This window comes from Arvicola amphibius, chromosome 3, assembly GCF_903992535.2.
Source record: "Arvicola amphibius chromosome 3, mArvAmp1.2, whole genome shotgun sequence".
NCBI lineage: Eukaryota > Metazoa > Chordata > Mammalia > Rodentia > Cricetidae > Arvicola > Arvicola amphibius.
The window spans coordinates 14,992,172-15,064,260 of record NC_052049.1 but is presented as its reverse complement, the minus strand read 5'-3'; positions in this window follow the sequence as shown (position 1 = coordinate 15,064,260).

The following is a 72,089-nucleotide window of genomic DNA, read 5'->3' as shown; positions in this document are numbered from 1 at the left end:
TACTTCCAAGATTTCTCTTCTTCATAAAATTCTCAATATTATATATATTACACTTTGTAGAAACTCATTGCGATCTAACACCCTCGCAAATTTAAAATATTTGAAATTAAATTATGAATAAAATTCATAAGATTTAGGGATCGTAATTGCTACACCTAGCAAAATTAATAGACTTAGAATATATGCATCAACATAGAATTGCTCAATCTTTTAACACAAACACAATTTATAATAAAATGTATATTTAATGTACATACAAATGGAATCATTTTACATATGATATTTTGAAAAATTCCAACAAAAATATGACAATATTTGTCTGCAGAATTGTATACTGTATAGCAATGGTAGCTTTCTCTCATGGTTATATGTTCAGTTCCTTGGGTGTTACAATTGGGTATTACTATCAAGCATAACAATAGACTGAAATTCAAATTTTGAGTATGCTTTCATACCACCATAAATTTATGAAACTCTGTTAAATGTTTATATGTCAGAGGTTTAATAGTGTTGATAAAGAAAGTGAAAGTAGCAGAAAAAAGAACATGTCCTTTAATGAGGTAGGTATTTTATATTTTGAATATTTAATTAATTTAATTCCAAAGTACCACAGCTATGGCCAAGAATTTTTTTCCTGTACTGTTGGTTTTATCTAAATCTCAATCATTTGATTTTACCAATAAAGACTTGGGAGCCAGATGCTGGTGTGAAAACCTGCAGGCTTCGAGAAGCAGAAAAGCATATGTCTGACCTTTCTCCACTGTGGGCTTCCCAAAAGGAGCCTTTATTCTAAGCTGTTTCAAACAAAATTCTTCAGATGAATATCCTTTCCTCTACTACCTGTACATTTCTGTATCCATCCTCATGGTTCCCTCTTATAATCTTAGGTTGATTCCTGTCAGCTGCTTGCTTGCTCTGCCTCTTGACCTAGGGTTGACTTTACTTAATCCTGTTTACACTATCCCAGGAGAAAGCTCTTAAAGTGTGTATTAAAGCTGAGTTCACGCCACAGCAAAAAGATTTCTCTAATAAATTTCACAATCTCAGGTTTCACAGTGTGATCACATACCCTGCAACATTTCCTTCTTTTTTTCTAATTAAAATGGAAAGGTTTTACCTGTACTCCACAAAAATTGGAAAACTTAAAGGGAATGGATAACTTTTTGGATAAATGTCACTTACCAAAATTAAATCGAGACCAGATAAACAAACAGGCCTATAACTGCTGAAGAAATAGAAACAATCATCAAAAGTCTCCCAACCAAAAACAGCCCAGCACCAGATGATTTCAGCTCAGAATTCTACAGAATTTTCAAAGAAAAATTAATACCAATACTCCTCACATTGTTTCACACAAAATAACAGAAGGAACACTGCCAAACTCTTTTTATGAAGCTACAATTACCCTGATACCCAAAACACAGAAAGACATTACTTTTTTTCCTTCTTTTGAAAGAATTGTAGTTTATTTAAAATAGTTCCATAGTCATTTAAGAAAGACATTACTTATAAACACTTTTAGTAATGTAGCAGGATACAAGATTAACTCAAATTCAGAAGCTCTCTTCTACACAGATGATAAATGTGTTGAGAAATAAATCAGAGAAACATCACCCTTCACAATAGCCACAAAAGCATAAAATATCTCAGAGTAACTCTAACCAAACAAGTGCAAGACTTTTATGAGAAGAACTTTAAATCTTTGAAGAGATTGAAGAAGACACCAGAAAGTGGAAAGATGTCCCATGTGCTTGGAAGGTAGAATTAACATAGTAAAAATGACAATCTTTACAAAAGCAATCTAAAGATTCAATGCAATGCCCAACAAAATTCTTCACAGACCTTGAAAGAATGATACTCAACTTCATATGGAAAAGCAAAAACCCCAGGATAGCCAAAACAATCCTGTACAATAAAAGAACTTCTGGAGGCATCACAGTCCCTGACTTCAAACTCTACTACAGAGCTACAATACTGAAAACAGTCTGGTACTGGCATAAAAACAGACAGGAGGACCAATGGAACTGAATTGAAGACTCGGATATTAATCCACACACCTACGAACACCCGAGTTTTGACAAAAAGCAAAAAATATTAAATGGAAACAAAAAGAAAGCATATTTAACAAATGGTGCTGGCATAACGATATAAAAATGTAGAAGAATAAAAATAGATGCATATATATATATCACCATGCACAAAATTCAAGTCAAAATGGATCAAAGACCTCAACATAAAGTCAGCACATTGAACCTCATAGATGAGAAACTGGAAAGTACACTTGAACACATTGGCACAGGAGACCACTTCCTAAATATAACCTGTAGCACAGACACTGAAAGATACAATTAATAAATGGAGCCTCCTGAAACTGAAAAACTTCTATAAAACAAAGGACATGGTCAACAAGACATAATGACCACCAACAAAATGGGAAAAGATCTTCACCAACCCCACATCCGACAGGTATGATCTCCAAAATATACAAAGAACTCAAAAAATTTGTCATCAAAAAAACAACCCAATGAAGAAATGGAGTACAGACCTACACAGAGAACTCTCAACAGAGGAATCTAAAATGGCTGAAAGACACTTAAGAAAATCATCAACATCCTTAGTCATCAGAGAAATTCAAATCAAAACAACTCTGAGATTCTGTCTTACACCTGTAAGAATGGCCAAGATCCAAAACACTGATGGCAACTTATGCTGGAGAAGTTGTGGGGTAAAGGGAATACTCCTGCATTGCTGGTGGGAGTGCAAGCTAGTACAGCCTGTATGAATATCTGTATGGCAATTTTTCAAAAAAATAGGAAACAACCTTCCTCAAGACCCAGCAATACCACATCTGGGTATATATATATAAAGGATGCTCAATTGTGCCACAAGGACATGTGCTCAACTTTTTTTTTTTTTTTGGCAGCATTGTTTGTCATAGCCAGAACCTGGAAACAAACTAAATTCTCCTTGACCAAAGAATGGATAAGGGAAATGTGGAACATTTACACAATGTAGTCCTACAGAGCAGAGAAAAATAATGACATCTTGAAAATGGATGGAGCTAGAAAACATATTGAGTGAGATATCCCAGACCCAGAAAAAACAATTATCATATATACTCACTCTTAAGTGGTTTTTAAACACAACACAACACACACACACACACACACACACACACACACACAAAACCAACCTACAAATCACAATCCCAGAGAACCTAGACAACAGTGAGGACCTTAAGAGACATTCATGGATCTAATCTACATGGAAAAAAGTAAAAGACAATATCTTCTGAGTAAATTGGGAGCATGGGGACCATTAAGAGCGCTGAAGGGGAGGAGAGAGACAGGAAGGGGAGCAGAGAAAAAATGTATAGCTCAATAGAATAAAAAAATACACATAACAGTGTAGAAAAAAGGACAGATTTTAACTCTAACATGATAAAACTATTTCTAATAATGAAGCTATTGCTGGAAAGCTTTCCACAATGTCTGTATTCAGCAGTTTTAGGATTAAGTATTTTTGAGGTCAAAGTTTTGTAAAATGTTCCTGTCAGTCTCATATGAACTTAGCAATTTGGATGTCCTGAGCAGTTTGTAGTCCAAAACTGATCTTCGGATGGTTTTTGGAGGCAAGGAGCTGTCACTGAGTAAAGATAGATTCTGATGCTAGACTGGGCCTCTAGGTAAGGATTTCAGGCAGGTCAGTTGGAAGTCGGTGATATTACTTTCCTAATTTATTCCTTTTTTTTGGCAAATTTTCTCTTGATGCATCATTTTTCTTCAGATGTTACACTTGTCCAGGGATTTCTGGCTTCCTTAGCTTTTACTCTCCTGAAAGGATAAAGGCAAAACACTGCCCAAATCCTAACTTTGGACTTTTATTTGTTTGTTTGGTTTTGGTTTTTTTTTTTTTTTTTTTTTTTTGGTTTTTCGAGACAGGGTTTCTCTGTGGCTTTGGAGCCTGTCCTGGAACTAGCTCTTGTAGACCAGGCTGGTCTCGAACTCACAGAGATCCGCCTGCCTCTGCCTCCCGAGTGCTGGGATTAAAGGCGTGCGCCACCACCGCCCGGCTGTTTGTTTGTTTTTGTTTTGTGTGTGGAGAGTTATAACTTTTCTAGGGCAAAATATTTAAATATTTTTGGCAATAAATATAGTATTATATTTCAAAAAGTATTATCTTTCAATTAAAAAATCTTTTGAAGTTTTAAAACTAAATATACCATAATATGTGGATAAATTTATATTTCCCTTTCTCTTTATATTTAAATTCAAGTTTTAATTGTATTTATTTTTAGATCACAAAGATATTCACTTTGAATTTTTGCCTGCCTATTGAAAGCAGCATTTAAGTTGAAATGACTGTAATTCTTATACACCTACTTCTGCCTCCCTAGTGTTGGGATTAAAGGTGTGTGCCTCTCAGGTGCTGAGATTAAAGATGGGAACCACCACCTGCCTATGGATTCCTTATAATAGTTATTCTCACAGAGTTGTCTTGGTTTGATTTGGTTCTCCTTATTTTTTAGTGTTTGAGAAAAATTTCAAGTTCTTAAAATGTGCAGTCTCTCATTCTTTCTGACTTATTCTGAATCTGTCCCAAGGAAAATCTTAATATTCTAGTCACAATTAAACATGAGGCCAATTTGTCCACTATTTCATTATCTTCAGATGTTTTGTCTGTCTTGCCTGTGCGAGCTATATAAAATTTGATGTCTTTGCTAAGTTTTACTGGGTTTTGACATTTCCACACATACATCTCATGACCAGATATCTTTGTGACTTATCTGCCAGTTAGTAGTTTTCCATTTTGATCATCATGTAAATATACCATCGCACAGGTACCATGACTTGGAGAAGACAGAGATTTTCCTTTTGTCTTCCTTGTTTTTCTTATAGCCAATAGTACTGCTATTTCTTCAGTGCGCTGTGCCGATTTGTCTTTTCATTCCCCATTAGTATTCATTCCGTTGCCCAGTCTATAGGCTACCCCTTCAGATTTATTTTTCTTTCAGTAACTGCTATACAATCACTAACCCTTGTGTTACCCAAATGCTCTGACCGTTCTGTTGGTTCACACAGTTCAATGGGTTCCTCTTTTTGGTGAGGTTTGGGTGGTTTAGGGATGGGAATTACAAACAGCTGAGATTTCCTCAGTGCCGGAAAGGAGAGACACCTTTGCTACCACATCCTTCCCACAAGGGAATTAAGATAGGTACCATTCCCACTATAATGCCTTTCCTTTTATGGCTTAGCTTGCAAAGAACTCTGTCTTTGAATGGATCCAAACCATCACTGCAAAGTTTACTCTTTTGACCATAGGATGGTTGGCAATGACTGAGTATAAGGTTCCCCATGACTCATTATTTATCAAGATTTGTTTATCAAAGAATGAATATTTATTCTCCATATATGGAAAGTGTTGTAATAGAAGCCAACAGGTGAATGTTGATGGTTTACTTTTTGATTTATGGAGAGTTATCAATTTCTTATTCACTAATAAATATGCTATCCATAATTAGGGTATTTTCTGCTTCAATATTGGTCAGGGTTGCTGCCTGGAGAAGACCTTCCGGTAGTCACAAAAGCTGCGTTTTGCTCCTGTCCCCTTGGAAATTAGCTGCCTTTCTAGTAACCATATAGAGGATTTTATAATAGTCTTTAATTTGCTTTGTTATTTCTCTAGTGTGCAAAAAATACCTATTAAAAACTGTATTTGACTTTTTGTCCCTGGGTGGTGGGATTAAAGGCAAATGCCACTATCATCTTTTTCACTGTGTTTCTAGACTTTAGAAAACAACCAATTTATAGAGAACTATCTAAATCTGCTGGGATTAAAGGCATGGGCTATTATCACCCTGCTGAAATATTTTATCTTAGCTCCAAATCACTTCATATCTTAGAAATTTAGAAAAAGAAGTCAGAACTGTAGTAAACTTTTAAATTTACTTTAAACATTTTAAATCTCTTATCTGTATTATTAATAACAAAACAATAAAAATATCCTTTTTATTTAAAAAGAAGAATCAACAACTGATTTTTAAGATGGCATGGGACACAATCTAACTTATTTACTTTCTCTCTCTCTTTCTTTTTGACTTAAAAAAGAAATCATTTATTCTGTCACATGTGTTGAGTAGCTGGAGATGTTTATAGCAGCATTATTTGTAAGAGCCAGAACCTGGAAACATCCTAGATTCCCTTAAATGGAAGAATGGATGAAGAAAGTGTGGAATATATACATATTAGAGTACTACTCAGCGGTAAAAAACAATGACATCTTCAATTTTGCATGCAAATGGATGGAAATAGAAAACACTATCCTGAGTGAGGTAACCCAGACCCAAAAAGATGAACATGGGATGTACTCACTCATAATTGGTTTCTAGCCATAAATAAAGGACATCGAGCCTATAATTCGTGATCCTAGAGAAGCTAAATAAGAAGGTTCCCAAGAAAAACATATAGTTATCCTCCTGGATATTGGAAGTAGACAAGATTGCCGGGCAAAAATTGGGAACTTGGGGGTGGGATGGGATGTGGGTAAGGGGAGATGGGGAGAAAAAAATGTGAAGGGGAGGATGGGGAGAGCTTGGGGGAACGAGATGGTTGGGATATAGGAAGGGTGGATATGGGAACAGGGAAGTATATATCTTAATTAAGGGAGCCATTTTAGGGTTGCCAGAGACTTGACTCTAGAGGGATTCCCAGGTTTCCCTGGAGGTGCCCCCAGTGAGTTCCTTGGGCAGCTGAGGAGAGGGATCTGGAAATGGCCAGATCCTATAGCCATACTGATGAATATCTTGCATACCACCATAGAATCTTCATCTGGTGATGGATGGTGATAGAGGCAGAGCCCCACATTGGACCACCGGACTGAGCTCCCAAGGTCTGAATGAGGAGCAAAAGGAGGGAGATCATGAGCAAGGAAGTCAGTACCACGAGGGGTGCACCCACCCACCGAGATGGTGGGGCTGAATCTAATCGGAGCTTACCAAGGCCAGCTGGACTGGGACTGAAAAAGCACAGGATAAAACCGGACTCCCTGAACATGGCAGACAATGAGGGCTGCTGAGAAGCCAAGGACAATGGCACTGGATTTTGATCCTACTACATATACTGGCTTTTGGGAGGGGGGCTAGCCTGTTTGGATGCTCACCTTCCTAGACCTGGATGGAGGGGGGAGGACCTTGAAATTCCCACAAGGCAAGGTACCCTTACTGCACTTCGGACGGGAGAGGGAAGGGGAGTGGAGGGGGGGAGGCGGAGGTTAATGGGAGGCCAGGAGGAGGCAGAAATATTTAATAAAAAATTGGCCATTTTCATAAAGAAGATCTATGAAGATAATGCAAACATCCAAACATGTTAATTTCTCAAATATTACTTTCCTTCAAGACGTGTGATGACATCTGACTTAAAAAACTGTATCTGGAATTCACTCGAATTTAACTAAATGCACTTGAGTGAAGGGAAGGAATACTTCATAAATCTCATCTACTAAATTGAATAATAATAGTGACTTTCCCAAAGTTTTTACTTAAAATTGTTAATATATGTGTTCAGTAGTCTTCTAAATATAAAATGTCAGTGCTAGGCACTATTTGAAATTGAGCAACTCTTCTTCATATTTTCAACTGTTTTAACTTGAAACCAATGTGAATCTTGTTGATGATAAAAATGTCTTGGAAACTATAATAAAATAACAATGCTAGTGTGGCTTTAGCTGGGGGAGTTAATATATGCTGTATTGATGTAGTTCTAAAAGCATTTACAGCAAAAGAATTTTGTGCCATCTTTTGGCAAATCAGAAATTCAGATTATTTAAAGTTGGCAAGGGCTTAGACTCCCTTAGTGCCTGAAATGAGAAAGAGAGCCATAATATGAGTACAAAGTTATATTCTTCAAGATGAAGTGGATCACTATCAATAGCCATGAGGACAAAAAAGTCTCAGATGGATATTAGTTGTCAACCTACAAGAGCAGAATTTGACTGTTAACTGGCATTAACTTGGACTTAAATTTCCCCTATAAATCCTAGTTTGGGTGATCCTACACAGAAATGTCCTGTTGCTGCCCACCCAGACTTCTAAATAATGGGAAAGGTTATGTCAGTGTACTTTTATGCCTGTGGATTTGTGATAATTGACTGCATAGCGATAGAAAACTAATACAATTTTGCATAATAAAATCTAGTTTCTCTCCCACTTAGTTGGATATAAGCAAAGCTTATTGCCTTTCTTTTCCCATCACAGCAGTCTACTGTTTGCAATGGTTACATGCTGAAAGTAATGTTTATTATAAATAATTACAAACATTTATATAACTCTTTTAGCAGCTCATACCATTTGAATGAGAAATATCCACAAATTTTCAATATTGTATTGCACAGATTAAGATGTTCTTAAAAGCACACTAATTTACTACTTGAAATGCTTCTTGAACCTAGAATGGCTCTTTTTCTACTTGATAATAAAAGCCCCAAATTCCAGAAAAGTAAAGAGAATTTTAAGACAAAAATATAGAATTCTCTCTACCTCTGATCTATTCCTGTTGACACTTTATTCTTATTTGTAGATTATTCAAGGGGAAATCACAAGGGTATATAATATATACAGTTTAGATTGGTAATAAATGGCAACATCAGTCTACTTCAGAGGAGACAATAGACATTGAAGAAGCTCCATATGTAGTTTACTTTCTTTGTGGCAAATGTTAGTCACTGGGCAAGAAACAGCCCTTGCCTCAATTGCTAACAGTATGCCATCCAAATAGAACAAGCAGAACACAAAAGAAAGTGACTGCTGAACTTTCTCTAAGACAAGGTAACCCTGCAGAATATTCTGCTTCACAGAAATATCTGTCAAATATTCTAGTCCTGAAAGCCAAAAATGGGTGAGCCAATTCTACAGAGGAACGTTGAGTGACTTTTCAGGCAGCCAGCTGTTTCTGTCATTTCTCACATATTTGGGAAGTTGCTTGTTTGCACTTGCTGTTAATTCACATAATATTTTGTATAGATTCTCTGATGGTGCTGAGAACTAAACAGTTATATGTTTGTTAACAAATTCATAAAGGAACTCACAGAATAAATGTAAAGTGTATAATACATAAAGTATAAACTGAAAAGTAAGTTGTATATGTATATGTGTACATAAAAAGAAAGTTTTGAGCTGGTAATACAAATGAGGATAGAAGATGAATTAAGTACAACCCTTTAGATCCAACCAGAAAGAATATATAATGGAGTACTTCCTCTGAATTTTTTAAATGAAAATGGACTGGAAATTGTTAATGTAATTTTTTTCTTTTGTTTTTATTGAGCTCTACATTTTTCTCTGCTCCTCTCCGTGTCCCCTTCAGCCCTCCCCCAAGGTACCCATGCTCCCAATTTACTCAGGAAATCTTGTCTTTTTCTACTTTCCATGAAGATTAGATCTATGTAAGTCTCTCTTAGTATCCTCATTGTTGTCTAAATTCTCTGGAATTGTGGTTTGTAGGCTGGTTTTATTTGCTTTATGTTTAAAAATAACCTATGAGTAAGTACATGTGATAATTGTCTCTGGGTTACCTCACTCAAAATAATGTTTTTTAGCTCCATCCATTTTCAGGCAAATTTCAAGATGTTTTTTTTTTCTGCTGTGTAGTACTCCATTGTGTAAATGTACCACATTTCCCTTAGCCATTCTCCAGTTGAGAGGCATTTAGGTCATCTCCGGGTTCTGGCTATGACAAACAATGCTGCTATGAACATAGTTGAGCACATGTCCTTGTGGCACAATTGGGCATCCTTTGAATATATACCCAAAAGTGGTATTGCTGAGTCTTGAGGAAGGCTGCTTCTTAATTTTCTGAGTAATCACCACACTGACATTCAAAGGGGTTGTACCAGCTTGCATTCCCACCAGCAATGCAGAAGTGTTCCCTTTGCCCCACAACCTCTCCAGCATAAGTTGTTATCAGTATTTTTTATCTTGGCCATTCTCACAGGTGTAAGATGGGATCTCAGAGTTGTTTTGATTTGCATTTCTCTGATGACTAAGGATGTCGATCATTTTCTTAAGTGTCTTTCAGTCATTTTATTTAATTTGTTGAGAGTTTTCTGTTTAGGTCTTTACACCATTTTTTTTATTGGATTGTGTGTTCTTTTGATTGCCAATTTCTTGAGTTCTTTGTATATTTTAGAGATCAGACCTCTGTCTACTGTGGGGTTAGTAAAGATCTCTACTAAATGGTATATAAGTAACTTTACACAATATTTCTAAATAGTTGTTTATAGAATATGTATAATATTAAAATATATAACCGTTTAATTTAGATAGTATTTATGTGACCAGTATTCAATGTGCAAGTTAAAAACCAAGTTCTGTAAAAATATTTATGTTGGCCTTTATATGACTAATACTGGAGTCAATATAACCACCTTTTCTGCTTTTTTTTTCATTTTTTATTAAAAATTTCCATCTCCTCCCCTCCTCCTCCCCCTTCCCTCCCCTCCCTTCTACCCATACCCCCACTCCCTCCCTCTCCAACACCTTTTCTGCTTTTAATATTATTTTTGTGAATGGAGAAGGATATCAACCTATTTAAAAGGAGTTGGAAAAAAAACTTTTATTTGTTTGCTTCTTGTTTGTTTTGACAAAGAGTTGAAATATTGAGAAAAGAGAAATCCAAAATAAAATGCCAACAGGATCATCTCTATGTACTATACTATATGTGATACTATTAACACAATATTTTTCAAGACATTTTAGCATACATTCAAAATAAAACATAGTTTGGTTGATGTCTAAATTTGAAAAGATATCATTAAATCACAAACTATTAAGTAGTTTAGATTTTTTGAGTGTTTACTATCAGACTATGTAATTGCTCTTTTAAAAGTAATTAGTGTGAGAGCTAAAATTAACAGCAGGTTTATTTTAAAAAGAACATTCCTCCTAATGTTATGAGTTATTGTTCAACAGCTTTTACTTGAGAAAATAGGTAATTGATTGTCACTTGTAATCAGTACATACAACACCAAATTGCTAAAGCTTAATTTTATAGATGGCAGATAGCACTTGGTACCTGCATTTGGTTTTTTTTGTTGTTTGTTTGTTTTTAATTTTGGCTTTTTTTGCAAAACAATATCTGTATCAAACCTGAAAAATTATCTAAATTCAATATTTATGCCTCTATATTTACATTTCCACAATAATCAGAATGATTTATTTGAATGTTATGGAAAATTTACAACTTAGGACAAGGAAATCTATCACTTTAGTTAATAAAACTTCTAGTTTAAATGTCAGGAGTAAAATAAGCTTGAAGTCTTAGCCTTTCCTATGAACCACAAAAGCACATATTTCTATCATTGTTGTTGATCTCAGGAGCTCTAAATCTTTTAAAACTACATTCCCATGAGAATTTTGACTTTTGCTGCCATTACTGGTGTTGCATGAATTAAACTGTAATGATTTAAGAACAACTGAAAATGCCAAGATAAATTTTGTAAACTTTAATGTTATTAATATAAAATTATATGTGAAAATTATCTAGTAGATTAAGTTATTTTATTGAAGGATGATACAGCAATGCAGAGTAAAGAGAAATAAATGGAAGTTTGGCATATTTCTTTTTGCAATTATAAAAAAATACATTTCTCCATTTTCTTTTTTCCTAATAAACCCTCTCATACGTGTCCTCATTTCTCTATTTCAGAGGTCTTTGTGCTCGGCTTCTGATACATATGGTGCCTAATGGTGACAACGAACGGCAGTAGTGATACACTGTTGGACAGCCCTCATGAACAACTCAAAAGGAGGATTCTCGTGATGTGTTTGAGAATGAACTTGTATCAAAATAAGAATGAGCAACAATCATGTCTTGCATGATAGGAACTCTTGTTAGGCAATTTTTCGCTCTTGGAGAGAGAATTTTCAGCCTAAATGAGAAAAGTCACTAAAAGTATTTTTGTATATTTATGCACAGTTACCGTCAACTTGGGAGCATAGACCTGAGCCCCTCACATCTATCCCAGCCCCCAGGCCTGGTCTGGACTCCAAATCCCAGCAGGCCAGGTCCTGACCCCTCCCTAGGGTGAACCTCCTAAAGAGGAACACGTGGTTTCCCTTTCTTCCTCCTGGGGGTCGCGTTCCTGCGGGCCACCTGAGAGTGCAGATCTTCCATTAAACCTAGATATTTCTTAATTTGGCTTATTTTGATTCAGCTTGATTGGGAATTTTTGTGTTGGCAGAGAGCTCGTGTTAGGAAATATTCCTAACAGTAATGTGCTTCATAGATTTGTGAGGTAAATAGATAGTACTGTGATTAAGACATTCCCAGACATCCTTATTGTTATTTTGCCATTCCCCTTCTACTTCTTTATTTACCCATACCCATTCCTTTATTTCTCTCCTTAAGGTCCACACATTCCAATTTCTCTGATCATACTATTTGTATACTACTGTTCTTTCTCTATTGCTCCACAAACTTCCTTTACTGGCAATTGTCCTATAATACTTAATTTCCTGATGAATTCAATTAGTACATCGAAAGAAACAGAACACAGAGTCTACGATAGAGAATATATGGTATTTGCTTAATGGGTTTGGGTTACCTCTCTAAGTATGATCATTTATAGTTCCATCCATTTACCTAAAAATGTTGTAGAATATTATTTTAAGATGTCTTACATTTGATTATGCTGTGGAAGATTTGCTTAAATCATGCAAAGATGTGTTTCATTCTTTAATTTGTTTAACTCTGTGAAGCTCGATTCTTTGCCTGGCTAAAACACCTGATGATCTAATAAAGAGCTGAATGGCCAACAGCAAGGCAGGAGAAAGGGTTGTCAGGACTAGCAGTCAGAGGTAATAAATAAGAGGAGAAATCTGGGAGGAAAAGGAAGGAGCAAGATTGAACAATGAGAGAAAAGAAGGACATCTATGGCCAGCCACCCAGTTACACAGCAAGTCATGGAGAAAAAAGTAAAGAAAGATATAAAGAAACAGAGAAAGATAAAAGCGCAGAGGCAAAGGATAACAGGAATAAGGTAAGAAAAGCTGTCCTAAAACAATTCAGGATAAAGTCAGGCATCTATAAGTGATAATAAGCCTCCACCTATGTGATTTATTTGGAAACTTTGTGGCAGGCACCCAAAAGAGCAAAGAATAAATAGGGTGAAAAACAAAAACAACAAAATTTTGCCATTCTAACATGGGGTTAAAGAAAAAAATTCTAACAATACAAAAATTCATAGGACATTTTTTCTTTACAGCTGAATAGCATTCCATAGTATATATGTATCACATTTTTCTTTTCCTTTCATGGATTAAAGAACATTTAGATTATTCCTCTTTCCTAAAAAGCATGAATAAAACAGTAGTAAAAATGTCTGTACCATAGGATAATATGTTCTTGGAGAATATGCCAAATAGTGTTATAACTGTCTCATGAGATGCTAAATTTATCTTTAGTTTTTGAGAATTCTTTTTTTTAATTCTTTTTTTTAATAAAAAATTTCCATCTCCTCCCCTCCTCCTCCCCCTTACCTCCCCTCCTTTCCACTCATACCCCCACTCCCTCCCTCTCCAAGCCAAAGAGCCATCAGGCTTCCCTTCACTATGTTAAGTCCAAGTTCCTCCCAGCTCCCCCTAAGTCCAGGAAGGTGAGCAACCAAACTGACAAGGCTCACAGTGAGCCTGTCCATGCTGTAGAGTTCATGTTCATCGCTGTTGTCCTTGGTTTCTCAGTCCTCCTCCACTGTCAGCCACATTCAGAGAGTCCGGTTTGGTCCCCTGTTCCATCAGTCCCATTCCAACTGAACTTGGTGGTCTTCCGTTAGATCTGTCCCACCGTCTCAATGGGTAAATGCACTCCTCGCGGTCCTGACTTCCTTGCTCATGATCTCCCTCCTTTTGCTCCTCATCAGGACCTTGGGAGCTCAGTCCGGTGCTCCTATGTGGGGCTCTGTCATTTTCTCCATCCAATGCCAGGTGAAGGTTCTATGGTGATATGCAAGATATTCATGAGTATGGCACTATTTCCACAATGCCTGCACCAACTTGAAATCTGCGAAGAGATCCCAGTTAGTGAAAACAATCCTAAGCTAAAAGAACGCTGTTGGAAAGAAACATTTCATGTCTTATGATTTATCAGAAAGCCATAGTAATAAAAATGGTATTGTACTGGCACAAAAACAGACAGGTAGTACAATGGTACAAGACATAAATATAGGTAACTTCAGTCACATAGCATTTGATAAAGCTGCCAAAAGCTTGAACTGGAGAAAAGAAGGCATCTTCAAGAAATGATGATGGGAAAATTGGGTGCCCACATTAAGAATAACGGAGTTAGATCTGTATATATTACTGTGAATAAAAACTGATTTAAAATAAATCAAAGACCTAAACCTTAAAACTGAAATTAATAGAAGAAAATAGAATAAAAACTGATTTAAAATAAATCAAAGACCTAAACCTTAAAACTGAAATTAATAGAAGAAAATATAGGCATTATCCAGTGTCCTATATATTATAGGTATAGGAAAGAATTTTCTGAATAGGAATCCATTTACCTAGGAAGTAAGGCTAACAATTGACATTTGGGACTGGATAGGACTAAAAACTTTCTGCTGTTCTAAAGAAATAACCAACTGAGTAAAGACTGAGTCTACATAATATGGGAGAATATTTGTAGCTATACATCTGACAAAAGATTAATATCCAGAATATATAAAGAAACACCACCATAAAAGTGTCAAAAATGGTCCATTCCAAATTGACTCTGGTAAATAAACAGGGAGTTTTCAAAAATAAGGAAAAAGGAATGGCTAAGGAATATTTCAAAAAATGTCTATTGTCCATATCAGTTAGGGCAATGCAATTAAAACAATTTTGAAATTTCGTCTTACATCAGTCAGAATGGAAAGATCAATGAAACACTAACGTTGTATGATGTTTGGTGTATTTAATGATGAAGAATATAATATGGCCAGATACAGTTACTTTAAACACATAATGTATGTTTAACTTAATGGATAAATTACTATATAATAATTGAGTGAGAGTGAAATGTGTTAAGAAAGTTAGGAATCAGATTTTCACAATGTCTCCTGAAAGAGTAGGGAATTGTAACTACTGATCTAGTTTTCTATGAATAAATAAAATAAAGGTAAACTTCCAAATTTGGAAATATGAGCTAAAATAAGCTTTACTCTAAAGCCTAGCCTGCCTGTAGTACACTGCCTTTCATAAATGTAGAATAGACTGTTTAAAAACCAAGTCTTGGACTTTGAAAATAGAAACCCCTTTAGAAAATGAGGATGTAATAGATGGAAATAATGATCACTATATTAAGATACTTTTATGGAAAAAATAACAAAGAGACCCAGAAGTGAAGATGTTGTCAAGACACAAAAATACTAACTCTTTCAAGTTTACATGTGGAGTAAAGAGGGATAGAGGTATTACAAAACAGACACACTGAACTGATATTTCCACCCTTGGAAGTGTTGTGAGGAAAAAGGTTACTGAATATTGAGAGCAGAATTATTCTGAGGACACGGACAAAACTCATTAAGGTATATGAAAGCAAGACATTCTGTTTTCATTGTCAAGGGAGAAGAAGATAACAACTGAGTAAAAATATTTATGAATAAGAAATTCACTGATTGTTCTTCAAAGACTAGTGTAGGTATCAATATGGGATCACTTGACAAAATAGAAAAAATGGAGTTAGATGAAGTTTATGTAAACCATATATACTGCTTGTTTATATAAGACTTCATGAGACTCTTAAAAAATGGGAAAAGAACTCATGTCCTAACACCATGGAATGACTCTGTAAAGATTTACATTAAGTGACACATCTGAAGGGGGGAATTGCCCTTGAATGCATTGGCACAGGAGAAAACTTCCTAAATATAACACCAGTAGCACAGACACCAAGATTGATGATTATTAAATGAGACCTCCTGAAACTGAAAAAAACCTTCTGTAAGGCTTTATTTGTAGTAACCAGAATCTGAAAACGCCAAGATGCCCCTCAGAGGAAGAATGAATAAAGAAAATGAGGTACATTTGCATGATGGAGTATTACTCAGCTGAAAAAAAAAACAATGACACCATGAAATCTGCAGGCAAATGGATGGAACCAGAAAAGAGATTATCCTGAGTTACATAATCCAGACCCAGATAGACAAACATGAATAATAGATATAACGCAAAGGATAACCAGTCTGTATTCTACAGCTCAAGAGAAGCTAGGTCACAAAAAGGATCCTATGAGGGACACATGGATTTCCCAGGGAAGGGGATATAGATGAGAGAGCTCTCCTGTGTAAACTGGGGGAAGACAGGCAAGGTTGCAGATGAGGGTATGGTGCAAAGGGAACATGAAGGATAAGCTTGGTCACGTAGAGGACTGGTCAGAGAACAAGACTAATGGAAGGAAAGTTGTGATGGGGGACATTTTGGGGTTAGGGAGAAACCTGGTGCCAGGGAAATTCCCATGAATACACAAGGATTTCTCAAAGTAGAATTCCTAGCAAGAGTAGAGAGGATACCTGAACTGGCCTTCTCCTGTAATGAGGTTGGTGACAACTACTACTACTAATATCACTCTAATTGTCATCAGAGAGCCTTCTTCCAGTAATTGACAGAAGCATATGCAGATATCCACAGCCAAGCACTGGACTGAGCTCTGGGTGTCCTTGAAGAAAGGGAAAAGGGATTGTAAGAGAAAGGGATTCAAGATGATAATGGGGAAACCCACAAAGACTTTTGACCTGAGCTCTGGGGACCTCACTGAACCTGGAGACTGCTATGGAGCCTTCATGGTACAGACCTAGGCCTTCTACATATGGGTGACAGTTGTGTAGCTTGCTATGTTTATCAGGGCCTTACAGCACATGTGTTGGCATTTTGAAACCTATTCCCCATGCTGGGATGCGTTGCTCAGCCTTGATGCAGGGGGAGGAGTTTGACTCTGCCTCAACTTGATATGACTTGCTTTATTGACTCCCATGGCAGAGGGCTGGCTCTTTCTGAAAGAAGGGTAGACAGGAGATGGAGAGAATGGGAAAAGAGGAGAGAGAGGAAACTGAAGTACTTAGGTAAAATAAATTTTAAAAAAGATCAGGTATATAAACTATCATCATGTTCTATTTTCCTGGGTAAATTGAGAGATCTTAAGTAAAGAAAAAGATGTTAAAATAACATTGACTGTCAGAAATGTACAAGAACTATCTGTCTATTACATATTAAGAAGATGAAACTAGTGTATACAAAATGTTTAATATTAAGAGAACTGCTAGATTTATGAATATGGCTAACCAGAAAGTAAAGAATGAACTTGTAGTCATAAATGATGACAGAATATTACAAAAATAATTTTGGAAAATAAAATTACATTTTTGTGTTTACAATTATTATCAATATGAAGTCATAATATCTTCCTGTTCAGGACAATAAAGGTTATTTTATAAGGTTGTTTCAGACATTTTGAGTTTTATGCTTTTTTAATTTAAACAATTAATAACGTTCCATGTGTAGTTGATTTGGCTGCTCATTCTTTTGGTAATATATAGATTTATCAGAGATGCTTTAGTAACGGTTAGTTTGGATGTGGTACAAATTACAACACTTTTGCGAAACATCCCAAACCCATCAGGTGTTGACTATGCCATAATCAATAATGCGGTGAACATGTTCAAAGTGAAATCATCTTTATGTAATCACAGAATAAGCTGCAGGGTAACATTATTCTCCTCTGCACTGTGTGGCCAATGGAAAGTACCATTCCCTGTTGCTGTCAGCCTTTTGAGACTGTATCATATCATACCATAATACTTTGACAGGAAATGATCAAATCTCCAATTGTAGTTTACAGTTGTATAGAATTAACAAAACAGGCCCCATTAGTAGTATGTGTATTATAATGAAAGCAGAAACTGATAATGGTATTATTAACATTCACAGATCATGAAACTGAAGTTAATAATACTAATTTTATGAGAAGGAAAAAGTCACACAAAGATCGTAGAGAATGCCTGAAGTTCTTCTCCTAACAACACAACAACAAACGAAGTGGAGCTCAAAATGAAGTCTATTAAATACTATGAGACTTGAACTGTGAGAAGATGATTCTAAATCCCAAATGGTATTATTCTGCCAACAAAAGGGTGCTTTTACATAATTACTTAGGTATTTTTTACTGGGAAAAACAAAAAATAAGTTAACACAGAAACATGCATAAAAATATAGTGATGACCAACGCTGAAAAAGTGTTATTCTTGAACAAAAGTGGCCCTGACTTATTCATGAAAAGAATTTTAAAATATTTTGACAAGTTCATCTCATTTCCCAAAGCAAATTGTATGCTCTGGGGGTGATTTCGGAATTCTCATTGCTATTAAGATTTCAAAGTATGCTGGGAAATTTTAGTAGAAGTTTTTGCTTAAGACTGAATTATAACCTGGAGATAACACTGAGAAGTATGATGGAAGCCTCAGATCTTCACCAGGAGAATATGCTATTTCCATATTACAAAAGAATAATGTGCAACTTAATATTTCCATTGTTATCTACTTTAATAGCTTTTTAAAAAAATTAAATGTGTAATTAAATTCAGAGGCATATTTATTTCATTGAGCCTGATGGTCTGAATTTTGTGTATTAGGCCAAGATTCTTATGAAAAGGTTTACTGAACTTAAAAGTCAACAACATAGTGAATATGTAGTAAAAACAACAATATTAATAAAATAATAAAGGTGTTAATTACCAGAAATGAATTACATATCAATATTCTCAGTAGAGATTGTGATAAATACACACACACATATAAACAGTAACTAAAGGAAACAAATGGGACAGAGACAAAATATTATTGAATAAAAATTATTGAATAAAAATTATTGAATAAAAATGTCTTCTATAAAAAGTCTATAAATTTTATATTTGGATGCCAAAACCAGTCTATTTGTTTTTGAAAGCAAATGCACCAAAAGAATTTTCTCAGTTTCAAGTTTCAACAGTCATGTCTGGTATAGTAAGACAGAATTCATAGCTCATTCATAAAGTTAATATGCCAGAGGCTGAGAAATCAAATACAGGTACACTGGGGGATCATAAAGAGGGAAATGTTGCAGTTCTGGCTTAAGTAAAGTGAAGACGTCAGGAGATGGAAAACAACATCACTGCCCAGAGATAAGCAAGACAGTATTGGATTCAGATGGTGTCTCTGGAAAGCCATAAATAACTGAAATTACTTTCCCTTATAAGTGGTGTTGGTTTGCTCGAGGGTAGGGTAATCTTTGTGATAGTTTTCTGCAAATCAGCTTGCCAAGGGAGAGAGAAATACACCAGAAAATTCTAACTTGTTTTCTTTTCCTGACCAACACTTTCTATTTATGAATCTTACTTTCACTGTGATGAAAGCCTCTGTTAAACTAATTTTTCATGTATCACGAACATTATCTTGTATATTAATAAAATTAAAAATATTAAGCACATTTTTGAAAAATTAAAAATACATAGAGCATACAAATGTCTGAGATAATGAATGCTTAATATGTATTTTTTAATATTAGACTTGATACATCCATGACAAGTATTTTGCTGAACTACAGCACCAGCTCTTAATCCTGGCATGTTAATTAAAGAAATCAATGATGATATAACATTTTAATAGCATCTTTAAAATGTATATACTATCGTTTTTACATGCAATTTATTTTAGCCTTGAAGTCCAAATCTAAACCCATATTATTTAATTAGAAGTGATAGTATATGTTCCTCTAAAATGGAATAGAGGTCTTAAAAACGGAACCTCAAAACTTGTTAATATGGCTATAAAGATCAGAAATAAATCCTAGAAAATTCTTAGAAAAATCAATTAAATATACATGTAATAACAATGAAATATCATATATTTCTACATGCCTGTCTGATAGGATGGAAATACAATAAAACACATTCATACAAGAGGTGCCACTGACGCAGATCCACTTATGCTTTTAGGGATACGCAGTCCACTGTAAAGGTATATGAAACACACAATGACATTGAGAACTAGCATACATACATGAGACTTCAACAAAAGAAATATTGAATCTATCCCATACAGTTTCAATGACAAAATGATAGCTGAATAAATTGACAAACTTAACAATGTGCTCTAATAAACATATTATGTCATTTTACCATATCAGTTTATATCTCCATAATATATAACTCAATAATAATATTATTATATCTGTTTATATCTCAATATTAATATAATAAAAGGTTAAGTTATAAGATAATTTGATGAAAGAAAACATTCCACATCTAAGTGTTAAATAAGTATAATAAGGTGAAAAACAGTTTCAGTATTAAATTTGCTAATCTCACCACACTGAGATGGAATGGGCACTCATCCGAATGTCTGAAGAAAGTATATGATACTTTAAAAGAATAGAGTAACAATAGCACTTGTGCCAAGAGTGAAAAAGCACCATGATACAGCCTCTGCTAAGCCATTTCCTAAAGTTCCCATATGTACCATTACCACATTGAAAGCTATTTTACCATTGTATGTACACTTCAGTCTTGAAATGGGTATTTACTTATGCATTATTCATAATGTCAACAAAGGAGCAAAACAAAATAAACAACATCTTTCAATGTGTGAGTGGATACAGTCTGTAAAAAGAACTCACAGTGGTGCTTAGCAATGAAATTAAACTAATCACTATATTTTTTAACTGCAATGATGAATTTCCAAATAATTATAATAAATTAAGGAAACTAAAAGAGTACATAACATTTGATTATATTTGCAAAGTGTTGGAGAATTAAAATACATTTGTGGGTTAAAAAAAGTAGAATGGGATTTTCTTGACACAGGATTAGTAGCTAGGTATAACACAATAACATACATAGGCAAATTTTGGAGGTGGAAGAAATCTTCATCATTGTTGACAAAGGTATGTAAATTCATGCAACCATAGTATGGGGATAGAGTCATTGCTAGATGAGAAAATAGCTTACCTAGCATGCAGGAGAACTTGGCTTTTCCCAGCACTATAAATATAATAAAAATGTAAATTGTAAATATGTATATGTATACTATATATTAATATATGTATATATCTATACAATTTCTTAAAGTTTTTTCTAATTATATTATACTTCTGTAAGCTAATTTGCTAAAAACAAAAAGTATGTTTAACCGATGTTTTCAGTGTTTCATTTGTATATTGATTCTTTTTTTTTTTTTTTTTTTTTTTTTTTTTTCGAGACAGGGTTTTCCTGTAGTTTCTAGAGCCTGTCCTGGATCTAACTCTTGTAGACCAGGCTGGCCTCGAACTCAGAGATCTGCCTGCCTCTGCCTCCCGAGTGCTGGGATTAAAGGCGTGCGCCACCACCGCCCGGGTTTGTATATTGATATTGATTCTCATTTAGATGTAGTAATGGTTTTCCAAAGTAATCAGTCTATAGATTAAAAATTGTGAAGAAACAATCAGATACCCATTATGAATTAAAAAATAAAGCAGTGATAACCTATGTTCAATATCATTGCTCAGATTTTTTTTTTCTCTTTTGGTTTTTCAAGACAGGGTTTCTCTGTAGCTTTGGAGCCTGTCCTAGAACTAGCTCTGTAGACCAGGCTGGCCTCGAACTCACAGAGATCCACCTGCCTCTGCCTCCCGAGTGCTGGGATTAAAGGCGTATTTTGGGTAAGAATCTAAGAATGTTTTTAAAGTGGGTACTGTGAGGAAAGTTGCATCCTAGATGTGGTTAGCATCATTCATGGATTAAAGTACTGGTGGACTCAAATGTGGGAAAGAAAAAATGAAGGAAACAGCAGGAGTGATGTGATGTTGCTGTTTCTTGGCCTTCATGATGTGAACTCCTCTGGTCTATGAAGACCTTGCTAAATAGATAGACTGAATATGCAAATACCAGGAGGTAAATTCTTAACAATTTCTTCTTGTATTTTATTATCATAATGTAAGACCCTGTACATTTGAACATGTATAAGGGGAAGTTATATAGGAAATGATACATGTATCTTTCATATAACCAACCAGACCAGTCATTGAGGGTTGATGTATGCTCAGCTTAGGACAGGGTCAAGTGCAGATTGACAAAAGAGCAAAAACCTATGTACCTTTGTTAGAGCATTATATTGTCTGGACCATAATTTGCTTGGAAGATTGGCTTTTGGCATATAGCCAGGGATTGATATTTAGATTGGTGAACAAGGGGTTAAAAATAAAAGTAACTGGGAGAATGGCACACAGGTAACTGATTCTGATTACTCTGATAAGTTACGAAATAAGGCCAGCAATGTTATTTCTGGAAATATGGACATTCGGTATTTTTTTCTGTAGTCCGACAGTCAAGCATTCCAAATTAAAAGATCAAACCACAGAATTTGAGACATCAGCGAGAAAAGACAAGAGAGAGGAAAGTACATTTGCGCTGGAAGATGTGAACTATTTATTTGTCTAGATAGAGATGCTTTCAAGGCTCTGAAAACTGGTTGTTCTCATGAGCTCCAACTGTGTGAGTGTCAGACCAGTGCTTGAGCACGCAAGTAGCAACAGAAGTATCAGCTGCTTAGCCAACGAACTTTAAAAAGATTCTAAGGCAAATGATGTATCAGCAAATGCAAACCCAAAGCAAGATTCCTCTCTCTCTCTCTCTCTCTCTCTCTCTCTCTCTCTCTCTCTCTCTCTCTCTCTCTCTCTCTCTCTCTCTCTCACACACACACACACACACACACACATACACACTCATGCGCATGTGCGCTGGTAAAATTTACAAGTTCAGACATTAGCCAAAGCCTTCAGCAATTCAGAGAGCCCTTCCTAAAGGAAATTGCGGACTTCACAGTAACAACAGCCAACTTGGGAATGTTTTAACTAACTATATTTCTATTTTCCATTCTCTCCCCAATGTTCTCAAAACCCAAAAGCCTGTAAGCCACAGCATGGCAGCCTTAAAGGAGAAAAATAAAATTGAAGTTTATTGAAACATCCATTCCTAGAAAACGCTCATTGTTAGATATGCCTGGTGATTGCACAGTTCTATTTGCAAAACTAATCTCTAAAATATATTACTGGGAGATTTCCCAGATTGAATATATTTTTTTCTGAGCACATTTTAAAGGAAAATTACATACAAAAAATTAACATTGGTGCTACCTGAAGAGGGAAATAGTTATTGAAGACAGACAAGAAAAGGCTAAGGAAAATGTATAAAATGAAAATCTGGTGAGGAAGATTGCTATAAAAGACTTCAAAATGTGCTGATATTCTTTGAAATATGAAGCACTACAATTACCCTTATGCTATGAACATGCCCATGCATATGTAAACCCAGGTATCAAAAGGACCATAAAACCATTACATCTCTCTAGGTTTCATTAGCATGCAAGTAGAGAGTAAAAGTTAAGCAGCACTTGCAAACTAGTGTTTAGTGTTAACATTTTATACCAATATATGCAGAAGTTGAATATAGTAGTTTCAGAAATATAAAATTAAGTTCTACTTGTTTGAGAATTAATGAGGTAAACAATGACTTGCATGGATTTGTTGGGTAAAGAACTTAAACTGTAATGAATAGTATCAGAAAGCCAATGAGAAAACAATCAAACAAGAAACATAAACAAGAACAAATTTTAAGATGATGAAGACATTTATTTCAAAGATACCCATGCTACATTACCCAAAGATAATTATGAGGTATGTCAAAGAAAAAGGAAATATATCAAATATTAAGGTGACACATACAGAAACTGCCTAAATAAGTTCTGGTTTGGACTAGCTATTAAAAATAATTTTAGAATCACAATTTCTTTGAATCAGAATAGCTGTTATGAAGAAGTAACACAGTACCCTACTCCACCAACAAATAGCAAAAATGTGACCTTAACAACGAACATAGAAACTGATAAAAATGCTCGTCATAAAGTAAACACAGAATAACAATCTCATTCAGGTATTTTACACCTGTATATAAGCTGACTTGACTCGCAGCATTATATCTAATAAAGTTAATTTGTATATTTAAAATAATAGCAAAGTGAAAAGTGAGGTTAGTGAACTTATTTATTTTTGTCTACTGCCTAAAAAGAATTAATACTGCTCTAAATTAGATTAGGATATATAATGCAGAAAATGCCAAACTGTAGGATATTTAAAGGAAGAACATTATAATAATAGAGGTATATATACAACATTTATTTAGCTATTATCAAATTGCATATGTGCATATTTACTGCTATATGTAAGTATTTGCTCTTTGTATACCAGTTATAAATACTTTATATATCCTGAACACTCTGAAGTGACTATTTGAAAACAGTACAAAACATATTTTGAAAAATACATGTACAGTGTGAAACCTTCTGAATTGTTATAGCCCTCTTTTAAAAGCAAAATCCATCAAAAAAAAACCATGAATAATGAGATATATGGCAGCAATTTCATTTTAATATTATGACTTGATTCAGAACTGTATCATAAGCCCTTAGCTGACTACTTTTCTATACCGGGTAGTGTTGGAAGATGTTTGACCTTTAAGAGTGTTATCTTTCAAAGGTGCTGTACAAGTTTGCACTCACACCAGCAGTGGAGTGTTTTCCTTAATCCATAATCTCTCCAGCATAATCTGTCATCAGTGCTCTTGTTCCTAGGCTTTCTGTCTGTAAGATAGTATCACAGAGTCATTTTGGTTTGCATTTCCCTAATGGCTAACTACATTAAGCAATTCCTTAAATGTCTTTCTTTCATCTCTTTGCAATTCTTCTGTTGAGAATTCTTTTTTTATATCTGTACACATTTTTAAATTGGATTATTTGGTATTTGATATCTTATTTTAAAATTCTTTATATGTTTTACCCATCAGATGGGGATTGGTAAAGATCTTTTCCAATTCTGTAGGCTGCCATTTTGTCTTATTGGCCATGTCCTTTGCCTTACAGAAGCTTTTCAGTTTCAAGAGGTCCCATTTACTGTTGATCTCCATGTCTATGCCACTGGTGTGATATTCAGGAAGCAGTCTCCTGTGCCGATGCATCAAAGCTACTTTCCACTTTCTCTTCTCAGCTTCAGTGTAACTGGCCTAATGTTGAAGTCACTGATGCACTTGGACTTGAGTTTTGTGCAGGGCGATAGATATGGAATTATTTGTATTCTTCTACATGTTGACATCCAGTTATGCCAGCACCATTTGTTAAAGATGCTTTTTTCCATTGTATATATTTGGTTCCTTTGTAAAAAATAAGGTGGTCATAAGTGTGTGGATTTATGTAAAGGTCTTCAGTTTGATGGGGTTAGAGAGATGTATGAGGCTGGAGAGTTGGCTCAGCAGTTAAAAGCACCCCAAGAATACAAAATTATACCACAAGGACATTTGCTCAGCTATGTTCATAGAACCATTATTCATAATATGCAGAACCTGGAAAACACCTAGATGCCCGTCACCTGGAGAATGGATAAAGAAAATGTGGTACATTAACTCAATTGAGTATTACTCAGTGGTAAAAACCAATAACATCTTGAAATTTGCTGGCAAATAGATGGAACTATGCTTTGGGACAATTGTCTTCTACCCTGTAAAGATCCGTTACTTGTATTGCTTTAATAGAATTCTGATTGGCCAGCAGCCATGAAGGAAGTATAGGTGGGGTGACCAGGCAGGAAGTATAGGTGGGGCAACCAGGATAGGAGAATTCTGGGAAGAGGAAATACTCAGTCTACAGTAGTCACCCAGACACAGAGGGTGCAAGATGAGAATGCCTCACTGATAAAAGGTACCAAGCCACATGGCTAACACAGACAAGAATTATGGGTTAATGTAGGTTGCAAGTATTGATAAGAAGCCTGAGCTAATAGGCCAACCAGTTTATAACTCATGTAGGCCTCTGTTTGTTTCTTTGGTACTGAATGGCTGTAGCACCAGGTATAACAGAAGCCTCTGTCAACAAATCGCACCAATGTGGACAACTAAATCCACTTAAAACCCGAGAGTGTTTGGGAAGGAATTCTAGACACAAAAAGAACAGAGTTAAGTACAGCTTCTTAGTAGCAGCATTTTCTCAGGTGGGCTCTTTTTACAGGAGGCAATTGTGACTCATTTAAGAGAGGTTTTCTGACTCAGCTTTAGCTGCAAAAACCTTGCAAATTTTTAAAGAAGCCCTGACATGAAACACTTAAATGGTGTTTATGAGTAGCTGACAGCACATTTCTTGGTGGTGGCAGGGACCTTGAAACTCCACAGAGTTGTGGCATAAACATGGTGCCTGCCAGTACCTCTGCCATGAGGCTAGATTCTTAGAAAGTTAAGGAATGGGGTGGATCCAGTTGTCAAATCATGACTTTAATGCTTGCCATATCACTTAGCAAATTGAGGACTCCTGTGGTAAGGAAAAGAGAGATATAGATTAAAGATAGATTTAGATGAAGAAAACCTCTAAACTGTTTATAGTGTGTTTAAAAATATATGTAGACTTGGGAGAGAAAAGAAAAAGTATAAAGTCCTTTTAAAAAGAGAGTAAGAGAAGTTAGGTATGGTGGCACACAACTCTAATTCCAGCACTTAGGAGGCAGAGGCAGGTGGATCTCTGTGAGTTCAAGAACAGCCTGGTCTACAGAGTGAGTTCCAGGACAGCCAAAGATACACAGAGAAACCTTGTCTCAAACAAAAACCCACACAAATTAAAAGAAAAGAAAAAATAGAGTTTAAAATAAAGCCACATAAAGATGGAAAATACACAGAGAGTCAGGCTACTGGATGTTATTGTGTTGTCTTTGAATTGTTGAATAAGGAGCAACAGCTGCTAAAAGTTGTTTGATTATAAATATTGCTTGATTAATATAACCTATATAATTTGAAAATACTTTGACTTCAAAACTTATGTCAAAATATATGTTACCTTGGAGAACAGGTTTTGCTTTTTTTCCACAGGAGATGAGAGGCTGTGGATCCATTCTGGGTTAAGAAAAATCAGTTTTGATCAAGGAAGACTGACTGAAAAATCTCTGATAGGAGCACATGGCCCAAATGATCCAACATTTCAAAGGACCTCTGTTGGCGTTTCCTCTGAGTTCTACATCCAAAACAGTTTCAAGACTGCTGGCTGAGATGATCAAGCCTCACAGAATATTCCAGCCATGATTTGACCAATATTCTAAGTTTCTTTAGGTCCCCAAATGTTTATCGCCCCCCTCCAGTCAGCAGGAAATAGCCTGGAAAACTACATCCTCCTTCCCAAAACAAGGATTATGGATGTTTGCTTTTGCTTAGAGTGTTAGTTACAAGTTGTTGTGGATAATGGTCAAGAAGAAAGCTAAACAAAGGAGATTAGATCTAGAGTTTTTTTGTTTTGGAGCAAAAGCGGGGACAAGTGTGGTTGGGCAATGGACTTCTACCCCATAAAGATTTGTCACTTGTACTGCTTTAATAAAATTCTATTGGCCAGTAACCAGGCAGGATTATAGGTGGGGCAACCAGAACATGAAATTCTGGGAAGAGGAAAAACTCAGTCTACAGTTGTCACCCAGACAAATGGATGCAAGATGAGAATGCATCACTGATAAAAAGTACTAAGCCAATGGCTAACAGACAAGAATTATGGTTTAATGTAGGATATAATAGTTAATAAGAAGCCTATGCTGATAGGCCAACTAGTTTATAACTAATGTAGGCCCTTGTGTGTTTCTTTGGAACTGAATGGCTGCAGGACTGAGCATGGCAGAAACCTCTGTCAACAGAACTAAAATTAACCAACCTGATTGAGGTTGCCCAGACACTGAAAGACAAAAACAATATGTACTAACTCATAAGTGGATATTAGATGTAAAATGAAACATTAACCATGCTACAAATCACAATACCAAAGGAGCTAGGTACAAAGGAGGCTCCTAAGAGGAACAGACTTGGATGGTGCCAGGAAGAGGAGATAGTTCACTTCTACAAGGCAAACTGGGATGGGTAGTAGGGAGAAGAAGGGGATGGGAGCATGAGGGATTGAGATGGTTGTATTGCAGGAGGGATAGAGCAGAAGAACAATGAAACAGAAACCTTGATAGAGGGAGTCAGTATGGGGTTAAGGAGAAACTTGGTAGTAGGAAAATACTGAGGAATCTATAAGAATCACCCCAGCTAAGACTGGTATGGAGAGGTTGTTTGATAAAACCTTTCCCCATGATCAGATAAGTAAGATTACTCTAATGGTCATCATATAACCTACATCTAGTAACTGATGGAAGCAGATGCAAAGATCCAAAAACAAGCATTGGGCTGAGCTCCTGGAGTTCAGTTTAAGAGAGCGAAGCTGTCAGGGCATCTCTGCTGTGCAACAAGCCCGAAAACAAAGCCCAAACACCCATTGACTGCAGACTGAAAACCCACAAGCCAATATAATTTTTTTCCTCTTTGAAATCTTTATTTCAGGGATATTTGCCATTTCAATTTTCACTTGGTTAGTTTTGGTCACAAAGGAAATCTGTTCAATGAGTAGAAATTTGCCGCAGGCATACTTGGATGACCCTTGGGTTCACAAGCTTCTGAAATAGATGGGGAGTTTGGAAAGATTTGGAGAAAGACACTTAGAGAAGGCTGAGACTATTGTATTGGAGATTCCAGGTACTTCTGATATAAACGTGAATGATCAAAGGGCTGATAGAAAAATAAACTGCGTAGACTCTTTGCATGAGGATGCAGATAGAAAGAACTAGAGGCTCTGTATCTTGTGTGACAGATTACTTGTCTACATTTTATATCCTCGTGGAAGAAATTTCAACTAAAAAGCACAGCATCAGGCCCTGGCATGAGTATTTCCAGATCTCTTAGCTAGGTTTACAGTGAATATTATAAGTCCAAACAGATTGAATGGCTTTGAAAAACTTGCTGTTTAGTTATAAAAGACACACCTGTAAAGTTGGAGACAAGAAAGGCGTGTTACCATCCTTTGGGAGCTACGGCTCAGTGATTAAAAGGATTGGCTGCTCTTTCAGTAGAACTGCATTGGATTCCAGCACCTACATGGTGTAATACAGCCATCTGTAACTCCAGCTTCATCCATTTAATGATATACTATGGTCTCCACAAAAATACACTTCATAGTGTGTACAGACAAACATGCAGACCACACACACACACACACACACACACACACAGAGAGAGAGAGAGAGAGAGAGAGAGAGAGAGAGAGAGAGAGAGAGAGAGAGAGAGAGAGAGTAAGTAGATTTTAGCTTCATTTGAAATAGCTAAATACTTTGAGAGGAATATTAAGAAAGATGCCTTGAGGGCATACTAGATACTGGCTGGGTCTCATCTGTCAAAGGATCATGGATTTAAAGATAGAAAGGCAATAGAAACACTTTGCTTTAAGGTAATGCCAGGGTTTATAATAACTAGAACACAGAAACAAAGTCACAGCTTGTTTACATTCTGAATATATTACCAAGTTCAGAGCAAAATTATAGCATCATGATATAGCCGTTTCCATAATCTTATGGAAAATACAACAAGTTATGCTTTCTGCAATTCTTTATAGTATATGTATGAGTGTATGTGTTTGTGTGCTTGTGTGTGTGTCTGTGTGTGTGATGAATGGGTGTATATGATTATTTGACATTCATATTCATATATGGTATAATAATTACCATAATCTAAAATTTAGCATACCCATTGCCACCAAACTTGAATATTTACTCCCTAGATCACATTCAAATTTTAACTGAAATTTTCTACCCTGTGACAAACATTATTATACTTTCTCCCTCTAGAACCCTCTTGTCTATTCTCTACCGTGAAATTGATTCTCTTAAATTTCTCATAAGTGAAATCACAGTATTTACTTTATGACTGGCTGAGAATAAACTGAAATCTTCTGTAAAAATCTTGCTGATAACCTCTTAGTCATCTTCCCAGGCCCTTTTCCAACTATTGTCATGTATTTTATTCTGAGCCAGGGTTGCCTTAAAGTTCCAGTTCTTGTCTTAGAATTTTGAAGCTGGACTGTAGCCTAGGGAGGTCTTGAATGTACGATCTGCCTTCCTTGGATATTCTGAATAGTTAGAGTTTCTGGCCTCAACCATTTGAATTATTTAAGGAAAAGCTGCATGATACATCACAAAAAATCAAAAAGCTGCGTATCACAAAAATGTAGAAGCCTTATTTTCACATGCTCTGCAAATATCTGTTCCCTTTCTATAATAGCTATATTATTATATATGATGTAACAGTTCCCTATGACTGACTTGATGTGCACTGTTGATAGTGCTGTTGATCTCTTTGTCTGCCTCTGAGTCTTCTCTGGAGAACTCATTTGCTTATTGTGAATCAGGAAAACATAACTTAGCTTACTGATTCAGGGGAGTCTGTTACAAATTCTGGATGGAAACTCATTATTAGGTATATGAATTGATAATATTTATTACTGTTTTAAAGATTAATAAGCTATTTTTCATATAATTGTCAGGCAGAAAACTTCCAGTCAGAATTTGAGAAAGAAACAGGTGTTTTCATTAATTTTTTGAAATTGCTTCTGTTTCCACTTCTGATCTGGTGCATGCATTGCTATAATTTAAAGATTAAATGAAGAAGATCCACAAAACCACTTGGTTTGAGTGCATCACATCTATATTTGGAACATTTTCAACAATCTTACAAGGATAATCTGTCGAGGATTGAGGTACAGTTATTGGAAACCAGGAAGGCAAACCATCATATTGAAAGTTTCAGGAATGATGTACTATGTAACATCAACAGTAAGAATGCTGACAGTGGTCATTATTAATAGAAATATAGCAACTAATAACTACATGGTCTGGCATTCTATATAGAGACAAAGTTAAATCTGTCTAGCTAGTACATAGGGGTAAAAGTACTTGAATTCTTCCAGGTACGGTAATAAATCACTACCTTGAATGAATTTCACATAGCCTAACTTTATGCTCTTGTATCTGCCATGAACACATTATCATTTTATAATAAGCATACTTCAAGAGACAATGTGATTAATGTACCTGAATGTATTCATGGACAAAAGAGTTCTTACTTTGTGTGGAATTTTCTAGATCAGTAATTTAAAACAAAACTCATCAAAAACCTTGTCATAACTAAAAGTAAAGTTTATGCTTCTGTGTTATTTTTTTGTCCTAATGATCTGTCTATTGGAAAAAGAGGGTATTAAAATCATACTATTAATGGATTAATGTTAATTTATATCTTTAAATCTACTTAAAGTAGCACATTTTTAAATGAAACTTGGTGCAACAGAGTTTTGGCTTATATGTTTAGGGTAATGTTCTTGGTTATGAACTAAACATCCAATAATTTCTTAGATGATATATCTCAGAACTAACCCAGAGTGCAAAAATTTGGCAAAGAATTAATTTTTTTTTACATCTGAATATATTGATATGACCAGTTTGTTTTCTGTTTTCTCTCCCTCTCAGTCTCTCTCTCTCTGTCTCTGTCTGTCTGTCTGTCTCTCTCTCTGTGTGTGTGTGTGCAGTGTGATGTGTGTTTGTGTGAGTGTGTGTATTTGTGTGTGTGCTCTACACAATTATATGTATTTCTATTGGTTGGTTTTAAGATTTCTGTGGTTTAGAATTACTTATAGCTTTGGAGTTTTTGATAAATATTATAACCATGTATACTTTGATTCTGATAAAAGGGTCATTAGATTCTGACAGAAAATTGTATTATCTCTGGTACTAAAGCAGAAGATATGATCAACATCACTTACTGTACATTCCCAAATCCACAAATATTCTAGATAAACACTCTTCTTTATTAATAGCTTTCAGAAAATCATGTCAAATGATTGAATGTGACCAGTACTATGTGTGCCAATCAACACTAAGCTGAAGTGGCATCCTATTTTCTTAAATACAACAAAGTTTTACATCCACTTACCTGTTTACTAAGTTCACGTGGCCATCTAATATACCCATTTAACACTATCCTCATTAACTTAAGATTGTCTTGATTCCTCAATACTCTTAAGAGCACATGGTGTCACAATCTTGTAAGTCAAGCACTTTATAGATTAAAGAAAGATGATTAGGAGTACAAGAGAAGACTGATACTCATATTGAGAACATAATATCAAACAAACTATAGCATTAACTAACTCAGTGATTTTTATCCGTCACTTAAATGTTAACTGTATAAACTCCACAGGCAACTATGAAGTTTGTTACATTGGTTAAGCATCAAATATAACAATTCGATGATTTTTCTCCATTTATCCTGAATAGCCGCAAACCTTTGTCTTTTGTTTCACTGTTTCCATATTTAGTATCTTTACCACCATTGCTCAAGTTTATTCTCAATACAACAGCCATATTAATTCTTGTAAGGCTTACATAAATATCCCATTCTTTCATCAAAATACCCCTTTAAGTTTTTCTTTCGGGTGATAGTTGTGTTTTGCCTGAATATATCTTTTTTTCCCTCTCATTCTTCCCTTTAAAATGTGTTATTTTCTGATTATTGTGACAAAATACTTATCTAAAGCAACTTAAGAAAAGAATAGGGGTTTTTTTTTTGGTTGATATTTGTTATGTGAGTCCATCATGGTAGAAGGGCATGGAAACAGGAGAATGATGCCTCTGGTTACATTGGATTCACAATCATGAAGAATAGAGAGATGGATGCTCATGCATATTTAACTCACTTTTTTCATCTATCTTATAGAATAGCACTGTCACCTCAATTTTAACTCAAAAAACCTAATCCAGAAACTCTGTCATAGAAATGCAATTTGTCTCTTCTGTGATTGCACATGTTGTCAAGTTGACAATATTAATAATAGCAAAACACAACTATGTTTTTTTTTTGCTATTCTGTATTGGAATTATCTAGAACATTTTCTTTTTAGCTTACAGAATTTCACAGTGAAGGGATTGACTTGAATCTCAGAATAGATCTTTGACTATGGAATCATGCTGGGACTGCATGAATCCTTTTAGAAACTCTATGAGGACTAAAAACTTCGCCTTATGAGAAGTACATGAGACTTATGGATAATAGGCAGAATGTTATGGTTCAAAATATTGTGCTCATCAATTTGATGGATAATGAAATTGTGATGGCTAATTTAGTGACTTTTAATATTACTTCCTTGACTGTCTTTATCTTTAGAAGCTTTTCCAGGAATGTCTATGATGGCTTTTGGGGGAAGTTTAAGGGATGAAGGAATACCTGTCCTGATTCTCTATAGTACAGTGACATGAGCATAGGTCCAATATGAAAGAAAAAGAAAGAAAGGAAGAAAGTAAGGAAGAAATAAAGAAAGCCAACCGAACGAACAGAATGAAGACCACTTCCTCTACATCCTCATATACTCTGTGAGAAACAAACTTTGTGATTCTGTTACAACTAGTAAGAACCACCCTTGTCACCAAGAACATCTTGGATTACACAGTAAAACCGTGATCCAAAATAAACAAGGCATTCTTAGCATTTCTTCTCTTTAAGTATTGATGATAGAAGTTAGAAAAGCAGAAATGTATTTGTAATCATGATGTAGATAAGTGGGACAAACCATGTATGGACTGTTTAGTTCAGAGACTAAGATATTCAAATATACAATATATATTCATCATATTCTTGCATAAAAATTTAATTTTAATATCCAATATAGGATATGACATTTATTATTTTTTCAAATTGCACACAGGAAGATTTTATGTAGTTGTATACTTTGTTTTGGGAAATATAAACTCTTAATAAATGAAGGAAATACAAATCATTTTGGCATTTTAGAAAGCATAATTTTTGAAAATATAAAAAATATATTGAGTCTTTTCTCATGATATTTGACATAAAATTCACATTACCATAATTTATCTTAAGAAATCCTCTTTAAAGTGATTCAGTACATATATTAGACAATTGGGGAAGTTTACATATGTATCCACTAAATATATTAACAACAGAGTGTCCTAACATTAAAAAGCTAAGGTTACTAATCATATGTATTTAATTCCAAGCATAATTGGGGCATGGAGAAAATCTGAATGCAATGCTAATGATGTTGATGATAGTTAGAATTTGCTGAGTAATGACACTATGCCAAGTACCTAAACTTAACATATTTTAAATAACAAGATTCTTTCTCTGTGTCTTCTTTTTTCTTCCTTTCTCCATTTATCGTTTTCACAGACACAGTGAAGAAAGTCTTTTACAGAGAAAACGATATAAAAGGCCTTTCGAAATCCAAAGAGCTAAGTGCTTAACTGAGACACTAACTTGGACCTTTCAGCTCTTGACATCTTTAGCAATTCTGCCCTAGGATTCTTGTGAAAGACTGAAATGTAGAAAAAAATGACTCAAGATGTGTTTTAGAATTGTCAACACATATATGTCTCTTTGGTTGAAGAAATCATTTGTCATTAAAACAAAAACCAGTGCTTTCACTTTAGGGAACGCCTACTAGGAAGACCGTTTAAGCGTGACTTAAGGAGCACAGATTTTTACACACTGGAGATGAAGGCTGTAAAGCAAGACAATGAGATATGTTTTAAATAACAACATCAACAATTAGTTGTAATATACCCTTTATTATATCATTTGCTTTGTTTTTCTACAATATTTATTCTTGTCTCTCAGTAAGAAGAAAATTGCGTTTTCCCATCTACTGGCTTAGTGGAGGAGCACGATTTGATCATTAGATGACCTTCTATCAGATGCTCTAGAAGGCATTTTTGAAGAAAGTGCTTTATGAGTCACCTAAATATACTGCTAGAGATTTCCTTTATGTAAGGTTTAAAGGAGTACTTTGCTTAAGAGTAAGGATTTCCTCTTTACCACAAAAAGTTGGTGTAACTAAACATAAGTATTTATAGGGACCACAGTTGAATAATAAATTGTTTTAATCTTTTGAACTATTTAAGTATACCTCAATATTTAAGTTTGTAGTATAAAATCAAGTTATTTGTCTTATAATTTTGACATTTAATTGAACAAAAACTTTGTTATAAAATTCAGTATCTGCCATAGAGTAGTAGACGAATATTCCAATAATCAGCTAATATGTAAAAATCTTTCACAATTTTAACTAATCCCCCAAACCTATTCATTTTTCTTTAGATTTGAAGATTTTTTCAGGATCAAGTTGTGATAGGTAGAAGTCACATTAGGTTGCAAGTAGTGTGCAGCTGGTGTCAGATCTTGGAAGGAGGAAAGTGAAGTGATGACGTCACTCTTATCCAAAGGTCCTAACAGATTTTAAGAGTTTTGAACCCAGTGGAGGACCTTTCCAAAGTCTGTCCAGAACCCTACCCATCTTCTTCAGATGCTCAGTCTTTATATAGAATCACTGAGTTTCCCATGTAAGAAATGGTAGCCCTTTTACATGGTAGACATGGAGCTGGCACTGCCACAGCCGTCCAAATTGTCCAAGTAGTCATTGAAAAGTTGACATTCTAAAGGGATAGAAATGAGCTCCAGAGATAAATGGGAAATGTGCATAGAAAACTTCAGTGGGATCAATATACACCAAGGAACCGTTGAGCAATAAGCGCACGCACGCGCATACACACACACACACACACACACACACACACAGAGAGAGAGAGAGACTGTAACTCACTTAATTTACACAATTCAAATAAGATATCAGATCTTCTTTAATTCAACCTCACCTTCATGTCATCACTTATAAAATTAGTGAGGATGAAATTTTGATTGAGATAGATGACAGATAGCTACGTGGTGGGAGTAAATGGATAGGTAGTAGATAGATGACAGAAAAAGATAAGATACATAAATACATACATGCATGCATATTTAGCTACATACATAATGTTTATTGCTTGGACTTTTGAATCTTAAAGAATGCTTATTTTAACAACAAGATAAATTCTATGCTAAGTTTTCAATATATTATGACTTAATAAATATTTTATTTCATGTGCCAAACTATTTAAATAATAGCAAGAAGTACTTTTCCAAACTGTTATTATATTATTATCAGCTTTAATCAAAATTATTTTACTTTTTGCTTCATTTTACATAAATCTTAATTTTAATTTTATGTGTATTCCCTGAGTACCTATATTTGGTAAAACACATTTTGTTACTCACTCTTCATCTCTTATATTATAAAATTTAGACTTCCAAGGTGAAAGAAATTGGAGAGGACACTTGTCTATTACAGTTTCACAGACTCTAGATTTGCTCAAGTACTTAATTTCTTACCGTAATTAAGGTTGTGAATATAATCAATCTTACAAGCAAATAGTATTTATATTTGTGCACACATTAATTGAAAGGGAAATAGAATCTCTCCACTATTAATAAATACAGGCAATGGATTTTTCTACACTGAAGGGGCACAAAATTCAGTTTTATTTTCGGAACAAACCTAAGTGTTTTAAATGAATTGCAGCCTTTTGCAGTGATCCTGGCATCACACATTGGGAGAATAGTTTTAAATGATCTGCCTTTAGAATGCTAATCACAGACAGCCTGACAGCAGCAGCAGAAGCTTAAGACCTTGACTTTGGAATCCTTCCTGTGCACGGTGATATGCTAATTACTTGTGATGTGATCTTTCTGAAACTATAGCCTGGTGGAGTCACTTCTGATGACCAGTTTCTCTAATTTTAGACCCTGCAGAAAATAAAATGTTCCCCGGGCTCTCATTCACAACTTCCTGCTAATTATCCTTACTAGAGATGCCTGGCTGGGATCACACTTAACTCTTCCTTCCCAATACATAAATCAGGAAATTTGGGACTCTAGAAGTGTTTTCTCTGCAACTTTGAGTGCTCAAAAAATGGATAAGAAAGATGAATCATGTGAAAATGTGAAGTGTGCTCTCAGAAAATGTGAAGTCTTAACTGGGTCACTTAGTTCAGAAGCTATTCACATTGCAACACAAAGTGTTGGTGTCCACTTCAAATAGATATTTGTGGATACTTCAAAAAAAATAGGAGAGGCCTTTCCTGCATCTTTATTAAACCTGCTCTGTACATTAAATATTCTCTGAGGTAAAATGGTTTAGAATCTCCCTCAAACATTTTATGGATCCATTGAATGACAGTGTAATGGTAGTTTACACTTCAGGTTTCTTAGTTAATTAAACTTAAATGTTTATTTTTAACATAAGTACTTGAGTTATGTGATGAGAAAACGTTAGTGTTCTACACTGTTATGTCTGTCTTACATGATAATAAGTAAGAATGCTTAAATTATAATGTAGGATTCCATTGAAGGAATTATGATAATAACTATCCAACAGCATATAGCCCTAAAAGCTTAATGGGAAAAAAGTGTATGAATATTTGTAAATAATCCACCAGTATTCTTTAATTCACATGCTAATTTCTCTAGTGTTTTTTCTTTTATTTACTCATCTTTCATACATTACATACCAACTGCAGTTTCCCTTCTTCCGCTCCTCCTATCCCCTCCCACCTTCCCTCTCCCCCCCATTGCTCCTCCATTAATCATCAGAAAAGTGAAGGCCTCTCCCAGGGATATTAACTGGGCACACATAACAGGATGCAGTAAGTCTAGTCACAAACCTTTATATCAAGGCTGGACTAGATAACTTAGTAGGAGAAGACGGGCAACAGGAGCAGGCAAAACCAGGAAAAGACATCCCCACTCCAACTGTTAGGCGTCCCCCAAAACTTCAAGCTAAACAACCCTAACATATTTTCAGGGGACCTAGTGCAGACCCATGCAGGCTCCGTGATTGCCTCTTCAGTCTCTATGAGCCCCTATGATTTCTGATAAGTTGGTTCTGTCGGCCATGTTCTGCTGTGCCTTCAACCCCTCTGGCTCCCACAATCTTTCCTCACCCTCATCCACTGGATTCCCCAGATCTGCCTAATTTTTGACTGTGGGCCTCTATATCTGTTCTCATCTGCTATCCAAGGAAACCTCTCTATGATAGTTGGACTAGAAATAATTTCATTGGCTTTTGAATTTTTTTGCCACACCTATTTGGTTCCATCCTAGGTCTCTGAGCTATCCTGCTCCCAGCTTCTTGCTATCCAGACAATGGAGGGCATGGGCCCTCCCTCACGGATTGTGTAGCAAGATAATTCAGTCAGGGGGCTGGAGAGATGGCTCAGTGGTTAAGAGCATTGCCTGCTCTTCCAAAGGTCCTGAGTTCTATTCCCAGCAACCACATGGTGGCTCACAACCATCTGTAATGTGATCTGGTGCCCTCTTCTGGCCTTCAGGCATACACACAGACAGAATATTGTATACATAATAAATAAATAAATAAATAAATAAATATATTTTTTTTAAAAAAAGATAATTCAGAGAGTCCGGTTTGGTCCCCTGTTCCATCAGTCCCATTCCAACTGGACTTGGTGGTCTCCCATTAGATCTGTCGCACCGTCTCAATGGGTAAACGCACTCCTCACGGTCCTGACTTCCTTGCTCATGATCTCCCTCCTTTTGCTCCTCATCAGGACCTTGAGAGCTCAGTCTGGTGCTCCTATGTGGGGCTCTGTCATTTTCTCCATCCAATGCCAGGTGAAGGTTCTATGGTGATATGCAAGATATTCATGAGTATGGCAATAGGATCTGGAGGAGGACTGAGAAACCAAGAACAACGGCGATGAGCATGAACTCTACAGCATGGACGGGCTCACTGTGAGCCTTGTCAGTTTGGTTGCTCACCTTCCTGGACTTAGGGGGAGCTGGGAGGACCTTGGACTTAACATAGTGAAGGGAACCCTGATGGCTCTTTGGCTTGGAGAGGGGCAGAGTGGGGGTATGGGTGGAAGGGAGGGGAGGGAAGGGGGAGGAGGAGGGGAGGAGATGGAAATTTTTAATAAAAAAATGAGAAAAAAAGATAATTCAGTCATTGGTTGGCTACTTCCACAAGATCTGAGCTACCATTTTCCCAGCACATCTTATAGGCAGAGCACGTTGTAGATTGAATGTTTTGCGGCTGAGTTGTTGTCCCAGTTCTGCCACAGGATGCCTTGCTTGGTGAGATGAGAGTCAGATTAGTCTCCATATACTTTATGACTATGATCTTTGTTTAATGATGATTATGAACTGCCTAATACTACCAGTAGCACTGTGCTGGTGTTGGTAATGATGACACTGTTGGTGGTACTGGTAATGCTGTTAGTGGTCATGGTGGTGGCTGTGGTCTTTGTATGTGTATTGGTGTTCTTTGTGACTTGAAACTGTGTAATTATCAGCATATTCATTTATGTTGATGTAAATGTGTGAGCTAAAATCTACATTAGGAGACAAAATTCTTTCATTGGATTTATAGGTAAATTTAATGATTACAACCAAAAATTTCAGTTAATACGTTACCAAATAACCAGTAAATAGTATCAAACTGAAAATGTTAATATTGGTCTATTAAAATTGCTATTTAAAGAAAATGCAGACAACCATATCTTTCATATTGTTAGAATGATGTCTTAGGCTTCTGGTGTGATCAAATGCCATGACCAAGAACAACTTGGGGAGGAGAAAGTTTATTTCTTCTTAAAACTCTGAGGTTACATTACTTCAGTCTGTGAAGTCATTGCATGAATCAAGGCAGAAACTAAGCAGAAGCCATAGAGGAACACTGCTCACTGACTTTCTATCACTTGCTCAGTTTGCTTTTCCATACAAAACAGGGCCACCTGCTCAGGGTTGGAACCACTCCCAGTTGGCTGGATCCTTGAATGTCAATCACTAATCAAGAAAATGCCTCTCAGATTTGCTTGCAGGCCTATCTTACAGGAGTGCTTGTTTTGAGAATCCAACTACCCAAATGATTCTAGCTCGTACCAAGTTCCTATAAAACTAACCAAGACAATAGGTAAAGAACCAGATTTTTTTTAAAGACTCTTGATTAAAATATTTTATGTGACTCCCAATTGAGAAAGTGGGTGATTGAAATGAAAAAGTGTCCTCTGACTACAGCAGGGTAGAGCCAACTGTGAACTCACAGTGGTTATAAATATGAAAGCCCTATACAAATTTAAGTCAAACCAAATCTTAGAATCCTGTTCAGAAAGATTTTCCTGTACTGGAAAGTTTGAGCATGTTATCATCTTCAAGATATGGGGTATTTTAAGACTTGTTCCATTTGAACATGATGTTTGTGCATGACTAGAGATAAGGATTTAGTTAAATTTTGTTACATGGATCTAGCTTGGTTGACTAGCACCATTTGATGGGGATGCTATCTTTTCATTAATAAGTACTTTTTGCATCTGTATCAAAAATCAGGCAGTTGAAGGAGTGAGGCCTTATATGTAAGTCAATTCTATTCCATTGATCATTGTGTCTGATAATATGCCAATTCCATGATTTTTGTTTTTTTAAATACTACATTTTTGTAGTAAAACTTGAAATTTTGAACTATGATATCTCCAGCAGACTTTTTTTTTCTTTTTTTCTTTCTTTTTTTTTTTTTTTTTTTTTTTTTGTTTTTTGAGACAGGGTTTCTCTGCAGCTTTCTTAGCCTCCAGCAGACTTTTATTGTTAAAGATTACTTTAACTAACCTGGGTCTTTTGGAGTTTCAGAAATATAAGATTATTATTGCTATTTTAATATTGTTATTATTATTTTCTCATGTCAATTAAGAATTATATAGAATTTGTATGGGACTTGTCTTAATTCTGTAGATTGCTATCAGTAACATGGTCATTTTCAACAGCCGTATGTGGGTGGTAATTATTTCCGTCTTCTAATATCATGTTCAGTTTCTTCAAGTTTCTTCAAAGTTTCACAGAATGATTATTTCACCTCGTTCATTAGAATTATTCCAAGACAAGTCTACATTCAACAGTTGCAGTGGGGATGGTATTTCCATCATCATCTTCTATATTAATGTCAACACTGTGGTCAATATATGCAAGTACATTTGCAAGAATGTCAAGTTTAATGGCATAGCAAAATTTCAATACAGAAAGGCTGTCATCATTGAAAAGTCTTTTTATAAGTTTTTCTTGTGTGTGAGTGCGTGTGTGTGTTTATCTTGCAATAGTTAGGCCTTGCCCACATCAAGCTAGTATGATCACAGTGCTGAGGATCTCAAGATTCTGGTGTTGTTTAGACAACCATAGGAATAGCTCAGCTCAGGTAAGGGTTGCCACCAAAACATCATTACTACCATATCTTTATTGATGATGACCCCATTTTTAAGATGGACATAGACGATGGGTGTTTTGGTGAAAGCATACCTTTAATCCCAGAATTTAAGAGGATGAAACATATAAATCTTTGTGATTTATATGATGCCATTCTGGTCTATAGAGAAAGTTCCAGGACAGCTAGGACTACATGGAAAACCGTGTCTCAGAAAACAGAGCAAAACATTGCAAGCAAACATAAAAACAAAATAAAAAAGATGTGCACATATAGTTGGCTAAGGGAATCAGAAATGACTCTTATTATCACCTATAGCTTACCTCATGGCCAAAATAATACATAATAACTTTGTCAAATTTAGTGATTCATGACCACCCTATATTTTTGTTTTCATTTGGAAGGCAATAAATATTTTCTCTGGAATACTCCTAAAAATATTTTTTTTTTTTATTTTTGAGGCTACTCAGTACATTGACTGTATCTACTTGTTTGGCATGGACATAGGCAAAGTCATTGCAAAACTGAATGGACACTTACTGCATGACCTTTTTGTGCCTGTGTAGAGAATGTCTAAAAGTCAGATTCTGACTTTCTCTTTGGAAATACCCAATGAATATTTTGACATGAGGAATTCTATGAAATGTATGTCACAGGACCTCCTGGGAAGAATCCTGAGCATGCACAGAGGCACCTATTTCAACTCTTTAATTAATAGTGATGCACATTGCTCTTATTGGCCATTTTGTCAAGCACTCTGGCTACTATGACAGTAAGTTCGGCTCTTAGTAACACAGGGTTGAATTCCATTGCTAATTTAAACTCTCAAAAGTAAGAGCTTTTGCATTTCCAGTCCTAAATCATCAAGAGGAATCCCAGTTTGAGCTTGCACTTCAAATCATTCACCACTGTACAGAGAATATTTCATCCACAGCTTGTCTTTTCCCATTCTGAAGAAGAAGGTCTTAGTGAGCCCTACTTTGCCAAGTTCCACCAGTCAGGTTCAGTGCATTAAAAGAATGTAAAGAAACAAATCACTTCTTTGCAGATAATACTTCTTTGATACGCACTTGAGTTCATATAGGCACCGTATCTTACAAAGCAAACTTTTCATTGGTGAACTTACTTTGACTCAAGAAAGTGATATTTTTATTTTTTTCTTTTATTATGTTCCTCCCTAAACCCATAATGGCTCCATCAAGATATCTCTCTCATTGCTCTCCTCCGAAAGTAATATTTTTATTTGCTAACAAAAGTATTCTTATATTCATATATTATACAATTATAGAATTGCACTCCTTGTTTTTATGTTTATTAGTTTGCTATGTGCCATTCATATCAGAAAAACATGTATAAAAATAAAAGTACGCTAGAAGGTGTTGACAGCCATGGATATAATATCTCTTCTGCTGCTAATGTTTTTTGAATGATATTCTACATTTTGAATTAAGAATTGCACTTAATTATTTACATTAATTTACATTTATTCAATACTGTAAAGGTTTTCTCAGTTTAACATTTGTGGACTGAGCTCCCAAGGTCCTGATGAGGAGCAGAAGGAGCGAGAACATGAGGGAGAAAGTCAGGAACGAGAGGGGTGCGTTCACTCATGGAGACGGTGGGACAGAACTAATGGGAGATCACCAACTCCAGTTGGAATGGGACTGATGGATCATGCGACCAAACCCGTCTCTCTGAATGTGGCCAACAGCGGGGGCTGACTGAGAAGCAAAGGACAATGGCTCTGGGCTCTGATTCTTCTGCATGGACGGGCTCTGTGGGAGCCTTCTCAGCTTGGTTGATCACCTTCCTGGACCTGGGGGGAGTTGGGAGGACCTTGGTCTTAGCATAGAGTGGGGAACCCTGATGGCTCCTTGGCCTTGAGAGGGAGGGAGGGGAGGTATGGGTGGAGGGGAGGGGAGGGAAGGGGGAGAAGGAGGGGAGGGAAGGGGGAGGAGGAGGGGAGGGAAGGGGGAGGAGGAGGGAAGGAGATGGAAATTTTTAAATATAAAAAAAAAAACCATGAGAAAAAAAAATATGTGCCTATTCCACGTTGTCTGAAGGTCAGAGAGTTTGAAGTTGCTTAAACTTGTTGACAACAACTGTGGCTACGCAACCTGACCTAGGGTGTGGTTACTTGGTATTTTGAACATCAAGTCAGCCCACAGAGGAAGATTCCCTCCACCATGACCAAATATCCTAGAATTCAAGTACACTTCTGCTCCATCTTTTGAAACAGGAGGTTTGACCTAGGAAGTGGTTCCCTTCCGGTTACTTGGTCTAGGGTGGGTTCATTGCCTACACAACAGAATGCTTGTCTCAAGAAACAATGACTTGATTACTTGATATCTCAAGTATTGGAGTAAATAACTTATACTTTGCATCATGTTAAAGGAAAATTTTTTTTCCAGTTTATTTATTTTTTATTAAAAATTGCCATCTCCTCTCCTCCTCCTCCCCCTTCCCTCCCCTCCCCTCCACCCACACCCCCACTCCCTCCCTCTTGAGGCCAAACAGCCATCAGGGTTCTCTACACTATGTTGAGACTAAGGTCCTCCCAACTCCCCCCAGGTCCAGGAAGGTGAGCAACCGAACTGACAAGGCTCACACAGAGCCCGTCCATGTCGTAGAGACCAAGCCCATCGCCATTGTCTTTGGCTCCTTGGTCAGCCTCCACCATCAGCCACCCTCGGAGAGTCCGATTTGGTCGCATGTTCCATCAGTCCCATTCCAAGTGGACTTGGTAGTCTCCCATTAGTTCTGTCCTGCCGTCTCAGTGGGTGAACGCGTCCCTCATGGTTCTGACTTTCTCATGATCTCTCTCCATCCGCTCCTCATCAGAACTTTGGGAGCTCAGTCCGGTGCTCCAATGTGGGGGTCTGTCTCTATCTCCATCCATCGCCAGGTGAAGGTTAAGGCTCACAGTGAGCCCGTCCATGCTGTAGAGTTCACATTCATTGCCGTTGTCCTTGGTTTCTCAGTCCTCCTCCACCGTCAGCCACATTCAGAGAGCCCGGTTTGGTCCCCTGTTCCATCAGTTCGATTCCAACTGGACTTGGTGGTCTCCCGTTAGATCTGTCCCACCGTCTCAATGGGTAAACGCACTCCTCACGGTCCTGACTTCCTTGCTCATGATCTCCCTCCTTTTGCTCCTCATCGGGACCTTGGGAGCTCAGTCCGGTGTTCCTATGTGGGGCTCTGTTCAACTATGTTTATAGCAGCATTATTTGTAATAGCCAGAACCTGGAAACAACCTAGATGCCCTTCAGTGGAAGAATGGTTGAAGAAAGTGTGGAATATATACATGCTAGAATACTACTCAGCGGTAAAAAACAATGACATCTTGAATTTTGCATGCAAATGGAGGGAAATAGAAAACACCATCCTGAGTGAGGTAACCCAGGCCCAAAAAGATGAACATGGGATGTACTCACTCATAATTGGGTTCTAGCCATAAATAAAGGACATCGAGCCTATAATTCATAAAAATCCTAGAGAAGCTATATAAGAAGGTGAACCCAAAGAAAAACATATAGTTAAAGGAAAATTTAAGAGCAACAAACTTAAAACTCAGACTTCAAAAGAAGAATGTACCATCAGTTTTTGCTTAATTGCCCCCCAGTTACTATTCTGTCTCTGTGAGTCTTTCTAATCTCTGTTCCTCCTAAATTTTCTAATCACCACACCCCTACCCTGGAACCTACAAATCTTCTCTGGCTAGGGTTCACAGCTGGAGTCACCCCAAAAAGGTAGCTCCTGACAAGTAGTAATTTTAAATTCTTAATTAATGTTAAAAGGACATCAAGAAAGGTAAAGAAAAATGAATATTAACACTAATTGTTTTTAATATTAGATAGCATTCAATTCATATCAATTAATAATTGATTTTTAAAAATTATACTGTTACAGTTTAATTTTGCATACTGATATATCAATATAAAGATGAAGTTACTCCTTACTAGGGTTGATAACAGAATTTGTTCTCACATTGGACATCTTTCCTTTAACTAACTTGTGTCAATAAAAAAGAACAAGCTACGAAAAAGTTATTTTCAGAAGAAGAACGGACTGAATGGAAAATGGACATTACTTCAGATTCTATGGATATAGGGAGTTACACAAAGACCGCAGACAAAAGTTCTATTTCGTTATTTCAAAAAGTTAAAAAGCCACCTAATTTAAACGCATATTCCTTTCACTTTGTAGATGTTAGACTAATTTTCACATTTTAAAACTGAGAAACGTGTGCTTCGTTCCGTGTTTTAACCTTAGGGGCAACTATTACTCACCGGCGGATCATTGCCAGTGCCAGACCAAATAAATGATGTGGAGCGTCGGAATCATTTCCCATGACACTGGATATACAATGCTGCATTTGGGCTGGAAGCTCATAAATCTTTGAGTTGAGTTCGGTGTGATTCTGAAGTGCGCTCTGTCCCGATAGCACTCAGGATGAGATGTGAGGCTCTGGCGCCGCGGCAGTGCGGTTTATCTGTGGTAGATACTATTGTAAATGACTGCTTCATGGGGATCTGATCAATAATTCACGCTTTCTACCCTGGCCCGAAATATCAACAGGGGAAGAAATTCCTAAAGTAATATATTTGATGTGTGGATAAAAAAGACTTGGCATTTCAGAGTAGTTGCCTCATCCAAATTGAAGTGTTCTATTTGCAAACTCCCACATTCATTAATGTTTTAAAGATGTGTACTGTCTTTAGATGCTATGCTCTTTCATTATTTATTTCCACCAAGGTAGGGATAATTAGCCTTCCATTCTCTAGGCTGTGATGGAGCAATATTTCATGGTATGTTATACAGTGTTTTGTCTTTTGCATTCTCTCCATTCTCACTTGAGAAATATGTTGAAGTTGAGGGAAATCTTTGTGCAAGAGAACACTTTTATTTGTTCGTACACTATAGTGTTCATTAATGTGCTTTTGATTAGCTTTTCTATTAATGCTCATCAGAAAAGTTGTGAGAGGGGCTCAGGAAGTTTCACTCCTAAGTAATTGCACTTGCAATTGGTGGCCACTTGGGCATAAACAGTCAGTTTTCCCCTGAGTGGTTTCAAATGCCCTGGTAGGTTATCCTGTTATGATCATACAGACAGCGCTAAGTAGATTCAGTGGATTCTAATAATGATGATGATAATGATGATGATGATGATGATGATGATGATGATAAAATAGTAATGGTAATGCATAAAATAGAAAGGGGAAAGTGGTGGTTGTCCTGGTGTGTATTAATTGATTATTGGTAGCTAAGATAAAGTACCATGACCAAACGTAATTTATAAAGGAAAGTTCTTTTATATTTTCAGACGTATGAAAATCCATTGAAGCAAGTGACAGAAACAGGAACTTTCAAAATTACATCTCATCCTCAGACAGGAAACAGAGAGCAAAGTAGATGTGGGTGAAGACTGTAAGCACCAAACGCTGCCCACAGTGACATACGTCATGAAGCCCATTGTCATATTCTAAATGTCCCATTACTTCCCAATAAGTGACACAAAGCAGGGATCAGGTTCCAATACGTTGAGTTTCTTAAGGATATGTCTCACATTTCCTGATGCAAAGTGTTGTGGAAGGATCTAGAAGGGAGAAAACAAATGGGGAATAGATTTGATCAAAACACATTGTTTACTTGTATGACTTAACCAAACCAAAAAAACCCCTAAAACTGGAAATAAATCATTTTGTAAAATAATGTTTTATTAACGTCCCGTATTGCAGACTATGGCATTTACTTTGTGCTGAACATTATATAATTATATGGTTGGTAACTGGTTGTTTATCATTAAGATAACATGCATTTTTTTACCTTGTCTTTAGTAAATTAATGGAAAATTTTAACATTCAATTCAATTAAGTTAAACATTCAATTAAGTGTATGAATTACTTATTGGTAGCTAAAATAATGTACCATGGCCAAAGTAACTTATAAAGGAAAGCTCTTGTGTTAGTTTATATTTTCAGAGGTGCAAAATTCCAGTGCAGCAAGGGACAGGAACAGGAACTTTCAAAATTATTTCTCATCCTCAGACAGGAAACAGAGAGAGAAACTAAAAGGGAACAGAGAGGAAACTAATCAAGAGAATTCACTTTTGTAGTATTCTTCAAAAATATTATACAATCTGATAGTTCTTAGCTAGCATAGTAGGTACCTTGGTCTCATCAGGTTTAATCAGTATATAGTGAAGTTATATTTTGTTTGCCAAAACTAAATACTATATCATTAACTTCCTGAACCAAATTATTAAAATCTTATTGCCTAAAATCTCCCTAGACACATTTAAAAATCCAAATTTCTGAAATAATTAAGGGGTAGTTGTTAACACCCAGACACACCTGGCCCTGCCCTTTGAGGAGCTGACAGATTCCCTGCAGCACACCTGTGTGCAGGCAGGCAGTATCCTGTCTCTTTAAAAAGCGAAGTCCACCTATTTCTTTCTTCTCCCTCTTTCCCTCTCTCTCCCTGCCCTTGTCTCTCTGTCTGTCTCTTTCTCTGTCTCTCTCTGTCTCTCTCTCTCTCTCTCTCTCTCTCTCTCTCTCTCTCTCTCTCTCTCTCTCTCTCTCTCTCTCTCTCTCTCTCTGGCAGCTTCTGTCCCCAGAGGCTGGTCTCTTCCTTCCCCTTAGCCCTTCTCTCAATAAACTCCTCAGTTAAGCTCAGTCTGTATGGCCAAATGTCTGTCCCTCACCCCTGCAGTGTGGACTTTCACCTATCCCCAGAATCCCTCTTGTGCAAACATCATTACAATAGCAATATGATTATCAGGTAAAAGTCCCTTCCTACCACCAATCCTGAAATACTGAGGACCATCCCTGAGACCCACAGGTGGAGGGAGAGAAACTGCTTTCCTAATTTGTTCTCTGACCTCTGCAAAGACATAATGGAACACAGGTGCAGGCACACACACACACACACACACACACACACACACACACCGAACACCACAAAGAATGAGGAGAAAGGGGGGCATATAAAGCAAGTATTTGTAGAATTTTAATAGTAAAGTTTAAATTTTAATAGTCATGTTTTCAAACAATTTAAATGTATGTACTTAGATTAACCATTGAAAGAAACTTGTATCTATAGATGTTTTGAAATATGAAAAAACTTATGCTTAAAATATAGTTGTATTTGGGTAAAATATAGCTAAAATTTCTCATTTTATACCAAAGACTTCATTTATTCAGTTGAATAAACCTTGCTTATAGGATTAGATTCTATATAAAAGAAAACTATGAATTGTGTTTTAATAGTCAGATTGTAACTTACATTATTGTGTTTTGGACAAAATTGCACTATTTGTCCTATTTAAAATAGCCTATTATCTCATGTTACAAGATAAAGTTAAAAATAACCTTACTGTCAACAGTTTAACTGAGCGATTTGTTCACTGGTGGAGACTTTTAATAGAAAACTACTATGTGTTAAAGAATGCCTCAATTGAAGATTGGGTTTAATAGAGAAGAGCGGTGAGTCGATTAATATTTATAAGACACTGCAGAACCAGTTCTTGTTGCGCTCAATGTCAAACTCTCCCTGAAGGATAATTTTGAACAGTCACTCTGAAGTAAGTAGCTCTGGCTAACAAGGTGCATTTTCTTCTCCTTAAAGAAAAAGAAAAAAAAAAAAAAACGAAGGAAGAAAATGCTAGAATCTACAAAGCTCAAGTAGAACCTTTACTGGTGTTCCTTGTAAGTTTGTAAGTTATTATGCTCATTGACTCAATTTGTTTAGTTCAACTATGGTTAGATATATGGAGAAAACTCACCCTGAGAATATAACAATGCAAAACAACCTTTTTGCCGAAATTATGTATTCTATAGCTCTAATATTTTTTTTTCTTCTCTAATGCAGTCCCTGGTATTGTAAAATATCCTGAAAAGGACAGTGAACTGAGATAGACAAATCATTCAAAGTTGAAAATGCTCAACTCTACATCTCCAAGCCGGTACTGTGAGTATAGTGTTGAGTGGAGCCAATGAAATGTCTCTTGGCTGTTAGGTCACACATCTTCGCCCTTTCCTAATAGTTAGCAATCAATGGCAGCTGAGAAGTTTCCTTCTTTGTTTCAAGGTGGTGGCTCGGGCACATGTTAGATGTTCCTTCAGTCCTGTGCTGCTTTTCTCCTTAAAATGTTAGGCCTTAGTTGGCTTTATCCTAAAACCACTGTCAGTATCACAAATCTTTCTTACACACATTCAATATGCTGTCATAATACATATAGCTCTCATTGTGACTAAAACCAGATCTGCAAGTTTTAAGTCAAATACTATGTTTAGGTGTTATTCTATTGATCAAGTTCAAAGTGGACTTTCATTTTAATTACAGTTTAGAACAAAGGGTGCAATTATTTTTCTCACTATGAAAGTGAAGTCATTTTTTGTCAGGCCCGCTTGCTCCCTAATAATGATATAGATACTTATTTTTGGGTTGTTTCGTATTTCATTATTTTTTATTCAGTTTATATACTAACCACAGCTCCTCCTCCTTCCTTCCACCCCTTCCATCTCATCCAATCCACACCATACATCAACTCTTCAGAAAGGGTAAGGCCTCCGATGGGGATTCAATAAAGCTTAGCACATTCAGTTGGGGCAGGCCCTTCCCCCTGCACTGAAGCTGAGCAAGGCATTCCATTATAGGGAACAGGTTCCAAAAAGTCAGCTCATGCATTAGGAACTGATCCTTGTCCTATTGCCGGGGGCCCCACAAAAAGTCAATGACACACAACTGTCACCCACATTCAGAGGGGCTAATTTGGTCCCATGTAGTCTCCTGAACTATCAGCCCAGAGTCTATGAGCCCTAGCAAGCTCAGGTCACCTCTCTCTGTGAGTTTCCCTTTGATTCCCTCGACCTCCTCTGCTCATATAATTCCTCCTCCCTCTTCCACTATGCTTCTGGATCTAGGACTGGTGACTGGCTGCTTCTGCACCCATCACTTACTGGATGAAGGTTCTATGATGACATTTAGGGCAGTCACCAACCTGATTACAGGGGAAGGGGAGAACCTGGAAACAAACCATATGACCCTTAACTGAGGAATGGATAAAAACAATGTGGTGCATTTACATAATGGAGTATTACTCAGCTGTAAAAACCAATAACATCTGAGTAATACTCCATTGTGTAATTGTACATGTTCTTTATCCATTCTTCCATACATTTACACAGTGTTGAAAAAACTGAAAGAAAGAAAGAAAGAAAGAAAGAAAGAAAGAAAGAAAGAAAGAAAGAAGGAAAAAGAAAGAATGACATCATGAAATTTGTAGAAAAATGGATATAACAATAAAGAATCATACTGAGTAAGGAAACCCAGTTGAGAAAAACAAACATGGTATGTACTTACTCATAAGTTGATACTAGCTGTAAAGCAAAAGATAACCAGACCGCAATCCACAGCCAAGAGGAACTAGGTAACAAAGAGGACCATAAAAGGGAAGCTTGGGATGCTCTGGGAAAGGGAAATAGATGAGGTTTCCTGGGTAAACTGGGGGTGGGGGTGGTAAAAGGGTAGGGATAGGGAATGAAAACATGGGGGAATGGTATGGTAGAGTTGGAGAAAAATGGTATGGGAGACCAACAAAGAGATATCTTGATAGAGGAAGTCATTATGGAGTTAGGAAGAAACACGGTACTAGGAAAATTCCCAAGAATCTGCAAGGATCATCCCAGCTAAGACTCCTAGCAATAGTGGAGAGGGTCTTAAACTGACCTTCACCTGCAATCACTTTGGAGACTTATTATTAATTATGATAACTCAGTCTATGACTCCAGCTTATTTCTTAAAACAAATTAACCCATTTTAATTCATCTGTTTATTTCCACATGTCTTGTGGCTTTTGCCTCTCCACCTGCATGTCTTGCATCCTCTCTGCAACAGTCCGGGGACTCTACCTTCTTCCCAGTATTCTCTCTGCCCAGAAAATTCTAATTAATTATTGGTCATTACACCAGTAATAGTGACATATCTTCACACAGTGTAAAGAAATATCCCACAACATGAAACAGATGAATTTGTTTTTATTAGGAAGATAAAATGATTTTGAACAGTGATTTTTAAATCATTTAAGATCATTTAAGAATCATGAAGTGTTAACATTAAGAACACATGGAAGTGAAGTGAGAGACCAAATATTCTTATAGTAATGTCACTAAAGTCCACCTGTATGACCTTGAGTGGCATGAGAATTTAAGTCTCAGTTCCTTTTCTGTTCTGTTCTAGCTCTTTTAATAGAGCAATGACTTACTTACATGAATTGATTAAAAAAGTGAGTTAAATACATTTTAAAAGTTCAAATAAAGAGCTCTTGGTTAATACCAAGAGCCACAATTCCACTCTTAGTGTTGTTGTGCCCTGAAAGTCATTGCTATAGTTCATAGATGCCATAGATAGGTTGGACTGTTGGTTGCTCACCTCTTTTGGTAGCTTGCAGAGTGCCTTTTGGTAACATGAAAGCTATTCCTAATGGAATAGTCTGTAAGGGCATAAATAGTTTGCTCTTGATTCTATGTATGAAGGATATTATATCTCTAGCAATAAGAACTTACCTTCAAACTCTAGGGAGCAATCAAGGACAACAACAGCCTACAATGTTTTGGGAGACCCTTGAAAAACCCTGAGCTCTTGAGTGGAACAAAATCAAACCAGACTGGATTTGATTTTGAAATATATGTACATGTATACATGAATTACATTTATGATGGTTATGTTATATGTAGGTAACTAATAGGATGATGTCTTATGTATTATCAGACATCTTTACTATTGTTTTTACCCACATCCTTCATTTTCTCTATGTATTTTCCTTGCCCTCCCTAATTAAAGCTTCCAATTTTCCCCATTTCTCCCATCAGATCACTTGTACCCGGCCATTTTCCCCCTCTATTTCCTCTCACCATCACCATCTGTACCCACAAGGGTCTGTCTTTTTACTTTGTGACTTACACAGTTACTCCAGATTATATATTTACATCTGAAGGGTTGTTGCTCCGAAGTCCAGATGAGAAAGTACATGTGACATTTTTTATGGGTCTGGGTCACTTCAACTCAATATGATCTTTTCTAATTTCATCATTTTACTTGCAATATTCATAATTAAATTAAATTTTCCTTTACAGTTGAACAGTATCTTCCCACAACTTTACTTCATTATCCGTTCATCTGTTGAAGGGCATTAAGATTGTTTTAACCAACTACATGAGGGTTGTGATTTTGGAGGGAAATTTACAACTCCTAAATATTGAAGTTTATATTGATGAATTAATAAAGTTTTACCTGCCTCTTCAAAGAAACTTCTCTTTGAATTATGCAGAGACCATTACAGAAAACCACACTGATAAAGATGAAGATCTGTGGAGCCTAGTCCCAACTGATAAATCTACCAGACAATTCCTGTGCCTAAAGCTGGGAGATCGTTGCAGAAGAGGAAAGAGAAGACTCTTATGTTTTTAGAGGGACCGGAAGTTTGCTATAATATTGAGTTTCGTAGGAGTGTCAGAGAAGCTATGCCCATGAAGTCTTGTCAACATGGGTGCCTAAACTTAGCTGAACAAATCTGAGCAATAGATATGCTACTGTGTAAAAGGGAAAGTTCAAGAGGTTTAAGTCCTACCAAACAACTACAGGCAAATAAAAAAAAAATACAGAGTGATGGAGAATTATTCTTCCCCAGGAAAGAGCATATGATTTGGTAATCCAATGCCAAATGGTCAGTCCTGATAATACACATACAAGTGACTTTAGACAGACTGAGAAGGCCATATTTAGGAATTTAGGAATATACATGTATATAGATATACATATACATACCAGCAATTAAAGAAAAAAGATGCCATGAATTTTAAAGAGAGCCAGGTTGAGATACATGTAAAAGAATGCAAGGAAGATAGGAAAGAGGAAACTTAGGGAAATATAGTATAATCTGAAAAAATACAAAAAGGAAAATACATTTGCTTTTCTTAGTAACACTTCAGCAGTAGGGGGAGCTTTTAGCTTGTATGCAGCTGGAGAGTGTTTTTAATTGCTATTTGATAGAGAAAAAATTAAAAAATCAAAGATATGTTTTTTTTTAAATCTACTTCAAAAAAATTAGGCAGCTTCTGATTCCATCTCAATGAATGACTTAACATTCATCATAGTCCATATTTAAAGAACACAAGGAGCAAAGCTTAATTGCTTTGTGCTGGTATGAACTGAAGTTGCCTTTTGTCTTCACTGGATTTCTGAATGGCTTCACATCCTGGAACAGTCTGATAATATTTTAGAGCTTTTGAAGTCCTCCTACAATTGTCAGCATTTTGTGTGCTCAAGGAAGGAGTTTTAGTGCAACAGAAGCTGAAGTAGAACATAGTAACTGAAGCACAGATCCAGTACTGAAGATGCACTGTGGGATGCACAATCTCAAATAGATTGACCTCATAAATGAGGACTATAGCATCATAGCTATCTGAGAAGGCAGGCATACTGAATCTAGAAAAATTCTGACAAATGGTCAAGTAGGTTGAAGGAAAAGGCTTCTCAAATTTCACTGAGGTTTCTCTCATTACAAAGAAACTTATGAAGAGAATTAGAATGTACATTTTTTTCCTCTGTCTAGTCAAATCATTTCTTGCTTTCTTTACTACTTAGAGTTAAATTAGATATGAGTACATATCTATGAAGCAATATCTAGTTATCTAGAGCTATAAAAATGAGTATGCCTAGGGAAAGAAATAAACTGCATGGGAATTGTTTGATTCTAGAAATTCACATTTTTTCTTGATTATTCTTGTGACACAAATTGTGCAATCTATGCGTAGAAATATAGAATTCCATTGGCTCAACATTCTTATTTATGAGTTGTTTGCAAAACAAGTGACAAGAGAGGGGTGCAAGCATGAGCATTCCCTGTACAATGGACTCTGCTGAGTACCTTGTTGCTACTCACAATAATTGTACCTCCAAAGCAACACCGCTATGGTATATCCCAAAACACAGAAAGGCATGCTCTGAAAGCAGATGCTCTGAATGAGGAATATATAGTGTTTATTCATTCGTTGGTTCTAGTGTAAAATGTCCCTTGACTTTGGAATGGTGTTGGTAGGTGTTTGAATGTGTTTTCTCATGTACAGATTTTGCCTTATTCAGAATTTGCATATGGACCAATCAGATTAGGCAAACTTTAATTTTATAAAATAATGCTTCAGGATGGAACCACAACCAAACAGATAAATAGAGACAGTGGGAAAGCAAACTCTGCTGGATAGCTAGAGATGCTTGATAAATATTTGCATAGACGATGAATAAACAAGTAGGTTAATATTCTGCTTGGTCTTCTGACTTTTCCTTTCATTTTCGTTTTCTTCCAGTTTAGGCGTGTAAACATTAATTTAGTGAAAGCCTTTGCTCTTATTCTGACAATCCACATGAATAGTCGCATCAACCCTACCTATTAGAAGCTTATTTTATGCCTACAAAATAATGCATATAGTGAGATTTAGGAAATATTTTTACATCTATAAAATATCATGCAGATGTGGTCATGATATTATCTGACACATGTTTCTTTTTCTGTTAAAAACAAGTTTGAGTGTGAATTCTGCTAGTTTCACAATTTGGGTAACTTCCTAAAATTTCTAAACTTTATATAACTCAAAAAGAAATTATAATAGTTTACAAACCATTAAAAGGTGAATATGGCTATCACTACATGCACAGTTCTTCATAAGAACAGAAAACATTTCAAGACGTCATTTTTTTTAAACAATGAGTAGTACTCCATTGTATAAATGTATTACATTTTCTTTATTGTTTCAGCCTAGGTTGCTTTCAGGTTCTGGCTATTATGAATAATGCTTCTATGAACACAGTTGAGCAAATGTCCTTGTGGTATGGGTGTGCCTCCTTTGGGTATATGCCCAAAAGTGGCATTACTGGGTCTTGAGGTTGACTGATTCCAAATTTTCTGGGAACTTGCCATACTGTTTGCTAAAGTGGCTGTATATGTTTGCATTTCCACCAGCAATGGAGGAGTGTTCCCCTTATTCTGCATCCTCTCCAGCATAAGCTATCATCAGGGTTTTTGTTTGGTTTTTGATCTTAACCATTCTGATGGTATCTCAAAGCAATTTGCAGACAAATGAACAGAAGTGGAAAAAAGCATTCTGTAAGGTAAACCAGACCTAAAAACAAATATGATAGGTACTCACTCAAGTAAAAGTTAGGCATAACAAACAATGACCAGCCTACAGTCAACAACATCATAGAAGCTAGGTAACAAAGAGGACCCGAAGAGAAGCATACATGTATACGCCTAGGAAGGGGAAATAGATATGATCTCCTGAAAACTTTATCCAATAACTGATGGAAAGAGATGCAGAAATGCAGGTGCAGTGTATTTAGGTGTGAAACTAACCACTGGGCAGAGCTCCCGGGAGTCCTGTCGAAGAGATGGAGGAACAATAACATGAGCAAAGAGGTCAAGACCATGATGGGAAAACTCACAGAAAATGCTGAATTGAACTAGTGGGAGCTCACTGGCTCCAGGCAGAAAAACAGGAAGCCTGCATAAGAAATATCTAGCTCCCCTGGTTCAGCATGTGACATTAGGTGGCTTTGGCAGTTTGTGGGGCTACTGGCAGTGGGACCAGTAGCAAACCATAATGATAGATTTGGCTTTTTGAGCCCATTTCCTATGAAGAGCAACTCAGCCTAGACATGAGGGGCGGGCCTTTGTCCTGACTCAAAGTGGTGCTTTGACAGAAATCATTGACTCTCCATGGGAGGCCTTAAGGCTTCTGAGGAAGATATGCTGGGTGGGGCAAGGGACAGTTGAGAAAAGTGAAGGGGAGGGAGGGGGAAATGGATTTGTATGTAGAAAATGAAATATAATTAAATAAAATAAAAAGATGCTTCTTACAAAAAAGAACAGAAAACATATATATCAGTTAGATGCTGCATTCATAACATCAAATTTGTTAATATTTTATTGGTGTTCATCAAGGAGCCATTGTTGGCAAGAGTTCTTCAAAGAATGAGCAAATAGCAAATGTACGTGTCACTATGCACACTTATAACAATGTCATATTGGTTAATAATAGTTTTTCTGATTCTATTGCATTATAGTTATCTAGTACTAATTGGAGTCATAAGTAAAATGCAAGGAATTTGCTTCCTTTTCATCTTTAGTCTATGGATACGCTGCACTAAACATAGACAATGGAGCTAGTAAATGATAACGGCACAGTTTCTTACACTTTAGCTCACTTCTGTAATTCTGACACTGTTTACATCCCGGGATTAATGTCTGCATTTCACAAACTGCCTCCTTATCAACTGTCAATTACAAATTGAGTTTGTCACTTGTACATCTGATTATTGGCAAAGAAAAAAAAAGAGGCTTCCATAACCACATCCCATCATTATGAAAGTGGCCCACAAAAATTCATAAAATATTAGTTGCACATTCACCTTTCCATCCTGAAGAATGAAGAGAAGGATCATTTGAGTGACAGATCACTGTCCTTCTTTGACCTCTTCAGTTACTATAGCCTCGAGGCACCTTTATTTATTTATCTACCTGGGAGTACTGAGCATATCCTTCTCAATTTTAATGGGGGCCTCATTATGTACATATTATGATTTACATTAATGACCAGTAGTGATTAATTCAATTTCTAGTCCTTCTTCATTGCACAGGTCCAAGGTAAGGTTAGAATTTCTAGCTCAGTTCCCCTTTTGGTGGGGAGCAGGGAAGATGAGAAATGTCCATTTCTAATATCTAACAAATGTATTCCAATTGATTGTACTCAAGAAGCCAATGATGACACAAATTTATTTGTTGTCATAAGAATTGTAATTCAGGAGAAACTGTTTCAGATAGTGTGGAGTCTGTGTCCAGAATTTGACACAGATGGAGGAAGTTTACATGATTAAACCATAATGATAATATAAGAAAGTGGTGAAGAATTTTGAGAATAAGATAAGTAACTAAAAAGTATTAAGTAAATTATAATTATATCTATAATGCAAATATATTTATTTCACATATATGTGTAAATACACATATATATTAAAACTTGCCAATAAAACAGGAGCCAGATAACCCTTTTTACCATATACATTGAGTCAATGCATGCAGTATGATTTGTAGTCTTTTGATGATGCTGATATCTAGGGAGAAAGTAGCCCAAGCCCTTGTTCCAAGAAAGCTTTGAGAACTGTATTTCTCTTGGTTTCTTAAAAAGCAACTAATATCCATTTCACAAGACTCCATCAGTATCATGTCATTGTGTATATTATTTTTCCACACATAATACACATCAGTTCACATCTCAGGGTCTACTAGATGGGGGCTATCATTTTCATATGTGTAAGCTAAAAGAAACTGATGAATTATAAAATATTTTATGTGGAAAATGATGTAAAGACAGTTTAAAAATAAAAAAAATAGTGTTTTTCTTCCATTATTCTTGAGATTAAACTCCCAAAAACAAACAAAATGTTGTTAAAAACATAACCTTATAATCTGAAAAAATTATAGTTAAATTTTCAGGGACTTTCCATATCTAAATGGAGTTTTTATAATTTAGACAAGGAGTTTTGACTATGTGGCCCTTACTAGGCAGTAGTAGTGATACCTGTAGCAACAATTAATGAAAAAGACATCAGGAGTGTGGAAGAGAGCAAAGAGGCACATATGGGAGTGAGAAAAGTGAAGGGGAAATTGTATTATATAATTATATGCAATTTATAATCTCTAAAATTTACTGAAATCATTTAAATACTGTCAAACTATCAGGAATAATTAGGATATTGATGGGTTCTTAATTGATTAGGTAATAAGAAGGCAAGCCTAATTTGGAAACGTAAGTATTCCTTTAATAGATGTACTTTCTTCCTGGGTTGCTCAGCTTTGTCCCTCCAGCATCAACCATCATGAGTCAAGTAATTCCTAGCTTTCATTCACTTCCTTTTCACCAATGGGGCGGTAACAACACAAACAATCGGTTACAAGTTGGAACATCAGAAGCAAATCAAAACAACTCTGAGATTACATCTTACACCTGTAAGAATGACCAAGATCAAAAGCACTGAGGACAATTTATGCTGGAGAGGTTGTGGAGTAAAGGAAACACTCCTGCATTGGTGGTGGGAATGCAAGCTGGTACAGCCCCTTTGGATATCAGTATGGTGATTTCTCAGAAAATTAAGAAACAACCTTCCTAAAGACCCAGCAATACCACTTTTGGGTATATTCTCTGTGAGTTTCAAGGTCGCCTTGGGCTACACTAAATTGATCCAGTCTCAAAAAGAAACAGATATCACACCTTCAAACCCAGTTCTTGAGAGCCTTTAATCCCATCACTAGGGGACAGAGAGAGGAATATATGGCGGAGGAGACAGGAACTCATGACGTTGAGTCTGAAGATTTGAAGAGATAGGACCACCATTTTGTTTGAGAATTTGATAGAGGTAAGATGTCTCTAGAGAGGCTGGCTCCTCTGATCTTTCAGCATTTCACCCAATATCTGACTCTGTGTTTTTATTTGAAAAGACTAATTAGGATTGTATTATATTTTCTAATACATACTTCTCAAATGTAAATAGCTTTTTGTTCCTAATTAAAGAATTTTTAGTAAGTGACCAGTCTCTATGGTTATGAGTACTTTTATTTAGGTTTATAGAGAAAGAACAGAGATAGTCCAAAATAAAGTAGGATCTGGTTTGTGGTGGTTGAAATGCCATGGACTGTTAAAAAAAAGTAGAAGAAAAATTCCCCCTCAAATACATAGGCAAAATAATAATCTGGAAGAGGATTAACATCTTTTGACATTGGCAGATGCCTACTTAGGGAATGAAAAGAAAAGGGAAGCTATCTCCAGACAAAGAAACAGGTCTCTGAGTTTACAGAGTTCCTGAGAAATGTGTGTGATTCGGTTTCTGTTTCTTCATGGCCTCCTTCCCTGGTTAAGCTCAGACACATTTGAGAGTACTGGTAGCTATGTAATTTATGGTAACTGGTAGCAATGGTAGCTAATAGACCTGTGTTGCGACCTAACAGTATGGACACCTCTTGTCAAAACCATGGGCATTTATAGGATGACTAAAGAATTCTTTGTCCTTGAATGATAATGGCATAAATATAGACATAAAGAGATTTTTGTAACTCTCAATATAACTATTGGTCTTGAAAGAATGTACATTAGATAAATATTTACCCAGGCATTTCCAGAGAGGAAAAAACATAACAGAGAAGTTTGTCACCTGGAAAGAAATTTCACAAAGTTCTATCAAGTTGTTAGAACCACCTTAGAGGATGCAGCTAAAGCTCCAGAAAGATGGGTGACACCTGGATAGGAATGCTTTGATGTGTAAATCATTGGTCTTCAATTTAAACTTTTTCTTATTCCAGGAATGACAAAGGAAGAATTGTGGAGTTTCTGGATCTCTATTACTTATTCATGTGGCCTTTCCCCTATCAATCTCTCTTTTTCAAAATTGGTTTAGTGAGAACAGATAGCTGAGACTGTCTTGATGCATATGTTGTGACTCTCAAATTTAGTGCTAACAACAGCTCTTTCAGAATGAGTATTGGAAGGTGAAGGGGCTCACCTTAGAGCCAATACTGTGTGTCATGCCAAGGATCTTAAAATAAATCTTAGGCTGGCATATTGTCATTGTGGTTTTCAATGTCTAAATCTTTTTCCTCTCTTATCTAGCAATACCTATGGCCAATATAATTCTGCTGAAATCCTTTGTTCTCATATAGAGAATGGCCTAAAATTAATACTAATTAAGAAACTTCAACTTAAAACTTGCCGACCAGAAATATCCCATTATATTTTTGTGCGTTTTCCTTAAAAAAAAATCTACATAGCTGTGCTCTATTCTGAAATGACTGATTTAAAAAGTAAGTTTGAATATATGAAAGAACATCCTTTCTGCTCGCTCCTTTCACACTCTCTCCCACTTGCTTTTCTCAGCAGCTCTCGTGGAGAACAAGGAATCCAACATAAAAAAAGGCAGCCTAAGCTAAAGAGCATAGAAATCCTCTTGCTGTAGTCTCTGAAATATTTCAAAACCTTTGCTCATATCCCTTTTCCTTTTCTTTAGCTATTCACTTCCTCGCTTTTTCAATTTTTTTTTTTTTAGTTTTTCTTTGATTTATATTTAAAAGCTCGGCTGAAGATGAACACATTTGAAACCTAAACATTTTTCAGAGTAAACTGTGTTAGCAAAAGTGACTGAGGGTTTTTGACATCTGACTTATCCATTTGCTCATCTTCTGTCCATTTGCTAAAGGACCATAAAGTCTTCTGATAATGGCTTTGAAATACCACTCAATGCTTTCCCATATGTATTCACACATGAACATTTTCTGGAAATTTACTGTGTGGAGGCAAATGAAAATTATCCCATTAGCTTCTTAGCTATTAATAAAAAGGCATTTCAATAATTCTGAACTATTTTACATATGCAAAACTAAGTCGATATTTGGAAAATATTTTCTGAAGCAGCTTTGGTAGCAAAGAGAAGATAGCCATTAAGGGACAAATAAAGAGCCAAATACCCCAAAGTTCATTTTAGGGAAATTGACAAATGGTCAATTTAAAAGCACAGAGGCAATGTGGTGGTTAAACAGTCTACACAAAAAGCACCCAACAATGCAGTCCTTTTGTAAAGAGAACATGCTGTCAGATAACTGCATGCATAGCCAAGAGGGCCCCAGTGCTTTATGCTAATGCAATCCTTTATCCTTTAGCTGTTCCTTATTGAATAAGAGTCAACCTTTCATTCTAATGACTTTGGCTAATTTAGAAACTGATATGAAAAGGGCTAGAGAACTGAAGAAGAAGTCAGAATTAGGTAAGTCTAGAAGTTAAAGCCTTTCAGGAATTCTAGATTAAGCAAATCTAGAATTTTGTATGACAAATGAATAGCAAAGAAGATTTTGTGGGGGAGGGAGCATGAAGTGAAAAAGACACGTTGCCATTAAACCCATCTGTTGAAAACAAACCATGGGATTTTTGATGGGCCAATCATTGTTTTATCTAATATTTGAAGAGTCCCATCTGGAATGCCATGTCACCAGGGTGGCTAGGAGCATTTCTCAGTAATTTCATTATCATTAATAAAGAAGCAAAGAATGGAATTTGAAGGAAGTGATGAACCAGTCTGTCTACATTTTAGGCTTGAACAGAATCCCCTCTGTTTCTTAAAGTTTGGGCTATGACTCATCTGTAACCTTAACTACAAATCATTTTGTACTGCCTGTTCCAGGAAAGGGTAATCATGCTTTGTTTTGAAAAATTAATATATATTTGCAATCCTACTTTTGTTTCTAAAGGTTATTATAACCACCTGTTATTATGCGTACCTTGTTGCTGCTTTCTTGAATCCTGCCTTTAAACAGGAGACAGCCCATATACAAAACGAAATAACATGCTTAATTGCTTGATTAAGTAATTTGACAATGATGATTTGAGTCACTGGCCTTTTATTAGCATTTTTGAAATAACAGAAGCTTGAGGATAATTTTATTAAATTTTAAAAGGGAAAATCCAAGACAGGTAAACTGAAAATCCCAGTAGCTTCCCAGAGAAAGGATATAAACACAAGAGAATTAAAAAAGCCATGCCATTTAATCAGTCATACACATCAGTCACATGGCAGACAAGCATCAGCATGGCAGGGAGGAGGGCTTCATGATATATGCAACAGCCAAGAATACCAGATAAAATCAACTTTGGCCCCGACCATAATCAGGAGTGGAAAAGAAGAAGAAATTATGATTTTCTGAATAATTTAGAAAAGGAGTTAGTCTTCAACCAACCACATGACTGCGGCTCCCTAAATAACTGTTCTGAGCAAGTGATTTTGGGGGAAGGAAAAGTAAATTATCTCATTGAAGATATAATTATTCACTCCATCTTTTAAGATGCCTTCCGATGAGTCAGCCTTCCTCATGTGTTGTCCCTTGACCAGGCGATTAACAAGTTCAAATTGATTAACTTTTATGCTTTAAGTGTTTTGGATTTTCAGTTCTTCACTGAGGCCAGATAAATTCCATTTCCTTGAACAGAAGTCTCTCCTAAACCCCTACAAGATGCTGGGACAATTGTCTCAAACAACTGTATCAACTTGTAAGGTCCCATGACCTGTTAATCTAGTAATAAATAGTTCTTTTTGCAGAACAGTGTCTCTAGTTCCTACCAATTAGAGAAAAGAAAAAAAAAACATGGCAGGAAAAAAATTGAAATTATTGGAAAGTTTATTTCAGTAAAGAGTTTGCAAACTGAAAAGATGCTGCCTCCAACACATAGCAAAAGTGTGTCAGCTAAAATCAAAGGGAAGAAGTGATGAAGGTATAAAGAAAGTGACCAGAACTTCCTCGTGCAAGCAAGGGCATGGAACCCAGCAATTGATTCTGCTCCTTGGGTGGAAAGAAAGATCTATCGGGAAGCAAACTGCCAAGCTGTCTCCAGGGGGAGGACAGAGAGAAGAGTAAAATGAGATTTTATGTCATCAGAATGGAACTGAGTTGAAAGAGACTGTTTGGATAGACCAGGTACTAGGTACCCTTGCCTAGTATTTATCTTTGGGGGAAGTTTAAGGTAGTCCCTGATAATAGAAACCCAGTTTAGGATATCTGCTTTTCTGGTAGAAATGTACCTTGAAAGCTTTAATCTCAGCATTTGGGAGGCAGAGGCAGGCGGAACTCTGAGTCCAAAGCCATCTTGTTCTACAATGTGAATTCCAATATAACCAGGGCTGCACAGAGAAACCCTGTCTCAGTAAAATAACAAAACGACAATAAAGCAAAAAAAAAAAATCATCTGTTGTTTCCAGTAAACAGAGACCTACATCCAGCTTCTGTTTTCTCAGTCAGATGCCTTCTGTTTAGGGCCCATCTTTCTGAGGAATGCTGCTTTGGACCTCATAACTTGCATCTGAAATCATAGCGCAGTGGTGGCATGAAGGCAGTACTGCTGTAAAGCCCTAGTTCTTACACAAATACCGTTCACACACACACACACACAATCACACACACACACACAAAATCACATACACACAAAATCACACACACAATCACACACACACAATCACACACACAATCACACACACACAATCACACACACACACAATCACACACAAAATCACACACACACACAATCACACACACAATCACACACACACAATCACACACACGCACACACACACAATCACATACACAAAATCACACACACACACACACACACACATAAAAAAAAGAATAAACTATCTGTTCTCTGCTGTACAAAGGAGTGATGTACCCTGTCCATCTTGACTGGCTTATATTTAACTTTTAATGTATTTCTACTTTCTTTGTTAGCATCAAATGGTCAGATGAGATTTTTCCAAGAAAATCTTGGCAGCACGTTAGGAATAATCCTGAGCCTCAACCAAAGCCTGTGACTCTCCCAGGAATAGGAACTCTACTTAGAAAATGATAGCCAGATTCCACTTGAATTAAAGTACAGTTGACCAAATTCCTGATGATTCAGTTTTTTTAGAAAACTGATATCTTCTTTAAATGACTACCACATACATACTATAGAAGCAGAACATTTTTCATTTTGTTTGCTACAGATAATTTTTATTATTGTTGATTAAGAGGGTCTTGAAAGTCCCTGTTTAACTGAGTACCCCATCATCCTGCACCTGTTTCCCAATGCTGGGATTAGAAGATAATTAAATTTTCTACATGCTTTTGAGTATTCATATTTTGTATTTCACACAATGTCAAATGTAGAATCAAATCTCTATAGACAGATAGAGAGATAGATACCTATATTTATACTTAAATGACAGAAAAATACTAATGACTGATTTGAAAGTGGTTTAAGTTTATATAAGTTAATATTAGAATAAAGTATTTGTAACTAACTGCTAGTCTAACCTTTCTCCAGTGTCAAGCTCTAGATAAGTTATTATCACCATATTCTGCATTCAAGAGAAAACTTTAAAAAACACCCTGCCTCATATCATTATCATAAGACAATACATTTTATGTAGTCAGGAGGTAAGAATGTGAACACATTAAAGGGAGATGTGAACTTAGTACACAGATTTGATTCAGAATGAGCTTTCTAGATCCTGAGCTACCAAGCATAGATGTTAGTGGAAATGATATTTATAAACTATTCAGTGACTTTCATGTTCATAATAATAAATAACTGGTAGACCCCTAATATATAAATGTATTAGATCATAGTTTATTATGGTGAATAATAAACCATGGAAACTAGATAAATACTTTACTTTGACTTATCTTTAGTATGTAAATTACATGGAGTTATACATAAATACACTTTTATAATACACATTATATATACACAATGCACATTAGCTGTTATTTAAACACAAATATGTAAATTACTAATTATATATAATATATATGTTCTTCTTTTCCATGAATATGATACTGTATGTTTAAAGTTTATAAGACAGAATGTGTCACTTTTTAGTTAAAGTCTTAAGAGGAGATAGTACACATGATATCAACCCCCCAAACAGGAAGGAATTATTCTAAGATTAACAACATGTTCTCCATATGTTAATACTTTACAATTTTTTAAGTAAGATATATATTAAATTCTGTGATACTACCCATGAAAATCTGAATCCTAGAAGTAGAGTTTTATAGTTTCTCAGGAACTCTTGATTTGTTCTAAGTAGCATGCTTGTATTGCCGCACAGACATGTCTCTGAGAATTAAAGCTGGGGATGGATTTTGTTTTCTCTAGTCTCCAAATCACTGCAGAGTAATTGGAATCCTAAGATTGTGCTCCACCGTGCTCAGAGCACTGTGTTCCTGTGTTCCTATGACTTTTCATAAGCAAGTCAATTGTACAGTGGCAACCCACAGGGCTCGAGCTTCTGATGAGTGGCAAGTGTGGGAAGCTTCAGTCATTAAAAGCACCAGGGAGAATCTATTCCTAGAAACACATGCTGATGTTCGCAGGCAGTGGTGAATAGTCATAAGAACTGAACAGAAATTATCTTTTTCACACGACACATACACTTCAGTGCTCCAGGAGGGTATATTTCAACTTTTCGAGTCTCTAAACCTTAAATCTTATCAACATTAAACATTGAGTTTATTGATCTGTTTTCGGATTTCATTGTTTTACTGGCCATATTAGCGATCAGACTATCAGTTTCATCAGTTGTACCTGAAAGCAAATTGCCCGGTGATGTTTATGTTATGTCTATTTCAGATGTATCCCGGACAAATTCTCCTCATTGGACTACACGGATGCTTTTAAAGGATCCTAGACTACTCTGAAAATATAAGCCAGTTTGAGACTGTTGATACATATGTACTATTCTTAATTTGTAGATGTGAAACTGAAGGCCACAAAGTGAGTAAGTCACGAAAGACTCAGGTTGCTAAACATACCCAATTTCCAACCTACCTATTTTAACATTGTGGGACAAAACTTTCACTTATCACTATTATATTATATGGAACAGTGTAAATGTTAGTTAAAGCCCACATAAACACCAAATTGCAGTTTCCAATTTTAAGTTCTACGTAGATTTATTTGAACTAACAAAATACTGTCTTAAAAATATTGTTTCCAATGAATACTGTTTGCCATCTAAATATGAATTTAGACATTCTCATAAGATAATATGACCTGATTTTCTCTTCTACGTAAAAAACAGGATTTAATTCCAGTACTGGATATCAAATACACATTCCATCATAGTAACTTATAATTCACATGCATTTCTTTCAAATTTAGTTTGCATATCATAAGGAGTATGAATATGTAGATAAGAATAAAAGCCACGATGGAGAGCACTGTTGGCAAATGTGAACTAAGAGATCAAACTTACTTCAAATAAAATGAATTTCTGTAGCTAAGAAAATATCTTATAAAATATTGAAAGAGAATTTCCACTATTTAATTATCCTTGTAAACTACTTGTTAATAAGCAGAGTGACCACTGTGGATGAATAAAATATTTTTTAATGAATAGACTAATGCATAAAGAATTTATGTTTTTCTTGTTATGAATAGAATATAAAAAAACAGTAAAGCTAAAACACAGCTTATATACTTGTGAACTATTGGAAAAGAAGAAATAAACACAAATGTAAACATACATAATGGATAGTGTTGTTTTTAAAGTTTCTATTTCCTCTTCATAAACAAATGTGTTATGATTTAATGCAGTATAATCTTGCATACATTACCGCTGACTGAGTGGCAGCCTCCAGTAGTACAGGGCTTTGATAGGAATCCACAGAATCAGAGAAGATAGACTTTTCTATAGTCATTCAAAAACTCTCTTGATAGTTTTCTTCTTTATTTTTTTCTTTTTCTTTATTCTGTATCTTTTCTCACATTGTTTTACGGCTTTTAACCCCAAAAGAATCTTTCAGAAGTACAAGAGTCAAAACTGTTTCATTCCATTTCTCAAGTGAATGATTATAGGTAAAAACATGCTTTTCATTCCCTCACATGATTATTCATTTTATGTATTACAGTTGAAAAACAAATTTTCCCAAGAACCCACATACATTCATACCCAAGCAACTTGTTATAGGTTAACCATGAGGGGAAGCAAGGTGTTCTTGTCAGGTCTTTACTGGCAAAATGTATTTTGCAGTCACAAAGAAAAAGCCAATTACTTCATTACTTCTCTTGAAAGGTAATCTTATAAGGAATCTTAAAGGAATCACAAGCTTAAATTTATATATGAAAAAGAATCAGAGAGCCCTAGTTTAAATCTTTAGGGTGCATATCCATTCATTATTTTTTAATATCAGGAAATTGAGGGCAGAAATGAGTATATGCAATTTATCATCACCTTTGATCATTGACCAAACCTAGCAAGGAGAATACCTCAGCCAGTAATAACTGGGCAGATTTGTTCTTGTTCTCTGACCTCAAAGAGTTTCACATTCAACTATGTGCCTTTCTACAACTTGAGATTGTCTTCTTGACTTTTCACTTCCAAGTTATTTAACAAAAGATCTCATCTAACTTTGTTGTTTTCAAAGCTGTGCTTCAGCTATGAAGCATCCAAGACCTGTAAACACACCTCCCGACATTAAGGCTAAAATAATTTAAACTAGCTGGGCTGCTGGGCCTCAATGGGTAATCATTAACTTGAGCTACAATCCATGCAACTCCTTAGGTGAAACTCATAGACCCTGTGGAACATATCCTTGTATTTATTTTTATTCTGTATAAGCTATCATTATTATAATCAAATTACACAGTACAGCTTATGGTAGGGTCATTTCCTTGATAAACCACAGCTTAAAAATGTCCATTAAAATGGGATGTTTCTAAGGGATAAACACACTGTTTTAAAGGCAGTGGAATTCTCCATACATCAATTCACACCATGCTAAATACCAGAGAAAGAGGGCTGCAGCAAACATGTAAAGGCACAGCAGAAGCAAAAAACATTCCAGGGTCTACAGTCCCATGGCCTTGCCTAAATGAGATTGACACTTCAGAAGATTCCCTTCTGGTGGACTAGCACCTGGAACTTCAATTACAACTCGCTGCTCCTCTGGCATTGTAAATGGCAGTGAATTTGGGAGAAATTTGTAGCTTCTGTCTTCCTTCTTAGGACATAGTTGTTGGAAGTGGGCATCGGATGTTAGCAGCACGACGCATGGAGGAGCTTTTCTTATAACAGCATGCTCACTGGGGTAAGAGAAACCATTTGCATCGATGCACAAATAGGCCACATTATTAAAGATTATTATACTAATCACATCACCAAAACTTAAAGTTATCTGAATCATTATGAGAAGAGGACTGAGAAAGGTCTAAAGCAGCCCCTTCCTTCATTGCTATCTCTAACTCTATCTGTTGAAATGCCAGTTCCACTGCAACAAGGTCATTTTTAATGAACAGAAGTTAATTAGGCCCAAATGTATTTCTTTTGGTGCAAATGGCCTTATCACAATTGAATAGTTTCAGACTGTTAAGAAAAAAAAAGAAATAGAAGTATAACTCACTAGCATTATCAATCTAGTAACTTTTATGAGAGAAATCCCACTGGGAGGAAAGAAAAATGAATGACCCAGAAATTACCTAAAGCGACAGGGGAGAAGAAACTTTCAAAGTGAGCATAAGAACCTATAAGCTATTAATGGGACATTTAATACTAATTATGAGAGGAAATTAAATGTGGATGCTAAATAAAGATGGAAAGACTTATCAAAGTTCTGATAATATACATGCTTACACAATGTTGAGCAGAAATGTTCTAATACCCTCAGTGATTTACAGAAAAGTTCAGATACAGTTTAACTGTGTTTCTTTAGCATTTGTTTATTGCTAAACCATGGTGAAAATACAGTGGTCTTTGTTTTTTATAAAGGATTTAGTGCTATGTGGTTGAATGATCTTCAGTTACATTGTCTATCGTAGGGTATGGTGACTTACTACCAGGGATTGAGAAGCTGAACAGAGGGGATGAATATCATTTTGATATAGTGATAGATATGAAGATGTGAATTAGTTTATTAGTCTAAACCGGGTGACACTTATCTTTATGATAAAGTTGTCAGTTACCAACAATGGCTGGTTTTGTACATGCTGAAGGTATAATTATATTTAAAAACTATGAAAATACACAGAAATGCAACTGAGTATTTAAAAAACAAGAGGTATTAGCAGGGAGAAAATTATAAAGTTAACCTAAAATATCAAAAACAGGAAATTTTACACTGGCTTCCCATGCTAATAAGTCCATTTGGTTTTCTAAAAGAAATTTTAAAAAGAACACATAAGAATAGAATTGATAAATATGTTATTTACAAAAAAATATGCAAGTAAACTTGGAATTATAAATAAATCTATTAAATGTGATAAAGAAGCAAAGTTTTCAAATAACCAAAATTTAGAACTCCAGTGGTAGGCAGTGCTGACTAAAGGAACAATGAGGGTGTTGATTGTTTATTTTTTCCTAAATTGATTCTCTTGGATATATTGTAGAAGCTACGTAGACTTCTATTTCTCTTTCATTCATCAAGGATCTTATTTTTCTTTGCTTTTAATTTTTATTTATTTATTTATTTTTAAAACAATAATTGTCCTGAGTATTGGTAGTTTAGGTACAATATTACTAAACTCATGTATCTCCAGTTCTGTGTCTCTCCCTCCTTGACCATTCTGTTCTCTCATGGTCTAGGCCCCCCATCTGTGGAATACAGTACTGAAATTCAGACTCTCTGAGGGACTCCTGCCAGTAAGACCAGTTTCTGTGTCTGGTGCATGCACTAGCTTGTTGGAGATCATTCCCTGTGGTGGGACGCCATGCTCATCCTTAATGCAGGAGGAAAGAGCTTGGTCCTGTCACAACTCAATATACCAGACTTTGCTGGCACTGCATAGGAGTTCTTAGCTATTGGGAAGAGTGGATGGGGGACTGGGTTGGTGGGGAGACAATGAGGGAGGAGGAGGTACAGAAGGGAGAACTGGGGTTGGAATACAAAATGAAATTTAAAAAATAAAAAATAAATTAAAAAGAAATAAAGAAAAAGAAAAAATAAAAATGTCCATCTTTTCTATGAATTTTAAGTATATGCTGTTATCATTTCTGATAACAATAAATAAACACAGGTAGAGAAGAAAATGTTACCAAGACAGTGATATAATGTTGAAGTTCTATGTTAAATAGTAATTTGCTCTGTCATCTGGTTTAAGATTTTGCCCTTCTTATCAGGGAAAAGTGGAAAATTTTAAATTTGTTTATACTACTTAAACCACTTCCCAGATATTTTCATTACATTTGTCTCTCTTGAGATTTTTCAGTTGAGCAAACAAAATTTATTCACTTGGCACTATATTAGGCAGGTATTTGGTTGAGGTTATAAGGGCCATATATATTGTGTGAACTACTGAGATTAGATATGTATTAAATGGAATTTAACAATACTGCAATCTTGCTCATAGAACAAATATATCAATTATTCCTACTGTGAGTGTGATACATATACACAAAAAATTCACTTTTATGTATACCTTAAACAAAGTTACAGTAAAGCTTACAATCACCTGATTACATAGAGATTTTTTAAATTTCTATGTGTACTAATATATTAGAATTTTATGTATATTTTATTGAGTCAATTGGAAATTAGTTATAGCATATCATATAAATAAGAAACAGTGGGTTCCTGATTTATGTTAGTTGCACAAACAGCTCTGGCTCTTTGAGGAGGCCAAGTTCTTAATTGTGGTCTGTGATCAGCATGTTACAAATTGCTTAATGGTGATATAGATCCACTGTGACCCTGGACTTGAGGCAATGTGTTTGGCTCTCAGAGACAATGAATATGCCTTTGACATGTTGGACTAGGTGGAATAAGCAGGTAGGGCAGCAAATTTGGACATAGCCATGCCTGCTTAGCATTTTTAGAAAAAAAATGTTGATTGGGTTTTCTATCCTGCCTGGTTCCTGCAATCATTTAGTTCCAAAGAAATCACACAGAGGTCTACATTAGTTATAAACTGATTGGCCTAGTATCTCAGGCTTTATATTAACTCTTAAAACTTATATTAGCCCATTATCCTTATCTGTGTTAGCCACATGGCTCAGTACCTTTTTCAGCAAGGCAGTTGCCTTGAAGCTGTTTTAGATGTTGGATCACCTGGGTCATTGTTACCACTGAAGACCTCTCAGGGAGTCTTGCTTGGTCAATTCATGTTAGCTTAGAAGAAATCCACAATTTTTCTTCTGTGGAAACAAAAGTAAAATCTCTTTTCCAAAGCAACATATTCTTAGATCCAAATTTTGAAGTCAAGAAACCTTTATGTTAGCAGCCCCCACAAGCAAATGCCTCTCAGCAGTTAGATCATTATTAGTCAGAAATTTTAGAGAAAATACAATAGTATACATAACCAGACTGTGTGTTTTCCAGTTTTACATGGTGTATTATAATTCAAATCTATTTTCTTTTTAAGAACCTCAGGTTAAGACCAAGGTCCTCCCAACTCCCCCCAGGTCCAGGAAGGTGATCGACCAAGCTGAGAAGGCTCCCACAGAGCCCGTCCATGAAGAAGAATCAGAGCCCAGAGCCATTGTCCTTTGCTTCTCAGTCAGCCCCCGCTGTTGGCCACACTCAGAGAGACGGGTTTGGTCGCATGATCCATCAGTCCCATTCCAACTGGAGTTGGTGATCTCCCATTAGTTCTGTCCCACCGTCTCCATGAGTGAACGCACCCCTCTCGTTCCTGACTTTCTCCCTCATGTTCTCGCTCCTTCTGCTCCTCATCGGGACCTTGGGAGCTCAGTCCAGTGCTCCAATGTGGGGCTCAGTCACCTTCCCCATCTGTCGCCAGCTGGAGGTTCCCTCACGGTCCTGACTTGGGGAACCCTGATGGCTCCTTGGCCTTGAGAGGGAGGGAGGGGAGGTATGGGTGGAGGGGAGGGGAGGGAAGGGGGAGAAGGAGGGGAGAGAAAGGGGAGAAGGAGGGGAGGGAGGGGGGAGGAGGAGGGAAGGAGATGGAAATTTTTAAATATAAAAAAAAATAAACCATGAGGAAAAAAAAAAAATAAAAAAAATAAAAAAAAAAAAAAAAAAAGAACCTCAGGTTATTATATTTAAATTATTCTTTTAATCTTTGACTCCATTTATCCTTTACCCTCTATATCCCAAGTCTATGGATATTTATCAAACACTTTGTGAGCTGTTTAGAGGCCTTCTGGTCTGATTCTGTCTTTCTTTTGTATCTGTAATAATTTTCTGACCTGGGGAATTTTTTAATATGCTAAGCAGGCATGACTAGGACCAAAGCCAAGACTTTGTCTGTTTGCGCCACCAGCTTCAGCTTTCCAACATGGTAGATGTAAGTTCACAGCCAGTCATGAGAGGCAGGCTCATGGCCCAACCTCTAGGTACACCTCCATCTAGCATCTTTTAATATGCTGCCCAACAACCCATTCAAGTGCTCCATAGCAAGAGCTCCTGAAAAAGCTTTTGGTACCACCAGCAGGATCTAAAAAGC